The sequence below is a fragment of the Ylistrum balloti genome, unplaced genomic scaffold, assembly GCF_031769215.1.
Source record: "Ylistrum balloti isolate Yb309-2 unplaced genomic scaffold, AGI_CSIRO_Ybal_v1 Utg369850, whole genome shotgun sequence".
NCBI classification, from domain to species: Eukaryota; Metazoa; Mollusca; class Bivalvia; order Pectinida; family Pectinidae; genus Ylistrum; species Ylistrum balloti.
Genome location: NW_026782003.1, coordinates 728,449 through 800,537, shown reverse-complemented (window position 1 = coordinate 800,537; position 72,089 = coordinate 728,449). Strand labels below are relative to the sequence as shown.

General features: G+C 35.5%; 2 protein-coding genes and 3 non-coding genes across 5 annotated transcripts; 3 read left to right on the top strand and 2 right to left on the bottom strand.

Moving 5' to 3' along the window:
- Positions 1–34,024: 34,024 nt before the first annotated feature.
- Positions 34,025–41,819, bottom strand: LOC132545608 (transmembrane protein 33-like). Its single transcript, XM_060209305.1, has 8 exons — positions 41,749–41,819; positions 39,052–39,141; positions 38,618–38,712; positions 38,255–38,439; positions 37,077–37,144; positions 36,016–36,149; positions 35,428–35,511; positions 34,025–34,497 (listed from the first exon to the last, which is right to left on the bottom strand). The coding sequence occupies exons 2-8, from the start codon at positions 39,139–39,141 to the stop codon at positions 34,371–34,373; spliced, it is 783 nt and encodes a 260-aa protein (XP_060065288.1). The 5' UTR covers positions 41,749–41,819; the 3' UTR covers positions 34,025–34,370.
- A 1,672-nt stretch (positions 41,820–43,491) lies between these two features.
- Positions 43,492–45,254, top strand: LOC132545495 (keratin, type I cytoskeletal 9-like). Its single transcript, XM_060209176.1, has 4 exons — positions 43,492–43,721; positions 43,855–43,974; positions 44,131–44,703; positions 45,113–45,254. Exons 1-4 carry the CDS (start codon positions 43,492–43,494, stop codon positions 45,252–45,254), a joined length of 1,065 nt encoding a protein of 354 aa, XP_060065159.1.
- A 2,046-nt stretch (positions 45,255–47,300) lies between these two features.
- On the bottom strand, positions 47,301–47,372 carry Trnap-agg (transfer RNA proline (anticodon AGG)). Its single transcript has one exon. It is a non-coding gene; the product is annotated as a tRNA-Pro (tRNA).
- Positions 47,373–47,842: 470 nt separating this feature from the next.
- Positions 47,843–47,914, top strand: Trnap-ugg (transfer RNA proline (anticodon UGG)). The gene has a single exon. It is a non-coding gene; the product is annotated as a tRNA-Pro (tRNA).
- A 2,891-nt stretch (positions 47,915–50,805) lies between these two features.
- On the top strand, positions 50,806–50,877 carry Trnap-cgg (transfer RNA proline (anticodon CGG)). Its single transcript has one exon. It is a non-coding gene; the product is annotated as a tRNA-Pro (tRNA).
- The last annotated feature ends 21,212 nt before the right edge of the window (positions 50,878–72,089 follow it).

Genomic DNA, 72,089 nt, shown 5'->3' with positions numbered 1-72,089 from the left:
GTGATGTTGTTGATGTGTTGGTAGAGACGTTGTTAATGTGTTGATGTTGTTGATGTGTTGTTAGAGATGTTGTTGATGTGTTGGTAGTGATGTTGTTGATGTGTTGGTAGATATGTTGTTGATGTGTTGGTAGTGATGTTGTTGATGTGTTGGTAGAGATGTTGTTGATGTGTTGGTAGTGATGTTGGTGATGTGTTGGTAGATATGTTGTTGATGTGTTGGTAGTGATGTTGTTGATGTGATGGTAGTGATGTTGTTGATGTGTTGATGTTGGTGATGTGTTGGTAGAGATGTTGTTGATGTGTTGGTAGAGATGTTGTTGATGTGTTGGTAGAGATGTTGTTGATGTGTTGGTAGAGATGTTGTTGATGTGTTGGTAGTGATGTTGCTGATGTGCCGGTACAGATGTTGTTGATGTGTTGGTAGAGATGTTGTTGATGTGTTTATTGAGGTGTTGTTGATGTGTTTGTACAGATGATGTTGATGTGTTGGTAGAGATGTTGCTGATGTGATGGTAGTGATGTTGTTGATGTGTTGATGTTGTTGATGTGATGGTAGTGATGTTGTTGATGTGTTGATGTTGTTGATGTGATGGTAGTGATGTTGTTGATGTGTTGGTAGAGATGTTGTTGATGTGTTGGTAGAGATGTTGCTGATGTGATGGTAGTGATGTTGTTGATGTGTTGATGTGATGGTAGTGATGTTGGTGATGTATTGGTAGAGATGTTGTTGTTGTTGTGTTGGTAGAGATGCTGTTGATGTGTTGGTAGAGATGTGATGGTAGATATGCTGTTGATGTGTTGGTAGAAATGCTGTTGATGTGTTGGTAGAGATGTTGTTGTTGTGTTGGTAGATATGTTGTTGATGTGTTTCTAGTGATGTTGGTGATGTATTGGTAGAGATGTTGTTGATGTGCTGGTAGTGATGTTGTTGCTAATGCTACTAATAAATGTCCTTCGCTGTTTTAACATGTTGAAAACGTTCTGATTTATCTACTGTTGACGGAGAAATGAAGGTCCTCTTAAGTAGGAAGTGACTAGTTTTTGAAGATGTTGAAGATGAGATGATGGTGAAGAAGGTACTGAAAGTGTGAATTCAGAAGGATGCACTGTCTCATTGAGATAACGAGGGACATTTTGTTTGGGCGCTGTTTGTTTTTCACAGTTAATTTGAAATCAGAACAACACAATATATGTATTGAGTGCGTGTTTGTTTAAATCATGAGATTTTATACAATCTGGTTTGTGACGATCTGTATCAGCGTGTATATGTCTGGAAGGTCCCGCGACAATCGCACAATCATTTGATATCTCGCGCGTGACTTTCACACCCTAGCCCACACCGTTTGGAGTGCGTGTTCGCTGTTCATTTCGATATCTACCCAACACTATGCTACTGGCCCGACTTTACGATCCTACCACAAGACAATCGGACCCCGCAGGGGTTCGAACCCAGACCTGCAACCCGGGCGGCTAGCATGATAATCACTGATCCGACACTCTAAATTTAGGAAACACGCAAATGTCAGGCTTTATAGTCGTCCCTTTAGATGAGCGACAGTTCACAATGCACATGTCCGTGGAGCGTGTGTCCCAAGTCTTTAGCTGTGCATTTAATGAATGTTACAGTCATTTAATAGTTATTTCAAATAGTTTTCCAATATATCATTCCATCTATTGAAAGTGATCACCCAAGCACTCAAATGATCCTTTATCATACCAAGGGATTTTTAAATAGTTCAATCAAACGCTTTACTTTCCACAATCAAAACTGTGAAATTCCCAACGGAGTCATTTCTTTTAGGCGCTTGTAAATTGTCTTTGCATTAGACTGTCAGAGTTGTGTGAGCTCTTGGACGGTAGGAGCCTGGCGGCAACGTTTCCAATCATATATTCCAGAGGAATTTATGATTTCATTTGTTTAATGAAATGAAAGTTTCAATCAGATTCTAGAAAAATGATCTGTTTTATTGGATCAAGATGTGTTTTTTGAAGTGGAAAATGACGAGACAAACACGTTAGCCCCAAGTGTCTGGGCAGAGGATTCGGGATGAGTCGGGATACTATTTGCCTTTCTGATGTTCATCCATTTCCATCAGAACTAACTTGATCATGTTTTTCTTTACATGTAAAACATGAATAGTTCAAATTGTTAATGTGTTATGTTTCATGAAGATGGCCCCGCCAGTTTGACAAAATTGGAACAAATCTATTCGTTGACTTCGACTGTCTAACCTTCGTGTAGGGGTAACACTCTAAAAAAAGAACCATATTCAGATCAGATACAATCCAAACAGTAGCAAGGTTTATTTTTTCCGAGTGCCTTGAATATAAAACACTTTTGAATGCTTCTGCCAGCCGTAATTTCGGATTAACCAGAATGTCAGCCCAGATAAAATAACACCTATATATGAAGGTTCAAAAATAAAAACCATTATAGTCATCTGATTGGCCCTGTAACGGAAAAGTAGAACCCTGGCCCTGTCATGCAGCGCACTAAAATGTTACTACTTACTTCAGGAAGCCTGACCAGTTTCACTAATAGGTGTTAACCTGATGTTTTCATGGCTAAAATTCAGAGCTACTTTCATTTCTTTTAAGGTTCTCGGCAAATAATTTGCGCTTGACGAAGGATATTTCTATTTATTCATTGGTTGCGAAATTACGAAGAGTTTCACGTGCGGACTGGTATCGAGGCGATCCGAGAGAGCGAACGGGGATGTTTGCCTTCATCTAAATCACGAACAAAGGCCAACCACAATCACAAAACGTGTGTGTAAAAAACCCATAACCATGACAGCTATAATATTGCAAAGGGAATATTTGTACTGTTATACCGCGGCGGAAATGTGTTCTAATCGGCTCCGCGGGCTAGCGCTAGGCGGTGTTCTCCGAGTATTGATCGGAGGGGCTCGGAGACGCGAGGGAAGACTCGAGCGCGAACGCACGCGCTCGGACATCATGTAACGTAATGATCTATAGTATGATTCTATTAACGATCTAATGCTCATTTAGCTGGCGCGTAAAAGGGCGAGAAAATCTAAACATTGCAAATCCATATTGGTGTGATGGAGATGGTCTCTGAAATGTGATGATAGCGACAATGATTACTTGAAGAATTATTCGTTTTGACTACATATTAGATGGAAAACCTACGCGATATTCCAATCCAATTCAATATTTATGTCTCGGCATCGTACTGGTAGATGGCAATGAGTGATATGCTTTTCATCTACTGATGAGACGAGTTTCATGTCAATTATTGTGTGAAAACTTCCAGAAATTATCGGATAATCTCTTTTAGAATATGGTCGTACAATCCACAAAGCTTTCTCTTCAATAGAATTTGTGTTTCTCTATCTTCCAGTTCATAGCTTCAAGGTGCCCAGCAATATAGTTGCTGTGTTATTAAAACGACGGATTTCAAATGATATAGATAGTACTAATTTCACAGCAACACCAGCAACATATTTCTATTCGTTTTGCCAGCAGGCTTTTCCAGAATACGTTACATACGCTGAATAAAGAAATTATTATTTTTTCATTGTTTGGCCCTAGTGCTATTTAAACACGAATATATCATTGCTAATAATCAAAAACACAACTTACACAGCCCATACAAGACCTCTAGGCTGTAGATAAAAATAGAAATGCATTATTTCTCATATCAATTATTAGACTAACCAGACATAATGATCTTGCTTATACTTGACTGTAAATACCTGAAATAACAATGACATGAATATTGTAGTTCTGATGATATTGATGAGGAAACAATGTTTCTATGATCTATACACAAGAAAACATCAAAATGTAAAGCCAAGATCGAGACTCTCCTCCCGTCCTAACAAACTAACAAAATCGAGATGATTCCACCTGGCATACAAACTTTAAAAAATCGAGATATCCGACATATCAACCAATCGAGATAAAGGTCTCGACATACCGTAAAAATCGAGACAGCACTCCCGAAATGAAAAAAAAGCGAGATAACCTTCCCAGCATATGAATATAAACTGAAATAGCCCTCCCGATATATAAAAACACGAGATAACCTACCGACATATAACAAAATTGTGATATATCTATTTACACATAAACAGAACCGAGGTAGCCCTCCCGACACATGACAAGGAGCGGGACAGTTTTCCTGACATATTAGCAGAATCATGATAGTCCTACCGACACATTACAAGAACCGAGGTAGCCCTTATTAAAGGAATAATTTGAGAATAATTTAACAGTGATACTGAGGTAGTTACTAGTCACTGAAGCAGGAGGCTTTGAAATGTGACAAAAAGTTAAACAGAGTAGATATTACTAAAACAATGGCGTTATAGTTTGGCATACTGTATCTTTTTCATGATATATACATATTTATTTCTGTATTCTGTCTCTCTGCCTGTCTTCTGTCTATCCATGCGGTGTCCACTACGATCGGAGCTTTATCGAAATGATGACGGATGGTGTTGTTACAGTTAAAAATCAATGATATAACCGTACACCAACAATTCTCATATTAATGTCAATTAACTTAATCGATACTAACCACACTGATTTGGAGATTTGTTATTCTGTTAATGAAAAGCTACCTGTCCAACTCAATAAAATGTATTTAATTCCAAGTAAATAAACTGTGTTATTAATGTATTATTGGGTAAGCGTCAAATAAAACGCAGCGAGCACCTGTCGGGATGATCACAGCACAGATGACATATTGTGTGTTCAATGGAAACAAGGAAATATAACAGTACGGTTTGAAGGGCTTTTAAATATTGATGATGTCGATTTTTGATAAGTTACTCTGTTTTCACAAACGATATTATTATTTCCAGAAAATACACATAGAAATTGTTGAAATATAATATTGGTGCTGTGATATTTTTTATTGAAATAAGTCTAATTTTTCTATATGATAAGCATAGCATAACGAAGTTTTCACACCAGGAAGGAATATTTTATCGTGACTATTTTCACCAGTGTGTAAGGATTTCGGAACCCAAACCAAATTGGGCTATATTGTCACATAGAGAAGACATGATACGGGTCAAGCGTCTGATAATGAACCCTTTATTGTTATTGTAAATGTGAACATGACAGTTCTAGCAAGGCTTTTGCCGTAGCCGAGACGTTTTCGGTCTCCGGTTTCTTGTCTACGGCAGAAAAGGTGTTCGTTTTACTGATATTGAGTTTTAACATCTCCCCCCAATACAGTCAGCATTTACACCTTGGAACGAACGCACCGACAACAGCTGAAATAATGCAGATACCATTACACTTAACCGACTGAAATATGAATCCACTAGAGAAAAGATTTATTAAATTAAATCGTACATATACAGGCCTACCGTTTTCTCTTTTTTTTTTACAGTTATTCTATACACGATCGCAGAGCGACTACTTACAACCCAACCCTTCATTCCATGCTGTAAAACTGAGCGTACATTTCTAATTAATCAAGTCCATGAAATGAGTTCGCTCTTTAACAGAGTTAGTACACAATGTAATTATACCCATAATGAATATCATACTTTGATATTTCTAAATTTCTGTCCCAGACGAAAGAGATCAACATCCCTTAATTACAGTCGAATTCCAGTCATATACCTCCAGTCTCCTTTGTTTGGGAATGAGTAATTGGCATTGTGTAGTAAATCAATGTCTTGTGTTTAATCCACAGTCTAGTTCTGCGACCCACCTTTATAGTTATAATGCATTAGCTTTGTCTTGCGACAAAATGGCCACCCCTCATTTGTGACGGAGATCTGTATGCCAGATAAGACTATCGGGATTAGCCATTCACTTACGCGAACCATCATAAGTCGGAATATAACCGATAAAACGACAGTTCTTTTAAAACAGATATCATGACTAGATACACAATTAGTGTTCATTTATTTATTTTCGCTAAAAAGACCGACTTTGACTCTTATCAGGGAAGTGATCTGTTTGGAGGAATACTTCCTTTCAAAAGTGATACGGGAAGGGTTCTTTCATGCCATGATGCCGTTTCCGCCAACGAGAGACCAGTTCTCTGGCCTTGATCATTAAATCATTACGCCGTCCTCCATAAGAACTATTTTATTACAAATATATTTCACTCCGCGATGGCCGTTTTCTTTGCTGTTTTTTCCCCTAGTAGGAAACACGGCCTTTCTGATTGCTCCGACTAATGTATTTCTAAGGAAATCCTTCGTCTATAGTTTAATGTGCTGATTTGTCCAGAAAATAGTGATAAAACGACATTGTTGCTTCGCAGCGTCAAATTGGATATCTCGCACAGCGAATAGCTGAAGTCGTCTTTTAAGGGTTTTGCTCATTTTTGCTTGGTCATTTCTGTTGGCAGAACAGTGTATAATTGCTAATGACTCTATATTAGATTTTCGGAGTTTAATTATTTGTTGAAAGCACACACGGTAATAAATCCGGGTTGTATATCTTGGTATCCGGCTTCGGATCCTTTTTTGTTCCTGCCATGGATGTTGACGGTCGTAGCATGATGCATAAGCGATAAAATCTCGTCTCATTTGTCTCTAACGAGCAATGAACATATGAATAAACCTTTTGATCGTGGTTATTACTAATGCGAAATGTCTTGCCTCTTTTTAGTAACCAATCTTTGTAAAACAACTAACTCATCTTACAAATGAGAATCATTTATGGACGTGAGTTTATATGTCCTGTATTCTACTGAGATGGAGAAGCCGGCAGTACTGACAAAGGCAAATCTAGTATTTCACTAACTTAATTTCCAGAATATTACTAAAATGGTATTTACATCTTTCTGTAGATTATCGTTATTATGGGACAGTAAAAGACTATGACGCCATTTTCAAGACAAGTTTTTTTTTATATTCAAAAGAGGTTAAAAGCGGGAGCACTTAAACACGTTGTCTTCCTCCTCCCGATAGGGGGCGCCACTATATTTACGCAGCCAATCACAAAGCCTTGTTCAATACTAATTTTTATGATTAGTTGCAATGAATTGTTTGTCGACTGAAATATTCTTAATTAGGATTTAATTTCAGGTTGTCTGCCATGAAATTCATAAATTGCTGTTTTGTAAGGGTGATAAAAGCAAATTGTCTATGTATTTGAACTACACATCAAAGCGAAGATGACTTAATTTTAAGATTAAAGGGGAATGATTGGATGTCGATGAACGTGTATATATATATCATGCTCAGTTTACTGGTTTTCGATTAAATATCTCAAACTCATTTTATGTGTCGTGATTGTAAATACATATAAATTAATTATGTCATGAAGACTAACCCGTAAGAGTATGATATTGGCCTAGATGATCTCATCGGAACCTCTCTATGTTCTTCGAAAATTCTGGATTATCTAAATACAAAAAAGGCTGATTGAAAATAATTATATTTCCGCATTTATTTAAAAGAAAAATGAGGTTTTGAAGAAATCAGAAGACTGCCAACACAGACCAGATAAAAAAACATCAACTGTTAATAGAACTACAGATCATAAACGAATTATTAATCAAGTCTTTAATTCTGTATGTTTAACAAGTGATAAATCAATGGATATGTTTTGATAATATGTTTGATGGTCATCGGAGTTGGGGAATCACCAACAAGCGCACAGATGAAATAACGGCTTAACCATGTTTTACTCGACTTTTCCTATTACCAACGTTACTAAAAAGTGGGAATTAAGTTAATTTTAATATTTTCGAAAATCTTAGTAAGGAAGTCCAGAAAAAATACAAACGAAACAATTTAATTGTGTGTGTCTTTTGCCAGCATTTGTTTGGATCACGTTTTCCAAACACGCAAGTACACACTTTTAACTCTGTGGTATGTTCTTTTTAAGCTCGATATTCCAAGGGTCTGATGACAAACAATTTGAATCCTTTAAAAGTGAAAAAAAAAACAACGTGATAAGATCCGTTGCTTGAAAATTATTGATGTTATATAGTTTTAAGCAACAGCTTCCTTTTACATAACTTGCAGACAACACAAACTTTTATCAGAAATACTCAAACGGTTTTAACATCGGTCATCACAACTCGTTGTATAGTTCATAGACTCTCAGGCATTGCCTTCCATCATTAACATGCAGTAGACATTGAAATAGAAATTCGTATGGGTTTGTAGAATATAAGTTAATCACTTTTTTACAATGCAATAGAATTTTCCTTCAGTATCTGTCTTCTCTTATGACAGCAAGTGATGATGTTTTTCTACAGATGTAGAATTTGTTGTAAACAAAACTCTTAGTAAATAATTGAATGATGAACCATATATTGATTGAGTGACAGAACGAATGAGTTAATTACAAATTGAATGAATGAATAACAGAATTACTAAATGAATGGATTACAGAATGAACGAATGAATTATAGAATGAATGAACTACAGAACAAATGAATGAATAAAGTACAGCATGAATGAATTACAGAAGGAATGAATGAAAAAAAAAACGTACAGCAGAAATATCAAATGAGCGTATTCTTTGAGTGGATGGATGAATAAATGATGGATGAATGGATAAACAAATATAAGGATGTTGAATGAGAGCCCTCTTATACGAGGACATATTTGTACAGATGCTGAATCTGGGGCCCCAACCCCGGCAGTATTTATATGTTTATATGTCCTGGGCAATAAAAAAAAAATTGATAAAAACAAAAACAAAAACAAAACAAAAAAAGCGACACAAACTTGTTTCCAACACACAAATTGTCCTAATCCTTAAATAAAATCAAGGAATTATTCACAATTTTAAGAAAATAATTTCCGTGGTGGAAATTTTGAAAAAGTACAATTTTACTGCAATCGAATCGTCTATGCACACATTACGATCGGTTTTATTCAAACACTTAGGGCATATAATGATAACGTCTACATTATCGGCAATCATCACAGGTAAATTTGTTTGTATTCCTTGGTATGTGGTCTTAGATGCAAAGGTATTTAAGCGCATAGGTAATGTACATAATCATTTTCATATATAGACTGAGAATAAATTTCAACTCCCTATCATACTGAGAAAGGTTTTAAAAAGTGGAGCTGTCTTCCTAAAATTACATATTATTTACAATTATGATGTAACATCTGATTAAATTGTCTGATTCCAGAAAGTCATTAGAGTGGAATATGGTTCATGCTGGTCAGTGTGGTTCCGTTGTTGTATACCTAACATTACTGTCTTGGACTGATAAAGATTTACATGGCGGATGTTGTCGATGAAGCAGAAGACACTTACTCTTACGGAATCTGATCCTATTCTTCTTGAACGTTTTCAGGACTATCCTTATAACTCTTTCTTTCGTTCATATTTTGCAACGGTTTCATCGCATATAAGATCAAATTAAGATTCTGCTGATATTTTGCTTTTGTTTTAATGATAAAACATAAAGTCAGAATTAGAACAAAGAAAACAGAAAGATATATCATGAATTCCAAATATGAATCATTTAAAAATAACTGGTATTCATAGTAAACGCTGACACATTTTCATTAATATATCCTCGTATTTTAATAGCAATCTGCGATTATGAAATGCCCCAATAACTTCGGCGTGCTCTATAAACAACGTAGACAGTCAATTACATCAATTGGTGATTTTTGTGCAGTGACATTGGCCAACATTGTACTTAAAGAATTATTTACTTTTAACTTCTCCAATTACAAGTCCCTCATAGGGATATTATGCGTGAAATTAAAAAAGGTCCACAAGGTGTGCATATGGAAATTGTATTTACCGGAAGGGTCGTATGATTAAATGTAAAGCACCGCAGGTAAATAAGCATGTAGTATAATATTACATCTGCAACTTAAACAATTTTTGTATTCATCTTATTGTTCCCGCAAGAATTATTATTTACAACTTATATATCAGTTTGTACTTCTTAAAAGGTCACCGATTCGAAACTTTCGTGAGAAAAAACACTTCCTGCGTTCAATCTGAAATATAATGCGTGAAGATAGAAGCTTAGGTATGTCGCCATTTTACGGTTTGATAAAAACATAAATTACCCCTACATATCTGTTGAGTCAGTGTAAATATCACGAGTTTCTATAAATGATACAAGCGATATCAAACGCCAGTGTTGTAGTGCTAGATCTGTTGGAATGTTAAAAATGTATCAAATAAAACCGTATTCTTCACGCCCTGGCTATCTGAAAGCAAACACTGAAGAGTTCCCGGGACATACTAATAAACAGACCCAAACAACGTTGTGTTTGTATCCCGGAATTAGAGGAGATATGAAGTATTCCATTAATTAAATTGATTATTTGTTTATCATTCGTTTATGTTACTTCATGACAATAGATTGAATATTTTTTTATTGAAATATTTTTGTAATCGTGAAGGAGCTGTGATTATGGAATTGGGATCTGACATACCTTTGCTCAGCTCGTGAACTGTGTTAACCTCTGGAAGTACCCAGATTCTTTGATCTCGAGGGAGGATCGATGAATCTAACTCACAACATTGTATGAAGACTTCTGCGTCACCGGGGATTAAAAAGTATGTAGCGTTTTAGAGCAAATCTTATGAACTCTTCTTATACGGGGTCATATTTATCTGGTTTTCCTGTGTCAAGTATGGAGTTAAGGAGATCACAACCAAACTAACAGCGGGCAATGTTAAATATGCCGTGTTTGGCCAACACTGTACATTTCATTCCCATGACAAACAACTGGAAATGGTTTATCTGATATTTATAGAACTCTAAACGAGTCCTTAAATAATACATGACGTGAAATCTGTCATTTAGACACATGCGTGGTTGTTCTAAATATTGGTACAGAACACATTAGCTTGTTATTCGACATTTCATATTTCTTGATAAATGGACGGTTTATTGGTATTGAATAGATTATTTATCAAAATGTATCAGCATCGAAGAAAAAATATGTCCGAATCCGGAATAATTCAAAGTAGGAGACGGATTAATCTGTGTATGATTAAAACTTTTTCGCATTTCCCCCGATAGTGTTTGTCACATTTATTAATCATCACACTTTCTATAATTATCTAATTACGATTAATTCTAAAGTTTGTAAACAAAAAAAAAAGTAGAGAATCTCGTGCACTTTGTTTTCTTTGCCTCGAGTAAATTCCATTAACACAAACACTGTGGAAATAGAATTGGAAGTTAGGATTTATTTATCGATGTCAATTTCAATTTGGGAAATAAAAAAAAATACCCCAACAAAACATATAGTAGAGAAATGATCAGTGATGGATATTATTGCCGATAGCATAAAACTGAAATGACAAAAATGGTTGGAAATATCCTGATAACTGCTGAGTGATGAGTATTAATGAATCGGAATGACAAATTACTACCTGAGGCATATACACAGTAGGTTTAACGTATTAACCAACTTTAAAGCGATATAACCCGTGACGTTGTATCAGAGGTGATTGAAGGTCACGTTACGCCTGACATCTGTTGATAAATGTTACATTGTATTGACTCCGTTTGTGCTACATTGTATTACCAAAGTGTCTGTTACTTTGTTTGTGCTACATTGTATAACCAAAGTGTCTGTTACTTTGTGCTACATTGTATAACCAAAGTGTCTGTTACTTTGTTTGTGCTACATTGTATAACCATAGTGTGTGTTACTTTGTTTGTGCTACATTGTATAACCATAGTGTGTGTTACTTTGTTTGTGCTACATTGTATAACCAAAGTGTCTGTTACTTTGTGCTACATTGTATAACCAAAGTGTCTGTTACTTTGTTTGTGCTACATTGTATAACCAAAGTGTCTGTTACTTTGTTTGTGCTACATTGTATAACCAAAGTGTCTGTTACTTTGTTTGTGCTACATTGTATAACCAAAGTGTCTGTTACTTTGTGCTACATTGTATAACCAAAGTGTCTGTTACTTTGTTTGTGCTACATTGTATAACCAAATAGTCTGTTACTTTGTTTGTGCTACATTGTATAACCAAAGTGTCTGTTACTTTGTTTGTGCTACATTGTATAACCAAAGTGTCTGTTACTTTGTTGTGCTACATTGTATAACCATAGTGTGTGTTACTTTGTTTGTGCTACATTGTATAACCAAAGTGTCTGTTACTTTGTGCTACATTGTATAACCATAGTGTCTGTTACTTTGTGCTACATTGTATTACCATAGTGTCTGTTACTTTGTTTGTGCTACATTGTATAACCAAAGTGTCTGTTACTTTGTTTGTGCTACATTGTATAACCAAAGTGTCTGTTACTTTGTTTGTGCTACATTGTATAACCAAAGTGTCTGTTACTTTGTTTGTGCTACATTGTATAACCAAAGTGTCTGTTACTTTGTTTGTGCTACATTGTATAACCAAAGTGTCTGTTACTTTGTTTGTGCTACATTGTATAACCAAAGTGTCTGTTACTTTGTTTGTGCTACATTGTATAACCAAATAGTCTGTTACTTTGTTTGTGCTACATTGTATAACCAAAGTGTCTGTTACTTTGTTTGTGCTACATTGTATAACCAAAGTGTCTGTTACTTTGTGCTACATTGTATAACCATAGTGTCTGTTACTTTGTTTGTGCTACATTGTATAACCAAAGTGTCTGTTACTTTGTGCTACATTGTATAACCATAGTGTCTGTTACTTTGTGCTACATTGTATTACCATAGTGTCTGTTACTTTGTTTGTGCTACATTGTATAACCAAAGTGTCTGTTACTTTGTTTGTGATACATTGTATAACCATAGTGTCTGTTACTTTGTTTGTGCTACATTGTATAACCAAAGTGTCTGTTACTTTGTTTGTGCTACATTGTATAACCAAAGTGTCTGTTACTTTGTTTGTGCTACATTGTATAACCAAAGTGTCTGTTACTTTGTTTGTGCTACATTGTATAACCAAAGTGTCTGTTACTTTGTTTGTGCTACATTGTATAACCATAGTGTCTGTTACCCTGTTTGTGCTACATTGTATAACCATAGTGTCTGTTACTTTGTGCTACATTGTATAACCATAGTGTCTGTTACTTTGTGCTACATTGTATAACCAAAGTGCCTGTTACTTTGTTTGTGCTACATTGTATAACCAAAGTGTCTGTTACTTTGTTTGTGCTACATTGTATAACCAAAGTGTCTGTTACTTTGTGCTACATTGTATAACCATAGTGTCTGTTACTTTGTGCTACATTGTATAACCATAGTGTCTGTTACTTTGTGCTACATTGTATAACCATAGTGTCTGTTACTTTGTGCTACATTGTATTGCCATAGTGTCTGTTACTTTGTTTGTGCTACATTGTATAACCATAGTGTCTGTTACTTTGTTTGTGCTACATTGTATAACCAAAGTGTCTGTTACTTTGTTTGTGCTACATTGTATAACCAAAGTGTCTGTTACTTTGTTTGTGCTACATTGTATAACCAAAGTGTCTGTTACTTTGTGCTACATTGTATTGCCATAGTGTCTGTTACTTTGTTTGTGCTACATTGTATAACCATAGTGTCTGTTACTTTGTTTGTGCTACATTGTATAACCAAAGTGTCTGTTACTTTGTTTGTGCTACATTGTATAACCAAAGTGTCTGTTACTTTGTTTGTGCTACATTGTATAACCATAGTGTGTGTTACTTTGTTTGTGCTACATTGTAGTCTTTGTACTTATTTGTATTGTTGTTCTATGATCCGTTACATTATATATGTAACATTGTGTTACCGTGGTGTCTGTCCCTCTGTACTCATCATTGTGTTCGTTAAACTTCAAAATTTGTATTGGAAGACGCTACTATCTTGAGTATCAATTTAACGTACTGTATTGTACACATTATCATCCAACAAAGGAACGGTTCTTTGTTTGTATTGACCACGATGGCCATGTAGTTACGGCCTCTGAGCGTCTTCATCACTAACCTTTCACATCTGGGTTGCGGATTCCAGGCGAATGTGGGGCAGTAATCAGATATACATACATACTGGCTGCAGGTTGGTGACGTTTCTCTGTGATCTCAGACTTTCCTTCACCATCCAAACCTGATACGGTTCTGGCTGTTGATATGACGTAAACCAACAATGATTTGAACTAAACCAATCATGTGTTTGTTCCGTATTGTATTACACAAAGTTTCTCCCTGCCTTTTCTTGTTTTTTTTTTTTTTTTAGTTTTCGCACTATCAAAAGCCAGGTTCATTATGACGGGGGTCTCCGGATAGGAACCGGTAACGATCTCAATAAACAACATTCGGAAGGACCGTCGCATATCATACAAAATGATTAGATTGAAATTCCTTGCCAAAAGACTCAACCATGGCAGCGTATCGCAGCTTTCGGATCCCCAAACAACGCTTTACCAAGCGACTTTCTGACTGACCTTCTTCTGACCTGACCCTAGACAACCCAGTCCGTCCCTTTGTGTGGACTTAATTGTAAGTGTAACACTGCATTACAAAGGTACCTGACCCTCCGTGTTACATTGTATTTCATAGGTTTGTTCTACTGTTTATCCTATATTGTATGTGTATCATTGTAAGGTATCACTAAGGTGTTCATGTATTACATTGTGTTCTACATTATTTTACCATCTTATCCACACATCTGTTTTGTAACATTGATGTACTTAAGTGTCCATATATCCGTTTCTATCATACCTCCATTTGTGGTATATTGTTTTCCCGAGTTATCCATACCTCTGTTTGTGATATATTATTTTCCCGAGTTATCCATACCTCTGTTTGTGACACATTATTTTCTCGAGTTATCCATACCTCCACTTGTGGTATATTGTTTTCCCGGGTTATCCATACCTCCATTTGTGGTATATTGTTTTCCCGGGTTATCCATACCTCTGTTTGTGATATATTATTTTCCCGAGTTATCCATACCTCTGTTTGTGACACATTATTTTCCCGAGTTATCCATACCTCTGTTTGTGATATATTATTTTCCCGAGTTATCCATACCTCTGTTTGTGATATATTATTTTCCCGAGTTATCCATACCTCTGTTTGTGATATATTATTTTCCCGAGTTATCCATACCTCTGTTTGTGCTATATTATTTTCCCGAGTTTGTGCTACACGTTTCTTTGGAAGGTGTCCATACCTCCGTATCTATACATCTATATGGTCTACATTGTTTTATCAAAGCGTTCTTTCCCCTGTTTATTGTTGATGGTATGCATTACATTGTATCACCAAGCCCTGTTTGAGTTACATTGTAAACCGTGAGATGATACAGATCATACGCTTGTGCTTCAGTGTTCTCATCAAGGAGTACAAATAACCTAGTGATGACGTAGCAGACGATCGTAGTCTCATATCGAATGCTCGTTATTTATCAATAAATATGCAGTTTTATTGCATGCATGGAAATTATTGAACGATGAATACTTATTATTAAACTTCAATATTTTTCATTTATCTGTCGCAATATCTAATTATGTATTTTCTAAATGCTTTGAGTCATTATTCATGATCATTAGGGTCCAATGAGTAGAACAGGTTCCTTTAAAACTATTACTGCATTCTGAGGAAGGACGATCGAATATAGTCATTATCGAATATTTCCCAATGTGTTTGATTCTTATTTTGAACAATTATACAAACATGATTTAATTACGTGTATGATAAATCTAAACTCATTTGCTACAAACATGATTTAATTAAATACATGATAAATCTAAACTGGTAGGCTATTCGGAGTCTCTGGCCTCCATCAATCACCCTTGTTTTACCAATACTAGGCTGTCAGGATCCCATTACGCGTCACTGCAGTCTTAGACTAGTTCCTAGTGTTCAAACTCACCGCAATCTCTGATTATGTTTCAAAAGCAGTTGTATCATCCGCTATAAAAGATACCATTAAAATAGATTGTCTGATAATGAGCAAAACTACATGTGTAATTTAATTTTTTGATTTGGAAAACTCATCATTTGAAATTAATTCATATTGGTTTAGCGTTGTCAGTGATGCGAGTGAGTTGTCACAGAACTGCAACGGTCCGGCCTGTCGTTACATCGAGATAAATACGACAGTGAAACCAGGAGTGTGGTTACGTTGTGACCGTAAACAGACTGGGTAAGAGGTAATCAATTGTGTTTATTTCAATAACAAGGCAGTATTGTGATTGTTTTTATCATTTAGATTATATAAAAACAGCGTCACAGATAGTATTAAATGTTGTAGCTGTGTAAACAACCATTTCCCCAATGATACAAGCATTCTCTTGATCTCCCGTCATACCACTGAGACGGGGATACCAATGACTACAGTTCGTTAATTACCAATAAACACAAAAACACAAAATGGAAATACGTGTACTACAGTTATAACAATTGGAAAATTATTCTTAATTTGATATCGTATTTTGAAAATACAATGCACGTGCTAAATATACGGGTTTTATGTACAGAGGAATAACTGGTGCAGTTTGTTGACTACCCTTGATTACATATCAAATATATCACATGGAAATAATGGCCATTTGTAATTATGACAGGGGAATAAAAAGATATTTGCTTTTTATGACATCGCAAATATCACTGCTAAATGTCAAATGTAGAGTAAAAATGGGCCTCGTTTACATTCATTAATCGAATCTTGCGGACTTAAGCGATTTAATCGACACGAAGAGAAAATAAAGAAGCTTTTCATTCCAAAAATTGTAAAAATAAATAAGCTACCACGAATTTCCATTCATATAAGATGAAATAAGTCATTTATTTGACCAAGCTTCTGGTGAGGTTAAACAAATACGTGAGTAGTTTCACGAGATTGCATCATATAACATAGCGCTTTTGCAATCATTCGCGAAAGCAGCATATCATCAATATTCATAAATTGTCAATATTCTCCCTGTATATATCTCTCTTTGGTGACGAAATAATGTATATGAGGTCACGAAGTTATGACGTCACAATGAAAACAACGGAATTCTTAAACCAATCAAAGTTCCTCTGCGTCATATTACACTTAAATATATATGTAATGGGTACATTGATATCAGGGTAGTTCTGTGATAAAAGACACTTGTAGCTTTCACATTTTCCTTAAGTTTTTATCTCTTCTGTGATATAATCTGCACATATGTGACGTCATTTCATTATCCCCTTTTTATATAAATAGATGTTACACAACGAGTGGTTGTTGCCTATAATATTTCTTTTATTCGACTTTTTTTCATTTTGTTTAAAGGCAAAAAACATTTACTTAAGTTCTAGTTTAGTATAGTGTCTAGAGTAACTTTTGAGAAAAAAAACAAAAGCTGCGAATTGAATTCCGAGGATGAATTGACCTGGTCTGTATCCACATGTCCTCTGTTTCGTTATCTGTCGGGGCGAAATGATATGACCTTTAGTGAAAAGTCCCTAATTAATATGCAAAACTGGCGACATCAGATGTATGTAGAAATATTATATTTTACTGGGTTTATATCGCCAAAACAATAAATAAATAGAAATGCATAAAAAATCAAATCAAACAAGTGCAATCGCGGATTTGTGCATTTTCTGTGAAATCATTTATTTTCGTTTATATCAATTATAAAAGTTAATGGACAGGCCAATTTGTAGATTAAGAATAACTACGAATTTAATGAAAATAAATTCCCCACGAAAATTAATGATTCAACGTTAATGAACAGCAATATTCCTGGTCAATGATAATCGTGTCAGCCAATCAAATGCGTTTAGAGTTTATTCCACGTGTGGTTTATTTGTTTTATTGCAACAGATGTAACAATTAATTGTGGAGTTGGATAACACCCTATTTCGGTAGAAATATAGATCTTAACTACATTAAAACAATTCACAAACAGGACGTTTAGTTTGGCGTGCACTCGCTGTGATGAATGTTCTTATATTCGTATTCATTCATTAACCTGACACGTGGTACTTCCTTCATTCAAACTAGAAGACTGGAAATTTATTATAAGTTTATATTAGTTAAGATAAACGTATTTAAAAAGAACGTTCTAAGTTTTTATCGTCAATTATTTTACTTGTTTATACGCAAGTTGTCACATTCACGAGCTAACTTTATTGATATGACATTCTCTTAGTGATGGACTGAACCGGTATATGAATAAAAATAATAAGAGAAAAAATGATTATATCAACATTTTAAATATTCTCAATATAACCACAGTGTTATGAAATATAAGTAGAAATTTTACTGCTGTGAAATCGTCATGATTTTCAAAATAAACATGTACAAACTCCACATGACACGCATGCGCGCACAGGGTACATCCGGTTGAACTGATCTGTCATTAGTCCTGATAACAGCATGTTCATTAACACTCCATCAATACCATTACAGCCGACAGCCATATCTTCATGTCAATGAAATTGAAAGTTTGAGTTTTGATTCTCGTGCGAACAATTCAAATTCCTCTAAAAGAGTAGATTTTTATCAGGTAAGCCCGAAGGTTAATCAACATCTGGGTGAAGAAAAGGGAAGTAAATATTTGCACTGAAATTAAATTAATTCTAGTTTTATTTTTTGAAAAATTGCATCCAAAGGCACATTTTAGCGATGGCTAACTATGAGTGGATTATTGAACAACACGTGATATCCCTACATCTGCCGCTGTCACAATTCCATGAACTCTTATTTCAAAAGGTTTCCCGGTACAATGCAATATTTTCTTTTCTTTGATAAGGTTAACAAGTATCCAATTTTAACTGAACTCCTCAGTCTCATCTCTACCGTGGTGAACTACCCCAGTCCCCGAACAGCCGTAGTGTGCGGTCCTAAGTATTAAAACTGTTTCCGGTTTGTTTCTTTTAATTCACCAGCTGTACGTTGACTGACTTGATCAAGTACATGTATCATATGTCTTCAACTGTTTGTCTTAAATTGGCATAACCCATTCTCTGTATACCAACGGAACATGTTTACTAATTGATAATGGAGTTAAAAGAGTATCATTAATCGTTATGTAATCTGCTGTCAGTTTACATCATACAGACAATACTACGTACTTAAACAACACATATGTACATGTGTTTCTACGGGGTTTATATATGTCAAATATGTATCTAAGATAGTACAATGATGTTTATGTGGTAATAAATAATTAAATAAAAAAGGTAGCATTTTCACTCTATCAGTGTGAGGGGATAAATATTAAATATTCAAAATATAAAATTTGTGATATAAATAATATACTATATTGTAAATCAATCAGTATATATGGCTACAATAGACTATATTCATAATTGTAATCTTTTGATTTTGGTAATGGTAGTTTACGATGTTTACAGGATATATAATTCTTGTTATATAAAGTATATTATTAATTGTTGTTATAAACAGTAGATATAATTGTTGTATAATTATTTTTATACAATAGCTATAATTGTTGTTATAAACAGTAGATATAATTGTTGTTATAAACAGTAGATATAATTGTTGTTATAAACAGTAGATATAATTGTTGTTATAAACAAGATATATTTTTGTTCTAAACAGTAAATAATTGTTGTTATAAACAGTAGATATAATTGCTGTTACAAACAGTAGATATAATTGTTGTTATAAACAATATATAAATGTTGTTATAAACAGTAGATATAATTGTTGTTATAAACAGTATATAATTGTTGTTATTAACAGTAGATATAATTGTTGTTATAAACAGTATATATAATTATTGTCATAAATAGTATATATAATTTTTGTTACAAACAGTAGATATAATTGTAGTTACAAACAGTAGATATAATTATTGTTATAAACAGTATATAATTGTTGTTATAAACAGTATTTAATTGTTGTTATATACAGTAGATATAATTGCTGTTACAAACAGTAGATATAATTGCTGTTATATACAATATATATATATATATATATGATTGTAGGCATGAACAGTATTATGGTTTATCTATTATTTTTACAATTATATTGAATATGCCATGCTAAACGTGATGTTGAAGGTACAGTTATATTTTTCCAAGTCAGTCCTTTAAATCACTGTTAACACTAACACTCCTTTCCTGTTCTGTGTGATTTGTGTTACATCGACTATCAAAACACATTTTTGTCTGTTTAACACAATAGGAAGTGTGCAGTGATGAAGGGTTCGTTTGTTTGTTTTAAGTAATATTACATCCGCTTCACATCCGAATGGCTCTATGATGCAGACGAAAACAAATGTTGGATTATATTGATTGTATTTGTATACCTGGCAGCATTGTTATCTACGTGATATCAAAGGAACATACAATTAGTTTTCTAATGTTTTCATTTAATTGGTATTTTTTATGTCAGTCTTAATATGTATCTCGTTCATTTTGTTGTGAAATCCATTATATCATTTTTATCAATTATAAAAGTAGTTAATCTACCACATGTATCATCCTCTCCTCATCGTGTTGTACTCGTATGTTTGAATCCATTGTAAAAGAAAATAAATAGTTTTCTAAAATTACATCCTAGTTATAGTTGTCGTTCTGGCCTGGAATGGACTTCGTTATTTTAGATAAGTAGTGCGATCAGACATGAGGATGTTGTCGGCCTTTGTTAAACGTAAGAGCTTTGCCTGGTACATCCTAATCAAGAAAACAACTGTTTGATGTGAGTGAGAGTGTATTATAACGATGATACATAAAGTGTAGAGTCTATTATTAAACACTGAAGTGGTGATGTTAACATCTAGCATCAGTATCTGACATGAAACTACTCCTTATATCTATAATCTTGCTAGGCTCTATTTCTTTATATATATATATATATATATTTAAGGTTTTGTATGTTTAACCATTGTCTTTGATTAATATCCAAGTTATATATATCAGAGTGTTAAACATGATTACACACGAAAATATGTACCACATAATTATTAAGAATACATCATGCTTGTTACATGACATAGATAAAGTATGAAATGGCTATTGCATAAACAAGGTTTTGTACTAGTTTTATGTACAAAGTTTTATTATCATATTTGTTTAAGTAAATGTTATATACATTATTAAAAAGAAAGTAAACATATGTAATATACATATAAATGACGATATATATCTATAATTTGTTGAAAATGTAGATTTACAAAATATTGTCATAACAACATTAGAGAATTTGTGACAAAATCTCAGATATTTGTTAACTGAAATATCTAAAAATTACAAACAAAATTATAATACACAAATTGTGCTCAGTATTGCTAAACCATTGTTTTTCATAATAGATGGTAATTTTTGTCAATTCTGTTAATAAACCTGTTAGAGAGACACCAGTGTAGAACATGGTAAGGGAAGCCATTTTCCTATTATACGTGTTATTCCGAATTGAAAGTGAAATTTTCCTTCCAACTATAAACACTTATCATATAATCAAACTATCTATAATGTATATATATTAAACGATAATTTAATTGCCCTTGATACTTCAGTTATTTCTGAGATAGGAGTGACCCTAAGTAGTCAAATAAATCACCTTTAGTTTCAAGCATCAAAATCAATAGAAACAGAGAGTGGTTTAAGAAATCCCGAATTTTTTTATGTTCCTTGTAATAAAACTGTGTGATGGTCCATCAACCTGATCTGAATACGATCGTCTTTTATCTAAGAATATTTCATTTGTACGATTTTTTCATATTTCATTACAGATTTATGGTCCATAAATGTCCGAACGGTCAGTATAAATCAGTCAAGTGACCATCCCGGCCACTTCTACAGATTATCAGATCAACGCCTCTTTTTCCATCTCACTATCGGGTAATTGTCCAATGACCAACGATCCACCCAAGGACTAACGAACCAGGAATCATTTCACGTGCAGATTCGTGCATTACTTTACTCCGTGCTTTATCTAGGAAAAGGACGTGTTTAGATTGGCGTCCTGAAAGTGTCAGATTTTATTAATATATATAAAAGTGTCATACATTTACTAGTTAGAGTGTTAACTGTTAGAAAATAATGGGCGGACATAACGTCATTCACAGCTTCTGACATCTGTCCTTATTGACAGGAAAGTATGCCCCAACGACAGTACTGTATTTTATATAATACCTGATCACAACCTCAGAGCTGTAGTAGACAAATCATGACGGTGAGATAGAATTTAGAGAATGAAACCGTCTTGTGAAAAACGAAAATTAACATTATGCGTGTTAACTTTCATGACGTCACAATGAATGTGACGCCATGAGGTTTTGACTTCACAATCGAAACAATGAGACATTCAGCCAATCATAGCTCCAGGAGATGTTGTTACATGTGGGCTAGATTAAAAAAGAGAACATATTCTGCATGCTCCTAAAACGATGAGAAATAAAATAAGACCCTTATATGTAGGTTTTTGTCAGACATGCATTATACCAATGCATTTTAAGTGTATGACATATGCTGAATAACTATCTTTTCGGAACTAACTCCACAGAAAACTCGACCACAAACAGACGTGTGTAGGATTCTTCCCAGGGCACTTGGAGTTCCCTGTGGTTACACAATTTGCCACATTAGACGTCTGAAACAGGAACTGTTAGGTCGCCAACAACCGTTTTACACTGTTCAGGCACTGAACCAGAACTGGGCGAGTGTCCCTCATATCGGGACTCGGGCGAATCTGTACCATCTTATACCATTGAAATATTCCAACAAAGAAAGACAAACCAGCGTCACGCTTGCCTGCACAGTGGGGCCAGTGGAGACTTAGCCAAGGGATTCGCACTGGAAACGAAATTTATTACGCGTAACTCTAGCAAAATCTGTAAAAGTTCACGGAGACCTTTAAGTGCAATCATTTTCCAAAATCATCGAGCTTTATATCGGCAAGCTTTAGAAGTGAAGTGTAATAGTAAAAGATGGACAAAATGTGAAGTGAGGGAAACGGAAGTTCAATCATATTTTATCGTGTATATATATAATGTTCTTGCCATAATTTACGATTGAAGTACAGATACTTGTACATAGAAATGGAGAATATGAAACTTCAATACAAATACATCATATCGTTAATTGTATACTCGACCTTCGACCATAAGTCAAAATTATGATATAAACAAGAGGGAGAATTCTTTCAAATCAAGTACAGAAGTAGATTATGATTGTAAGATAAAGTGTGTTTGTTTTATCATTAATACTTTTATTTTGTTTGTGAGTTTTTTCTTTTGTGTTTTCCTGAAAAATGTGAATTGATTATATATATATATTACGTGCCTTATTACATATCATTGAAAAAATAGGAACCCAAGATTACCCAAGTGATTTATGATGTTCAAACCACAGCATCTGAGCACTTACTTCAAAACAAGGACAGTCGCCATATCTATAGCATAGTCTTTCACGCAAGTTTTTTCTCCATGTAAAAACCAATACACTGTGTTTGATATTTTAGACTTTAACGAACGCTGCCTCGAGTATTGCTAACCATTTGTTGTACCAGTATGAGCCGTAGCACATCAACTTAGAAGACAAATCATCCGCAAAATATGTAATATGTCTTATTACTATCTGCTCTTAGATGGCACAAAAGCAAAAACATTATAATTAGATACAGTAGAAGCAAATAATGACGTTAAACTGCATCATACAGCTGCTTTGTCCTTTAAGACTCAACAGTGATGCTAAGGGCCTGAATTTTGAAACCAAGGAGATGACGAAATGAAAATTCATGCAAGAAATATATACTTGTAGGTAAAGATAGAGAGATGCCTTAGTATGCTGGCATCGATGATTGAACAACTAGTAAAATAAATATAGGAATCCAAAGTAAACGAGACAGGTCCAACCCTGAACATTGACAGATAGTCTGAAAGAGTAAATAAAAAGATTGATTCGCTATAAGTTTGATTCTTGAAAGATTATTAGAATTATATATATATAGGTTACCAAGAGATCCCAGCTATCATCGAAACAAAGAATCAAGTCAACGAATTTTGTGTCTCGCCGACACAACCGTATACTTCACATATAGTGTACTGTACAATACAGTTTTACCATATAATTCTAGGAATAGGTCATTTCAGATTTCTACCAGCCAGTTGTCTTTCGGGCAATTGATATTTCAGCTCTTATTAAAACTGAAAGAGTATACGATCAGAAATTGTGGTATAAACAGTTTTTTGATAAGCTTGATATTTGTATGAAAGTGATTTATCTTTACTTTAATTTTAAAGAAAACCAATGTATTGATTTTGGTGCGGTCATAATTTGAAAGTATACATTGCCACACACAATATTGAGGTAGTATTGTCATCATGGGTACGTCTCATGTAGAAGCATTCAACTGTCACACCATCCAACAAATATTTTACATTTATATCTTATTGAAATGTAAGAAAAATAGCAGATTAAGTAAGAATTGATAGATTTTATTTTAAAAGAATGATTGTTATAGAGCGTGTACGAAAAGTTGTAACTCAAAAATCCCAAAACTACTATTTGTTTTCCTTTTTTTTTTTTACCGGAAAAACATGTTTGTATAATATCACAACATCAACAAACAAATGAAACTACATGTGTTACCACATGTCACGGTTCAACCATAGCGTCGACACGGATGTTGTAAGTATTTCCGGTTACGAGGTCTTGTTTGATGCTCAATAGGCTGCCTAAAACAGAATCTATTCCGGAATCAGGAAAGTTTTAATCTCCAAACTCTTTTGTCCATAAATTTTCCGCTTCCTTAGAAATCAGTTTGTTCAGATAAAACATTTATATAAAATCACATTTTAAACATCACAGCATTCTTTATTGTTCTTAAAGTGTGAAGCAGCAAATGAACTGGGTCCTGTAACCCATTGTAGAGCATTGTGTCCTCTAACCCATTGTAGAGCCAGACACTTTGTACTGTATGTTACTGTAAAACAATTCTATATCATCACACTAAATGTGAAAAATACATGTACACGACCCGATTAAATCCTAAGCTCACGAGAACATGTCTATCTTTTTTTAAGTAAAATGAAAATAGATAGCCTCCAACGGAAAATATAAAGTATTTGTACACTAAAAACACTTCTTAATATGCATATACTTCTTTTTTCGTGCAATATTGTTACATCGTTTTAAAATCATATTGGTGTATACCTATGATGACATATACAGATCAAACAAAGAGGATGTTATGTAGACATCAAAAGCTGCGGCACAATGGAAAATCGTAGGAAATTATCCAGAAACAAAATTACAAAGCAAATTGAGGAAACATTTAGTGATAAAAACCGATGACGTAGTATAGCGGTAGAGGAAGGATATCTGCCGGTATTATATTCAACTTATTTAATATCATATAAATGACGTTAGCTGTCACAAAACAGAGAATGCTTCGACGTTTCTATGGTATACAAAGATTTCAAAATCATTTTCCTGTTTTAAGTTTCGTATTAATATAGGTTTTACCGGTTGAGGTCCACGTGAAGGAGTCGGTCCAAATGACATCATTTTGTGTTACCTAAAATATCAATATAAATGTTATGACCTATTACGTAGTGTTAATATCACCAGATAGTCCGTAGCGGAGATGTGTGTGACAGAGATGTATTTCTTTGTGTCCTTTACTCTCTGTAGGTGGACAATTCATTTCCCTTGTGAAAAGACACAAGTCTCTCTTCTTCAAGGGAAAACTCAAGCAATGATAGTTTATAGTGAATTAAAACCTTGCTCAAGCAATGCATTGTCGATAAATGGAAAATAGTCAATAAATGGCTTAAGTACAATTTAAAAAAAAATTACAGTGGAAAATTGAAGTTCAATGAAAGTAAAGCTACACAAGTGAAAATATCATCTAAAGACAATAATACAAAAATAATTCGTGAGAAAGTCGCTAACGAAACAATAGATTAAATGAGAAAAACAATTCAAACTTAATGTCAAATACGAGATAAGAGGAAATCAGCCGAGATAAGATATTTCTCACAAACAAGACACATAGACTCCCTGTTGAGATATTAGAGTAATCATTTCCTTGCCAGGATGACCACATACATTAGTACAAGTGTCTGTATATCACGTTAGATCTGACCGCCACCCCATCAGATCCCAGTCCGACCACCGTGAATTACGGCCCACATCGCATGTCTATCAGTGGTCAATCTTCTCAGACAGACGGAAATATGTCCAGAACAATTAATACGTTCTCCTAAATAGGTTGTATGGCCAGACGGTCACTCTGTAAATCTGGTGGTAAAGGGCCGGTCTGGACAAGAAAGCAGACAATGACCAGCTCGCCACAGCACGAATCTCTGTAACAATGTCACCAAGGTTTCATCTCCGTAACTATGAGCATGTTTATGACACCAGAGGAAATGGGCGTTAATTTCAATGTTTTTTTTATACTGATGTCCTCTACAACAGGTCAAATATTCTAAAGACGGTTTAATTCAGTGGTCATTCGTTCTGTTGTTTTCCAAGCTATTTAAGGAGTCGAATCGCCGCTATATTCCGACAAAGAACAATGAAATTGTTTTTGAGGTCATATGTATCCCAAGACTAATGACAGAGACAACTACACATTTTCATGAATTGATTTTTAGTACATACAGACTGATCATATAATTGAGGCGAACACACGAAACCGATTCATATATGAAGAAATCTCCATTTTCACTCAGAAATGTAGCATCTTAAAAACTTTCAGGTATACATGTACTAGTAATACCTAAAACTAACTGTGATATGATCCCCTCTTCCGAAATATTTCCGAATTTTGATCAATATTGACGCATTTTAAACATTTAATTTTTCTACGAAATGCTATGAAATATGCAATGATACATCGAGTATAGGTACCATGTCATTCACATTGTTAGGATAGAGTCATTGACAATGAAAGATTATTTCATTTAATTACCTGTACATAGAAAAGGAGAGTTCTTTAATCTGATCACGTCATCATACCATTCCCCACAGGTGCAAATGTCCTCATCATTTATACGTCATTAATGATAGGGTTTGCCTTTTTACGTTCAGTATGTTTCTCTGTTTACATAAAACCTGAGTGATAGGTTATATAAACGGTTCTTTACGGATGAGTATTAGGATTTGTGATTAATTAATTAATTAATTAATTAAAGTTTTTATTGGTTTACATTTATTACCTAAATATACAATAACTATAGTAGGAAGTTCTGAGCGAACACAAACAACAAGGAAAATACCAACAAGTCAAGAGAATCATAATCCAAACGCAAATTCAATTAAACTAAATCAAATTATGAAAAAAGGGAAGTTTAAACGAGGACTCCGTGAAAAGTACAATAATAACAGGTGTTCCGGAAGATATAACGTTTTCTGATTCATTTCCCGCCATGTAAAAATATCACGGTCAATCCAATTAAGTAATGAGAACGATAAACAACAACATAACCAACATGTATACTAACGGGCTTCAAACACGTCCAACTATAGATCGCAGAAGGAAATGAAAGATTTCCCAATTAGATCATTATGGCGATCGTAATACTTCATTTCCATCACCCTGCACCTCTCGAAACACTTTAATGTGAGTTTGTCATACACCGACATCTGATTCATATAAGCTGCTTGTGACTGTGAAAATAAAAGCTGGTGATAAAACATCGCCATACTACTAGTATTGTTTTAAGGAATTTGTTTATGGTCAGAGTGTTTGGTAGTAATATACATCCTTGTAAGGGGTGCTATATATTCCGAGGAAACCTAACTTTTCAGACCCATACTTCAGAAATGACCCCTATTTTATGTGGATATCTTGGTATAAGTACCACCATAGTACATGGTACTTTTAGATCCGTCTCTCCTGGTCATCCTTCCTACATCAGTGTGGTCTACGGGAAACAACTCGATTTCGTCAGCACAAACGACACGAGAATTCGTCAGTTAAGACTAGTTTTATTAACAAAATGAAAGAAAATGGAGCATTACTCCAAAATGTGATACACATTTTCCACAATAAGGTACTTTACAATAGAGAAAGTCAAACCAAATAGGTACCCATGGTGTGTAATACCTACAACACAGGTGCGAGTATTGATCAGCGATGACAAACCTTACACAAGTAATTGATAGGGTTAATGGTATTCCCTTGTTATGATGCCATAAATCTTGATAATTTTTTTATATTCAATATCTACTCAAAATGGCGGTCATATTGTATTATATCAATATTAATATTCAACATGGAATTAAAAAAAAATATGTTGTGATTTGTTCTTTCATCATGAATAATAACTTGGAAAAACCAGCTTCTATAAATAGATTTTATTTACCGTAAAAACCCACGTAATGTCCGCATCTGTGTAATGTCCGCACCCCTTTTTTGACACAAAAATCTGGGGAAAAAACCCACCTTCCATGTAATGTCCGCGGGTAAAAAATGCAAATTGAAGCTGCCGATTTCATTTCACGTAAGCTAATGTCGTAATGGCCGAGAGCATGTCGCATTGTGTATAACTTACAGGTACCATTCAAGAATTCACTTAATTGTTGATAACAACAGTTATTCTCCATAATGGTACGGTAAGCTTACCAGTATGACAAGTCCTCATTTCGATAATTGGTGTTTTGATAAGGGTTAGCCCAGCAGTGTTATAAACAGCTTGGGTCGTCTCCTCACCTCGAGTGTGAGTGAGTGACAGCGTGTGATTAGCCAATTAACGATAACTATACAGTAACATGACCCGCCCATGACCCACGGCGCCACTGACCCTACTGACACACCATCAGACGACGAGAACGCCATTTATTACAACGACCAGACAGAGGAAGACAACTTCAACGCCGAGGAGTTCTTCCACAGTGACGACGACGACTTCTGGGGTTTCGAGAAACGCTATTAAACCGGCCTGCTATGTATTAAGACTTTCTGATAAACGATCCATAATCAATAAAACGTCTGATTATTTATTTTAGGTAATATTCTTGTACATGTTATTTATTGTTATTTTGTAAATAAAATGTAGAATGAAAATGTTGTGTTATTTTGTATATGCTCATGGGTATGCTTTTTCAATGGGGGAAGGGGAATAACTCTAACTTTATTCATGTGACAAAGTCAAACAAAATGGCTTCCTATTACGAAGGACGACACAATACGAACCTGTAACGAGAAATTGGAAGGAATTAACCATGGAAACTATAATAAATAATCATAAATAATCATGTTTGGTTGAGGAAACATAGAAAAAAACCATAGAACGATAATATCAGGTATGCTTGGCTTTTAAGAACACAATTCAAGGAGATATGATATGAATTGTCGAAAGGAAAAAAGTGTCATTTCCTCTATATCTCTGTAATGTCCGCACCCCCTTTTTTGGATTGATTTTCGGTGAAAAAAAGTGCGGACATTACATGGGTTTTTACGGTATTAAGATTAATATGGGTTAATTTCAATATTTGCTGATATTCATGGTATCATTTCCATGTGTTACTGGTCAGTCACTATGGGAATCAGAACATGAGTAGTGATATATATAAAATGTAGTGTAGGTCGTTTTTATTCAAAATTGTGCACTGTTAGGTAAAAATAAAAATAATGTATTTTCAGAAGTTATTACTATAACTGAAACATTGAAAAAATATTTGCGACAATCTGATCAGATTTTATACCAATAAAGTCAACGTAGTTATAATAATTATCACACAATCGTCTGTATATTATCATTACCTTTTAGTTAGTGTGATCATATGGTTTGTTAATTCTCTTACTGAACTGACTGGTAACTGAATAAAATATTGGAAACTGTATTGTACATTATGGTGGCTTCTTTAAAATACATCACCGTTTATGTAAGGGTTGTTTTATCAGATAAAATACGGTACACACACAATAGTGAAGTGTAGAACATCAAACACATCATATCAACATACAATTAGACAATATTCATAAAGAAAAAATGTAGTTTGAATTAAATTTTTCTCACAGCAAATTACTTCAAATCACACACTGGTGAAAGGTAAAACAATCTCTGAGTAGTATTAATAGTTAATTATGATAACTATTGAGATAGAATATCTATTTAAACAAAACAATTACCAGTGTGAACTTATACATTGTGTTTATTAACTGATGTGTGTACCACAGATTGAATCATATAGAAATAGTGTAAAATCCTCACAATATAATATTATACAATATTACAGCAAAGACATAAATAACACAGTGTTATATAGGTCTCTGAATTATATATGTTTACATATCAATCAAATATGACAGAACTTTACAAGGTGTTCACTTTGGTCAAATATTATTTCTAAAAAAAATTTGGCTATAAATGGAAGGGGTTGGCAATTCAAAAAAGACATTTATCAATATAAATATCTAAGTAAATTTGATCCTTATAAACAATTTCATTCTTTCATATTTTATTTGTTTAACAACAATTTCAAAATATGTTATTTCAACTTTTACAAGTCATTCTTGTTGGCACTGAAAGGGTGCCAAGGTCTTACATTGGGAGGGTCTGGAACACATCAAGGAAAACCATCAGGTTCATGAAAGATTATTTGAATTTGGACATCAGATGGCAATATCTGGTCAACAAAAAGAAGCTGAAAGTACCAATATGTAGACCAGAGTGTAAAGGATGTTAATAATAGTGCCATGCTTTGAGAAAGAGAGATGAAAGTTTAACCAGATGATGTTTGACATGGACACTACACAAAACAAAAGATGTTGTCAATGAGTGGGAAGTGACTGTTAACAGAGACAAAGAAATCAAATCCAAATGCTGACATAATTATCATATAAAATGATTCAATAATAATTAAATAAACATTGAGATCACTGAATAAAAAAAATCCTCTTACAGTCAAAGGGGAATAACCCTTCTTCAACACCACTGATGTGGTTTGCGTTCAATGTGAAAAAAAAACTACATTGATTCTTTAAATGCCCTCATTTGATAAGAAAGCAACAGTAAGCTCACTTGTAAAGAGACACATTAAATACAATTGATCTTAATTACAAAAACCATCTTGTCCATGATGGAGGTAATATACTCTACTTAATGTACAAAATGTGCAAGGCATTCATATTTACTAAGTATATCAACAAAAATTTGACTATGTGCAAACATCAACATGTTCAAAACCCAAGACTTGAAGCTTTCTACCATACAACACACTGTTTCATTTCTTTAATTGGTCAAAATGTACACATCTTCATTCAGTCCAATTCTAAACCACATTTTCAGACACTAAAAGTTGTGCAAGATAAGGTATGATGATTAGCCCCATGTATTGTCACACAAAATAGCCCAATAATACACACTGCACTACAATTGCACTCATAGCTAACCCGGTAAAAGCATGACTCAACAGCCTCCAACCTCTTAATTCAAAAGAATTATTCCAAAACTGCTGGAATGTTGCTGATAAAAATGTTAACCATTATGTTCTCCTTTGTCAGTCTTATGTTCTCCTTTGTCAGTCTTAAGTTCTCCCTTGTCAGTCTTATGTTCTTCCTTACCAGTCTTATGTTCTCCTTTGTCAGTCTTGTGTTCTCCCTTACCAGTCTCATGTCTCTCTTGTCAGTCTTATGTTCTTCCTTGTCAGTCTTATGTTCTCCCTTGTCAGTCTTATGTTCTTCCTTGTCAGTCTTATGTTCTCCCTTGTCAGTCTTATGTTCTCCCTTGTCAGTCTTATGTTCTACCTTGTCAGTCTTATGTTCTCCCTTGTCAGTCTTATGTTCTCCCTTACCAGTCTTACATTCTCCCTTGTCAGTCTTACGTTCTCCCTTGTCAGTCTTATGTCTCTATTGTCAGTCTTATGTTCTCCTTTGTCAGTCTTATGTTCTCCCTTGTCAGTCTTATGTTCTCCCTTACCAGTCTTATGTTCTCCCTTGTCAGTCTTATGTTCTCCCTTGTCAGTCTTATGTTCTACCTTGTCAGTCTTATGTTCTCCCTTGTCAGTCTTATGTTCTACCTTGCTCCCTTGTCAGTCTTATGTCTCTCTTGTCAGTCTTATGTTCTACCTTGTTCTCCCTTGTCAGTCTTATGTTCTCCCTTACCAGTCTTACGTTCTCCTTTGTCAGTCTTATGTTCTCCCTTGTCAGTTTTATGTTCTCCTTTGTCAGTCTTATGTTCTCCCTTGTCAGTCTCATGTCTCTCTTGTCAGTCTTATGTTTTCCTTTGTCAGTCTTATGTTCTTCCTTGTCAGTCTTATGTTCTCCCTTGTCAGTCTTATGTTCTCCCTTGTCAGTCTTATGTTCTCCCTTGTCAGTCTTATGTCTCTATTGTCAGTCTTATGTTCTTCCTTACTAGTCTTACAGTCTAATTTTTGTTTATTTAACAGGCTTCTTGTCCACTATTACGACCAGCCAAGTTTTCAACAGACCATGTACCTATACTGCATATCTAAATGATGATCACTCATATATAATATCAAGTACTGTTAGTGTCTGCAAGATAAGTTTATGTCATTGAACAACTTTTGGCAATTAAAACCTTCTTCCACAGGTAAAATAAACAGTACTTTAAGGACATTCTAATCATACTCATTGTATCACGTGCAAGGTTTAATCTAGTTTTTGACAGACTTTTACACACTGCATATTGTATTTCTGTTTGTGAAAATCAAAACCCAGAAATGTCGCAGTGACTGGTGTTCATAGAAAATGAGGCATCTGCTGTAGTTTTCATTGGTCAATGTACAACAATTTCATAACATAAGTCATATCTTATCGTATTGTGAATCAATATCAATATAAAATATACATTGGGTTTATTTGTAAAGCTACTAGCAAGAAATGTGATGAAAGCAGGAAACCTAATACTGTACATTATATTACTAAACATGAATATTTTCTGAATGAAACAGTTCATCCATAATTATTGATCACATGTGATGTGATTCCAATTGGATGGTGACACACATTCCAATTAGTTTCTGATAAATGTTAAAAATCATAGAAAAAATTGCTATGTTTCAAATGTTGCTCCTGTGTTTGGTAGACCAGTTTAAAATGTATCTTGATCTAAAATAAGCTATCCCAATGATACTTACTACTGTTTTTTCTTCTATTTTTTTCAAAAATTTTAATGAAAATATTACAATACAAGTGTTTGATTTTGAAAATGATGTATTACCTGTCAAAAGGTATCTTGCCCCAAAAAATCATATCTGACAGTGGCAGTGTGTTCATCTCATTGCTCAGGTGTATCAAGTACAGTATACATGCTGTGATAAATGTATCCATCAGATAGGATTCCTGTAACAGCCTGGCAAAACTCATTGAGGATATTACATCAGGTCATCAGATTAACTGCTTACTTTAATATTTCAGACACACCACACTCAGTAAATGTAATTGTCACATGATAAACTCATGTTAAGTAAATAGAACAGAGCATATGATTAGTACTGAAATAATTCTGAAGGATTACACAAAAAGTTCTAAATACACTGAAAAGTATAAGAATATTCACACAAATCACAAATAAACAATTAAAATTTAAAGAAACATAAAGTTTCCTTGTTCAGGAATATATTAGAGATACAAATTCTATACAAATGTAAATTATCATTTTAAACTGAATAAATATGGTGAAGATTTTTACACAAAATCCTCCACAAATTAAGGTGAAATATTCCCTGGTTATGAATGAAAGAACATCTATTCATTTTGAAAAGATATTTTAAATGTTTGGTTTCAAAATCTGTAAACATGAAGGGGAGATAATACCATTCTGTGAGTACAAGAGTGAATGATTTTTTTTGTGATGAAGGTTGGACAGGAATGTATGGAGAAAAACTGCGCCAAATTTTTCAAATCTTAAATAATTACAGAAATTAGATACAATTATTATATGGTGTATGTTAAATACATTTGAAACCATTTATTAAAATGTTTAGAAATGAACAGCCTAGATTATCAGAGGCAAATAACTTTGTTATGGAGTATGTTTTCACAAACATTAAAACTGAGCAATATTAACATAAACTGCAGAGATTCAATTTATTTTAGTGGTTACCTCAAGAGAAAACTACAAAATAATTTAGAAAATTTTAAGATCAATTAACAAGAGTCAATGGCTGTTGCTGAAACTTTGTGTTTTTATATTACATCCTAAATAGAAAATTGGCTTGAACATGGATATTTAGTTCTTTCAAAAGCACAAAATTTTGATTTTACATTATACTTCAATACTGGAAAAGGTTGAAATCAGTCAAAAAGCTGAAATTTTTAAATCTAAACTTTTATCTAATTTAGAGCATCTCTTTATATCAAGATCTATATTGAAATCTTTCAAGTTAAAATGAGAAATACTTTAATATTTACTGTAAGTGATAGAGATTATCCGGTTCATACAAACTGGTATACACAAACAACTGACATCTCATCTATTCCGAGTTATGTACTTAATTTTCCACTTATTTTATAAATATTTATCACATTTAAATCATTCACCTGCCAAGAACTTCCTTTTACACCACTTCTAGATCATTTTTCTTTCATCCATCTAGAAAATTTCTTGCATGCACTAAAGAGATATGGTGTGTTCACATCTGGGGAGCGAGACGGTAGATAAGGGCTATACTTTTGTTACATAGTGTCCTCACAATACCTGGGCACTGGGGCTTGTTGGTAAGATACTCTACTGTCATTCGCATCTCTGAGAACAGCGTCCTAGGAATAACAAATGAAAAAAATTTTCACATCATCTCATATAACCTGGTATTCAATTTCATAACAATTACACCCAGTCCAGATTCACCTTTGAGCTTGAGGTGACAGGAAAACGTTTGAAACTGTGCACTGTGTCTTTGACGACTGGAATAGTGTTTGTTTCATTCTTGACATGTAAAGAGGTCAATGTCATTTACAAAAAACAGGTCGCCGATTGACTATATCATATCATTATTGATGACAGACATAGCTTCGTCCCTAATCCACTGATCACTCAATATAAGGCACCAATATACATTGTCCCATTACCCAACACTCAAAGGTAAATCTAGACTGGGAATAATATACTCCATTAATGAAAATGCAGTATTCTTAAATAATTCTCATAATGTTAACTATCAGTACCTCTCGTGCATGACTTTATGATAGATGTGAAATCTCAGTTTTAAAGTATTAGTTTATAGAAGAATGTTACACACTTTCAGTAACTGAACCTATAAATTGCAATGGATCCTGAAATTGACTTTAATCCTGACACAAAATCTAGTAGTCATTAACACTGAGCTTGTGGAAATGACTATAAGTAAAAGACATGTATATATGTATTCAAGAAACTCTTCAGCAAGAAGGCAGGTATCCCAAAAATCAGAAAATACTCATGTGACCTTCAGACATTCAGACCAAGGTTGCCTTGATAACAACATAATCTTTATGAAGCCTTCGTGTATATAACCCACGGGAACTCGAGGCACAAGAACAGATACAACTACCATACAAATATGTGTTATTCATTAAGTAACCCTTTTATTTTTACAAAGTCACTTTCTTTCCACTATGATTTCTTGGCAACATTTCTACACTGAACCACTGTGCTAAAAAATATCGTTAAAGGAACCTATCTATTTTTTTCAATTAGAAGATGCCACTTACCTGCAGTAAGGGTTTCTACGAGATGAATATCTCAGGATAAGGAATCTATAGTAAATGATTGGCAGAAATAAACTGCATCTACCTCTGTAACAGAAATATATTCGAGATAAATCTATATACACATATCTGTAAAATACAACATGAACACGATCTACTTAAGTATACATGTAATTGTAAAGATCTCATAGCAACAGATGTACACTTTTTCTTGTACATCAAATTGTGATAGTGTTTGATGATAAATTGTGTAGTATTTCTTGATTTCTGAATTCAATGCTAGGAATTTAAATGTTTCAGCAAATATTTCTTAACATATATTCCCTATGCCAAAAGTTATGTCAATAAAATGAAAATCAGCAGGGGCTCACATATATCCCCATCTCCCAATTCTGGATAAAAGAAAAAATCAAGTGTGTCCTTTGACCTTTCACCTTTACAAATAACCACAAATATCTGACCTGGTTAAAATATCAGTAGTATTATGCTGTTGTAAATATGAACCAAATCCATTGTGGGGTTCATAGATATCTTTTATACAAGGTTTTCAAGGATGCAGGCTCTATAATAATGATAAGACTGTTGACTCACGAAAGCATCATGAAGACAATGGTGGGCATGATGAATATCTCTGTACAAGCTACAAAGCGCAAAACACTGACTTGTTGACTTTGTAGCTTTTGGATCAGATTCCTTACAAACTGGAGAAAGGTTGGACCCATTATCTGTAAAATATATTGCAGATTTATCATCAAAGTTCAAAACTAAAGCTCTTCTTTATGCAGATCAAAATCAAAATGACCAAAAATGCTAGAGGAATCAGCATAATATCGAATGTAAAACAGTCCAAGATATGTAAAAATGTGATATGTTTATAGAATTCTTTTGGAATTCATACAGTTAATTTTTTGTTGTTTGTATGTAAAACACAGCTTTCTGATTAATCAATTTTTTCTTTTCATTTCTTGACAAAAAAAACCCCAGCTCTTTCCAATTGACAATGATTTGAGGAGTCAATGACAACACGCCACTTTGTGGCTGGTCTGTTGGAACTTCTTTTTTGTATGAATGGAATATCTGTTTACATTCACCAAGTGTGTAGATCACTGTCATTCAATGATGTAAGCAAAAAACAGACTAAAACATCATAAAGTATTCAAATATCTTACAATGCATACAAACAAGTAACAACAAGGAAAAAGGAATTGATCAGGGAGAAAAATATGTTATTTCATGCTTTAACACATGTTTAATTGGAATTTTGAATGACTGAAAATGCACAAATTAGCTGTCAGTGACATCATGTCATGTCATGCCAGCTGTTTTACATTATGACTTGTTATAAAATAATCTGTCATTAAATTATCAAATATATACATTGATGTGTTATTTTTGTTATTGAAACCTACCAAAGAAATCCATTTTGAGTTTTGATAGAAATAATTCTTAGTTTCATGCTGGTAGGAAAGAAAAACCTTTTTGCAAACTCATCATGAATGTGCTATGCACAAAAACGTTTTCTTTTATGCCAGCTAAGAAATATTCCTATCAAAGATTAAATAAGTAGGCATTTGGGAAAAACTTGGGAACATCATTATTCTAGAATAGGAACCATATATCTGTTGCATAGTTCTTTGTAAATAACTACTTACATTAAGAACAGCCTTTGTGTAATTGCAGGCATGAAGCAATGCATACAGAAACACTGGCATTAGTGCCACTGAGAAAAAGTTAAGGAAGTATTTCTCATTCAATGACTTCAATTCAGAAAGATCACATTGATTTCACTTACTTGAAACTATAATGTAATTTATTTTAATGAAAGGAGTACGGGTGTAATTTTCCCAAATAAAATTGATCAATTTTTGGCTTTTTTAAGCATTACTGTTTACTTGTTAATAGGTTGACTACGTTACTTTTTAATAGGTTGACTACACCATTGCTAGATAAATATATAGATATTTAGTTTTGATTGTAAAGCAGATATATATAACACAAACAAATGTCCATATCATGTTATACATTGTATTACTTAAATAACCTACAATAAAACAAGTTATTAGATGAGCGTCATGAAAACTTTTCTTTTATCACTTTGATACTAATTATTTTGATATTATCTATATATAAAACATCACCTATAAAAGAGTAGGATTATTGTGTCTTTGCTTTTGTTTTAATTACATTTTAAAATACAAAATTACAAAAATAAATATATGTAATTCACAAAAAATAGGTTTGTAGAAAATTACAAAAAATTTCATATTGGTTCTGTAAAATCATGAATATTTTGGTGGGGCTCAAATTTCGTGGTTTTCCATAAAAATTGCTATTTTGTGGACAGTTGATTTTGTGTATAATAGTAACTCATAAAATCTACCTACACTAATTTTAACAGTTTGTCGGAATATGAATTTGTTGATTAGTATTATCGGTGACTTTAATGAAAATAAATCCCCTAGAAATACAAAACTTTTTACAGTATATATACTGGTAATGATGAAGATACATTAAACCGAATAGGTATGTTTAACCTTAATAAAAGGATATAAAATATTTTTAATTTGGAGAATGCAGACAATATTTTTATCATTTGAATTGTGAAAAAAAATATCAAAACTCCACAGAAACCTCATTTTAAATCTTACAAATGATTTTTTCTATGTGTACCATTCATTCATAACATCTAAAAGTCTATCCCCAAATCCTGACATACTTTGTAATATCAATTGATCTTTTTATTGTTACTTAATCACCAGCTACATATAAATCCTATTCCTTGTGTTTTATTTCAGAAATCAAGACAAGGCTGGACAATTGTGAAGGATACTGGTGATCGGGTAACTGTTGAGGAAGATGAGAGAGAAGAAGAGATAGTGGCCACTGTCCTCCATCATTATGGTCTTCAGGAAAGCCATGTTCAACTGGACATTTGGTATTCGCTGGTGTAGACGCAGGGCACTGGTAGCTGCATTACTGATTAGAGCCCTCTGGTAGAAACCATGAGGACCACTCCTGTGGGAATAAATATTAATTAAATGCAGGGTACAAATGATTTATTGTTAGTCGGAATCTTATCAGTCATATACTCAGTTTTCATTGAAATGACTTTTAGTTCTAGTAAAGTCTATAGCAGTATCAAACATGGAAATGTTACAGTTTTTTCTCACACAATATTATACAGTCATCTTACCCGATTACTGGAATAAAGAAAAAGAAGGTGCAGATAACAGTGAAGAGGCGAGTCAGCCACAATCCAGCCTCCACCTTGTTGGACAACATAAAGCCCTATAGAAGAAAGATAACTCTTAGGTATGCATTCAATATCATGACATATTTGAACAATTCCCATGGTAAGTTGGAAGGAGTTTGAACTATCGCTCACCAAAAAATCATATATATCAATAAAATTCTGTGTTCAAACTACTCACCAATTTGAACTGTTCAAACAATATTGAAAAGTTGCTGACAGAAGTTTCTAATTCTTGCGATGCTGATATACAAGGTAAGATACTGAAGATAATATTTTCATTCAATTTGACTTGCTTACATCCACAGTAATACAATGACAATGTCTTTTAATTTATCTTTGGTTAAGGTGCAGTTGAGTCTACCATCCTCACTCACCATAACACTCTGTGGAGGAGGAGGAGGTGTAGGAGGAGTCTGGTTATCACTATTTGTATAAAGGCCATCACCACTGCCATTTTCTGCCATCTGGGGAAAAACAAAAAAAAAAACATCAAAAACATGATATCATTATCTAAAAAAAATGTATTGTTATGTCAAGTATATAAAACTAATGCCAATTTGATTTTCCCACAAAATGGTGTCATCTTGAAAATCAATTTTTGACATTCATGATGAATTATAGATTTATATTTGCATTGATGTGATGACTGTCTTGTAATGACATGTAAACTTGCATGTGGCAAAAGCTTTAAGGGTCTTCAAAGTTTATATCTAAATGCTTTAACCTCAGTGTCCAGTGATAAAGGTTAGATTAATTTCAATAAGAAAGACATGTTCAACTCACACTGATGTAAAATGCATGATATATACATAATGTGATACCAGATATAACTATGATGTTAGATCACTTTTATGTTACCAGGATAACCAATTCCAGAATAAATCAAAAGTACCGAAGTCGAAAATGTAAAAGGTTGAGTTCAAAATGCAGTTTTGAAACTTCCATCAAGTGTTTTAAACAAAAATAAAATTAGTTCCATTTTCTACCATAATTTTTTTTCTCATGTTTTGCATATTTTTTTTCGAACTACAGACACCTGTTGACACATCAGTATGTCAACAAGACACCATATTGAATGCAAAACATACTTGGTAATGCTCACACTGGCAACCAATATTACCTGTCTTGGTATAAATTTTCTCTGTTCCATTTTTATTTTTTGTATATTTCTATTCCACATTATAACTATCTATTCATATTTTCCACACTTCAGAGCAGAAATTAGATAATTAGAAATTAGATATGCTTTTATTTCTATTGTTGAAAATGAAAATCTCCTTTTTTCTGAGGAGTTTTCAATGTCTTGTTTAAAATTTCCAATGTTTGTTTAGTTTGGTTTAATTATTTGAACCATTTGGTGATTTTATTTCTACATCTATGCTTGTACGATATTTTGTAGGTCAGGATACTTTTTAATATATCAATAAGTGGTTAGTTCAATCATAGTCCATTCTGCAGAAAGTTTCAATGAGCCAAATTCTGAGACAGATCACTTAAGCACTCTAATGTTTTTTGTTTAGTTATCTTTTCAACAATATTTAACTTCCACACACAATACAAGAAAGCAGTTAAATATTAAGAAATAACAACAGTGTTTCCTTATCCTGTAAATACAAGATATTTCTTTACTGTATGCTTTTATGCTGAATTATTTGTGCTTTTATTGTGTATGGACATAAATATCATTTTTACATCTAAGTCTTTGATTTGTGTGACTGATCTATCATGATCAGGTACTGAAGTGCTGGCAAATCTGGCTATATAGTAAAATCTGACTATACATATATATGGTGTGAAAGCACAGGGAAAATACACATTCCTGTCAAGTGTCCCGACCAGATATCAAACCCCAGTCTGTGGCATGATAATTGATCAACTCTATCAACTGAGTCAAAGAAGCATGCTCCTTCAGCTGAGACCATATTTAACAATATATACCAGTCACACTAACCCACATCTTTTATACTACTCCCCTATTTTTCTTCAGATTTCCTAAGTCTCAACCCACGACTCCACATACCCCAACTTGTAGGATTTCATTGGGTGCCAATGCAAAAGAATAGGTAAAATACACATTCCTGTCAAACGACCTGATGAAGAATCAAACTCATGTCTCTGGTGTGATAATTCATCAGCTCTATCAACTGAGCCAAAGCATACTCCTTCAGCTGAGTGACAGAGACTGTATTTAACACTATATACCAGCCACACCAACCCGCTCTTATTACAATGGCAAATGTAAAGAAATGAGCCATACCTGGTTGCGACCATGGTGTTCACATTGAAAAAATGGACCACAAATGTAGTGATTTGTTACAGGACATCATTTTCATTGAGTTGATTGAATTTTGTCATTGCAATTTTTGTTACTTTCATCCCTTTATCCACATGCTCCAATGGTGAGACATAAAATTTCCTTAAATCATGATCAAAACACCTTATATTTCACTTGCTTTCACCACACAATTCACATTCATTGCAGATCATAAATGTTTTGTATGGAAACATCATACTGAAGCATACCTGTGACCCAAATCTGCATCAAATGGACGCTTTTCTGCAGTGAGCGTACATGGACACTGAAAATATGACTTACGTGATTCATCATTTCTTCGATATGCATGAAAGAAACGTGACCGAATCTTACCTGATTGTTTACATTTGCCCTATATACGTAGAAACAGATTGGGCTATATAGTCAAATCTGCCTATAAATTCATATAGCCAGATTTGCCGGTGCTTCAGTACCTGAAGATGGGAATGCCTTCAGCAGTTCAGCTGGTTTTCAACGAAGAGTGAGCAATAAAGATATGCCTAACATATTTCACCAATAGCCTTTATATTGGATGCAATAGCACATATGCTAATGTCATTGTTGCCACAAAATTAAATATTAGCCGATCTTGAACGTTACAGTTTAGAAAGAGGCGTGATGGCTGAATTAGAAAATCAGCTTAAAAACGTAAGTGTATTATTTCAGAGAAACATAATGTGACACAAAATGCTTCTCCGGAGTATCGGCATTAATCAAAATATGAAATCAAATCACTACAATAAATATCTATATTTACCTTTCCTTTTCTTTCAATGCAACGTGTTTTATGTTTCAGGAGATGATTCTAGTTAAAACGAGAATGGCTTTTCTACCTCCTTGCCAGAAGAGCTAACGATCATCGCGATTGTTTATAAGAGTTATTTCCCATTGCACGGTAGACGCACAATAGCACCTACTACGACATACCGTTGTTTCGTCCTTTAGAGCAAGTCAGTGACGCAAATGACCTAATTATGAGGCCTAGAATGATACTGAGGAAAATCCAAAGTGATTGAAAGAAATGTCAAAATTTAGATGGGGAGGCGCAAGAACCCAATAATTCAATAATTCTAAATTTTCATACAGAAATGTAGCTGATAATTTAAGAACAACCCAAAGTGCGTGTGTATATTTTTAACCGCGCCACAACATTCAAATGGTTTTAAACGTGACATGCACGTCAAAGCAGAATAGCCCAGTACTTTGGTGACTAAAATCCTTTAACATTGTCTACCACTATTTCGGTTTGGTGTAAATAAGTTTTTGGTCACTTCAATCAGATCTATACTCTTCAGTTTTATAAATTATTTACCGAAAATTACAAGCGTGTAATGACTGAAATGGCTATTGTTACAACTGAAGCTTTACAATTTTTTTAAGTATTTAGAATATTAGAAAATGTACATTAGATATGTATGTTAGAATTTGTTGTAATAAACATTTCACAGCTATACCCGAATTCCGTAGAGTTATATAATGACATTCCTGGCTTTTGTAACAACATGACAACAAGTTAAACAAAAGAATAATGATAAACATAAAACGTATTAATGTAATACAATATAGGATAGAAAACATGTCGACTGTATATATTGGGCCTAACTTTAATGTATTAGATCGTATACTTCTCAATGCCATGAAATGTTTGGATTTTCGGGGCACCAGTCAAGTTAACATAGTCTATTTGTTACAGACTTGCAACATCAAGTTGTTTTGTTTTGCTTCAATTTGTTTTTGTCATTGTTTCTTTTTATGCGTAATATTATTAAAGTGCGCGGACAACATTACTTGTATAGTTATACATCAAGTTCTGGACATAACCTAGCAACACCTTGTGGTCTTAATTGGACTTTTTAAAACCTGTACAAACACCAATACCTATATATCTGACCTTGACTTAAGGACAGAGGTATATCAAAGATTTCTATAATGTGGTTTTAACTACCCAAAGACTACTGAATTGCGTTATCTTAAACACAGAAACAATCCTATGTCTCACGAAATACGTCTTGGTGTTATATAATGGTCATGCGTCCTATTGACCTTATCTGTTGATCAATCTAACACCTCTTATAGAACTGACCTTCCCCGAACTGGACAGTCCGTGCCAAATAGTTCATCATGAACGTGTGGGTCTGCCTATCTCTCCTCTTACTGCCAGCTGTCGTCGTTTCAGATGGTAAATATTGCAGACTTACCCTACCACAACATATATATGTCCTGTCTGATATTAATTTATTTAACATTATCATTCATTTATCCTATTGCGTTCATACAGCCGTAAACGCGGAAAAATGCAATTCAATTCTCATCTTTTTGATACAGTATAAATATGATTCTGCTCCTATTTTTATGTGGAAATATTACTAGCGCAAGATTAAGGACGATTCAACCGAATTAAAATAAAGATCATCATCGTACGAAATGAGATCAAAACCAGATAAACAAACAATACATAAGTGGTTCTTGATGCCAAGGCGGGACCTTCGATCCCAATGCGATGGCCTTTGGTTCAAATGGTGGCAGCAGCGGTGGCGCCACAAGTGGAGGTTCCGGTGATGGGGCCAGCTTTGACCCAAATAAAATAAATGCAAACTTCGGAAGCAGTGGCGGTGGATTTGGCAGCAGCAGTGGAGGTAGTTCCGGTGGGTTCGATACAAGTGGTGGATTTGGCAGCAGCAGTGGAGGTAGTTCCGGTGGGTTCGATACAAGTGGTGGATTTGGCAGCAGGTTTGTGAATTATAATTCATAATTGTCCATAGATGTGTCTGTCGCCTACGGAGTTGAGTGTGGCTAAGTCTGTTGAGTTTCAATTTAACAGATGATGTTTTTGTTTTCATCCGTTTACGCCTAACACCATTAGCTCAAGTGGAGGTAGTTCCGGGGCATTTGGAGGAAGTGGATTTGGTAGTAGTTCTGGTACTGGAGGCAGTGGCACTGGCGGAGGAAGTTTTGATCCAAACGCCTTGAATTTCGGAAGCAGGTTTGTTATACATCTCAGATTATTCACCATTAATATTGTTAAAAAAAAAAAACAAAAAAAACCAGAAAGTTCAGGAAAAAGGAAGCGACAAATGAAATATTAAATGTTGAAAGTGAGTAACGTTTTTGGATAATAGTTCATCATTTTCGGTTACAGCAGTGGATCTAGCAGCGGCAGTAGTGGTGGATTTGGCGGGAGTGGATTTGGCAGCAGTTCCAGTGGTAGTAGTGGTGGTTTCGGCGGAAGTGGATTTGGCAGCAGTTCTGGCGGAGACAGTGGCAGTAGTGGTGGTTTTGGTGGAAGTGGATTTGGCAGCAGTTCCAGTGGAAGTAGTGGTGGTTTCGGCGGAAGTGGATTTGGCAGCAGTTCTGGTGGTGACAGTGGCAGTAGTGGTGGGTTTGGTGGAAGTGGTTTTGGCAGCAGTTCCAGTGGAAGTAGTGGTGGTTTCGGCGGAAGTGGATTCGGCAGCAGTTCCGGCGGAGACAGTGGTAGTAGTGGCGGTTTTGGTGGAAGCGGATTTGGCAGCAGTTCCAGTGGTAGTAGTGGTGGTTTCGGCGGAAGTGGATTTGGCAGCAGTTCCAGTGGTAGTAGTGGTGGTTTCGGCGGAAGTGGATTCGGCAGCAGTTCTGGCGGAGACAGTGGCAGTAGTGGCGGGTTTGGTGGAAGTGGATTTGGCAGTAGTTCCAGTGGTAGTACTGGTGGGTTTGGTGGAAGTGGATTTGGGAGCAGGTGCGATGATTTTCATAGTGAATAATTTATCATTAAGTTGTGTTGTAATTTTGATGACAGCAGAAGCGGAAGCAGTTTGGTGAAAGTAGATTCAAAAGCAGTCCTGATTATATCACAATAAGTCAGAAAAAAGTGTGAAGTATGACCTGGTTTTAAACACTGTATAGGCAATTCGTCTTCCCTGGGATAGTACACTGTTACCACCAAATACACTATGGTGGCGCAGTGGTAACATGCTCGTTAAACATGAAATTTCAAACTGGTTATGATATCAGACCATTTTTGATTGGTAAGTTGGCTATTCCATCCATATTACCAACTTGCAACTGCCAAAGTTTGTGGAGATGGGAGCGGGGGTTCTCGTTGCTTTATCCTTACCTTATACTAATCTTATTCATATACTTTACAGTAGTTCCGGTGGTGATAGCAGCAGTAGCACTGGTGGATTTGGCGGAAGTGGATTTGGTAGCAGTAGTTCCGGTGGCGCAAGCGCAGGAGGAAGCTTTGACCCTAATGCCATTAACGCCAACTTTGGAGGACGAAGACGATAGCCGAATTTTTGTTATTACTTGTTATTATATACAAAATAACAATAAATTTTTGACACTATTTATGTTGAGAAAAATAACAGTTCTCTACTGCTTGGGGTAACAAAATTGTCCTATTTAATTCACAAGATATCGGCGCCATATTCAATCCACATTATAAGTTCACATTTAAACCACGTTTTAAAACCGGCCTTTATAATAATGGTATACACTGGTAAGCCACGATAGTTACAAAGCGTCATTTAGGGAAAAAAAACCCACAAAACGTAAGGGTAAATATGACATTATGTCAATAATAGCAATATCAGTGGTGTACTAGCACTGAAGTGCTGACTATTTTCGCTCCGTTCAAGTGAATTTAGTGAAGTTGTTCAGAAATCGACGATTTTTTTTCTAACTCTACTATTATCCTTTGTTTACTAAGATCGAAAATAGTGTGACGAGATGGTTAACATATAATAGACCAAACCTGAATACACAAGATAATAGCAATGAGTGAATCTAGTACAAAAGCACACACATAGTACCATGAAAAACATGTGGATACCCTGGTTGGGCAACCCAGAAAGTTAAAACCAATTTGAAAATACGACACACTGAAGGAAAGAACAAAAAGTTAGGACAAGATGTCATCCCTTACATTAAAGGCTTGTCAGTAACCATTCAGAAGATTAATCGTAGTCATAGTATTCAATAGGCATGAAATCTCACAAGACGTTCCGAAATATCATAGCCCATCCCAATGATCAACACCCAGAGAGATCGTCGCAGAACGTGTATACAGAATAATAAAAAACTGCGACGCCTTGTATATCGAAAAAACGGGCAGGAGATTAGAAGTCTAACTGCGTGAGCATCAGAAAGACACGGAATCCAAAGAAGGCAAAAAAAAAAAAAAAAATCTCTGGATCGGAGCGCAAAATCTACACGGGTCCTTTGTATGATGAAAGAGACCTGTAGTCATTGACATGTCACACTGTGAAATATTTTACTGGTTGTGTTATAGAAATTTCAAATCTACAAACATCCTTATGTAACAAAATGTTAGTCATATAAATAACCTTACATAGCAATACATTAATAATAGACATGCACATTAAATGTAGCACGGTTTTAATGATAATTCAATTGTTTTTATTTTTATGATCCTTGTCGTACTTATGACATCACAATACAATACGCAAAAATATCACATGGACGAATGGATGATTTGTAGATTTTGTGATAAATAGTGCTATCAGCATAAAAGTTAGTGATTAAAATGAAAAACGCTGTTAAAACAACAGATGTAATTAGTAAAGTTGTATTATATATATATCATGTCTTTACTTGCTATAAAAATGACCCGAGGTGCTGGTATAAGACTATATAATATATATGATATCATAAGTCATCTGTCACTATACCTATTGAACGTCGGTCATATTGTATCAATTATTAATATGAACACAATATATCCTTAATAAAAATAGAATGACGTACGATAGGTGATATGGTTATATTTAAATATCGGATTTTTTTTTTTAATATCGATTTTTTAATTTAAAATTGTTTTTCTCGCTGTGTTTACTTACTGGAAAAGCTTTAGAAAATCTTACTCATCTATATGATTGTAAATATTTTATAATGACACTAATTTAGTGTTCAATGTCAATACTGTAATAACAAAATACAAAATTTTATTTCAGTTTTCAGTTTTATGTATATATACTATACCAGTTATGCTATAGTATTTGTTTATGATAAATTCACTGTTAATTGAAATTAACTATCAGTAATACTATAGATATGACCAGTGGTGTTACTGTTATAATGAGATGTGTTAGTAAAGTGATCTAACATTACAAAGGTATTAAAGACCTAATCGGTTTTATAGATCAGACCAATATCATCACAACCATGTTGAAAAGATACTAAACATTTATCAAATATATGGACGCTAACATTTACATCTTGTGCTTTTCATATTAATGATTACAAATAATGTTTGAACATACACTGATCACTTTCAATAAATTATTTAAAAAAAAAATAAAAATCACAAAAGTGGGGCTCGTCCGGGATTCGAACCCGGGACCTCTCGCACCCTAAGCGAGAATCATACCCCTAGACCAACGAGCCATACATATGACAGCCGGAAATATACTTTATAAACTACAGGACAGATAATTAGGGAAAATGTCGGCTATATTGTTAAATTTTCCTGGTTTCAGACATACAATATGTAACATGCGCTTTCCAGGTAAAGAATTCATGACAATAACAATTCAAATAATCATTAAGAACGTCAGTGTTGTAAGTTGATATAGATATAACGGCGTGGACGTCGCCTCAATTTTTATTGTTAATATATAAATACGCTATAATGCTGTACTGCATCAACATGTTGGATCAAAATTAGTTTTAAAAGCTTTGATAACTATTTTCAAACCGTAAGCGGCATACCTACACTATATGGACATTTTAGAGATCTTTGTCTGTAAACATAACTTACTAAGTAAAGTGCGTGCATCATTCATGTTAAAACGGAAGTGACGTGGCAGAGATAGCATTTAGGCATAATTTGGTTTTAAATCCCAAGTAACTATAGCGGCTTGTTGGTCTAGGGGTATGATTCTCGCTTTGGGTGCGAGAGGTCCCGGGTTCGAATCCCGGACAAGCCCATAAGTATTTTTTTATTTTTTATTTAAATAATATATCAAAAGTACTAAACTGCAGGCGAAGACATCTAACAATTTTCATGACCAGACATAAAAATTCACAAATATAACATTGAAAACTGTACACAAAATCGAAGGAGTATGATAGACGACAACCTTTAAAACGTGTGAGAAAATATACAAAACTTTACGAATGTGTAAGTGTTATGCATTTCTTGCTTGAAATATTCTGTAAATTGAATAAGAGGTTATTTCTTATTTGTAGTTGTACTATAAATGACGGATGAGGTGATATTGTGGAGTGTTGCAAACTTATACATGACTTGTACGTTAGCGCACGATACGTGTTGTAAGTGTGATTTTACTTAATAACTATTGGAATAGTCATGTTATAAAGTATTTTATTGGATCTCGTATTTTATTCAAATATAAAAGTATTAATATCATTTCACTCGGTAAAATGTAATGTGTTAATGAAAGAGTATAAATTGTGGAATATGTAACGAGAGATTTGTGGAGTTGTGAGAGTATTTGAATATGTTTTATTGTATATTCCAGAATGTCTATCTTACCTCTGTTAAACATCGAACGAACCCAGCGGTTTTGGTTTTATTTTGACACAACGCCACCCGCTACACATATAATACTGTAGGCGTGTTATTGTAACATTCGATCAATAAATCACCTCAACCAGGCGAAGAGGTAGAGGTAAATAAACAACAATCCATACCTTTACATACCAGATATAGGCTATGCAAAAACTAAACTTTATTATATCTCAAATATCACAATTTAAATACAATGGAAAAAAACCATGACATTATGGTATTGTCTCTGAGGGTAAAACATATGTACTTGGTTTAATAAACATATGTACTTGGTTTGATATCGTTGTAACAGCCTCTACAATATCTTTATTAGCATACTTCTCGACTCAGTTAATTCTTCTATATCATTTATCATTATATTCAGGCTATTAAAGTCATTATTTTTTAAAATGGATATGGGATTTTTGTTTGAGAAGGTACATGTGCTGTAGGAGTTGCGCCCCTTGTACTATGCTATTTTGTCCAAATGATTTAGTTCTCGAGATAAAGCAGATGCTATGGTTGTCACCCACGGAGAATTATTGTCGTAATCTATTTAAATGATGTATTTAAACAGATTAAACCGAGCAATTTTAAATTCTAAAAATGTGTATTTTAAGCCAATAACTGCCACGTATTTGACGCTGCTCCTTCTCATTATACTCTCTCTGGTGTTAATTAATACTGATAGAGACCTACAGGTGCAAACGAATTAAGATCGCAGTCACGTGATTACCTTGAAACAGGATGAGTCTTATGTGCTTTGAATAATATTGCCAATGTATTTTTGTTTGCTTATAAAGCAATCTGAGATATTTCATGATATTAAGAGGGATAAAAATCATTTCAAAGTAATGGCGACTTTCTGTCTCAAAAATTACATACAGTTTTCTTATCAAGAGTGATAATTTAAATAATTAAAAGTCAATCCCGTACATTTCTAACACGAAACATCTTTCACAATCCAATTCAAAATTAATGCCAAGATTATATGGTGTGAAAGTTTGGCGTGAAAGTGAATAAATCGGCCAATAATAACGTGCTTTATTTGGAACGTAAGCCAGTATTACGGATGAAAAACATTGAAATATTCATTTTTATTGTAAATAAGATCACAAAATCTTTTAATCGTATTAAAATGTTGTGGTAAAAATATTTCAACTATGCTATAGCTGTAAGGAAATAATTAAATAAACTTAATACTAATGAACTTTGGTCTATGTATATGGAACCGCTCAGAAATGTGTTGTTATTACCATTGATAAAACAAGGATTTTGTTATTAAGGCATATAATTTCAAATAGCCTTTTTTGGACATTGCTCGTAAATACCTTTTGTATGAATCTATATTAAACTTAAACTAATCGATATAATTTTACTTTACAACATTATATATCCTAGAAATATAGTATTAGTTTACTTAGAATTCACACATCCATCCTTTCTTTGGCTGTATAAAAACGAACGTATAGTAATATGCCTAGAGAACATATATTCTGTAAAGAACTACCCCTCTAAAGGTAGAGAACGAATTCAGATTTTATTTGTCTATTCAAAACCCAAATCCAAAAGTCCCGTTCATAAAGAGAAGTTGTTATTGAAAAACCTAATGTTTCGAGTGTCCATGATGTTCAAATTGTGTCTACTTGGATAGCTAATTGATGAGGCTCACCAATTAAGGGTAATGATGAAATAAACCTGTCTTTATACTCACTACATGACCCATGATTGTGTATCTATGTATCGTATATTGATGGGCCACTGTATTGCCTGCAGTTGAAATAGAACTCTTGTTAAGTCGCCTTCCTAAATATTAATAATTTGTGTTTCTTAATTGTGTACCTTTACAGATACGAAAGTACGCATCATAATTCGCGTAAGAACGTCATTATTCTCTGAAAACTCAGATTTGTCAGCCCCCGTTAGACAGCAACATATGCTTATCTTATCATTTGTTGTGTGACTTGAAACGAAGAATGTTATAAGTGAATCGACCGAATAATGATTTGCACTTTCAGAAGTGGGCAGAGCAATGACGTCACGTTGATTATTTTGTAATATCATAAAATGAACGTGGAAAACACAAGGTAAATTATCCTTGTATCAAGTCTGTGGATTGTTCGTCATTTCCCGTAAATAAAAGATTTTTTTTCATGTGAAACTTGACAGATTTAACTAGATGTGATCTCAGAGTAGTAATATGTAAGCTATGATAGATAACGACCTATCTACAGGTACATTACACACCTGTTCACCTTATAGGTGTATTTACTTCTCGAGCTGTCACTATTCATATTCATCGCTAACGGCTTGTTGGTCTAGTGGTATGATTCTCGCTTCGGGTGCGAGAGGTCCCGGGTTCGACTCCCGGACAAGCCCAATTTTTACATTTTTGATGGATTTTCGTCCATGGTTATTTAACAATTTATAAAGCCAGAAGATAAAAAATAAAAAATAAAATATATCTAATAAGAATGCAGACTTGTCCGCTTAAACCTCGGGTCAAATATACACACCAGATCCTTAATCCACACCAGAAATTAGAATCCTCCACACCATAGACTAGAAACTTCCATACCAGAACTAGAAGCCCCCACACCACAGACCAGAAACTTCCATACCAGACACTGGGATCTTCCATACCAGAGACTAGGAACTTCCATACCAGACACTAGAACCTTCCATACCAGACACTAGAAACTTTCATGCCAGACACTAGAAACGTCCATGCCACACACTAGAAACTTCCATACCAGAGACTAGAACCTTCCATACCAGACACTAGAACCTTCCATACCAGACACTAGAAACTTCCCTAACAGAGACAAGACACTTCCATGCCGCACACTAGAACCTTCCACACCAGAGACTAGAAACTTCCCTAACAGAGACAAGACACTTCCATGCCGCACACTAGAACCTTCCATACCAGACACTAGAAACTTCCATACCAGACACTAGAACCTTCCATACCAGACACTAGAAACTTCCATACCAGACACTAGAAACTTCCATACCAGACACTAGAACCTTCCATACCAGACACTAGAACCTTCCATACCAGACACTAGAAACGTCCATGCCACACACTAGAACCTTCCACACCAGAGACTAGAAACTTCCCTAACAGAGACAAGACACTTCCATGCCGCACACTAGAACCTTCCATACCAGACACTAGAAACTTCCATATCAGACACTAGAACCTTCCATACCAGACACTAGAACCTTCCATACCAGACACTAGAAACGTCCATGCCACACACTAGAACCTTCCACACCAGAGACTAGAAACTTCCCTAACAGAGACAAGACACTTCCATGCCGCACACTAGAACCTTCCATACCAGAGACTAGAACCTTCCATACCAGACACTAGAAACTTCCATATCAGACACTAGAAACTTCCATACCAGACACTAGAAACTTCCATACCAGACACTAGAACCTTCCATACAAAAGACTAGAAACGTCCATGCCACACACTAGAAACTTCCATACCAGAGACTAGAAACTTTCACACCGGAGACTAGAAACTTCCACACCAGAGACTAGAAACTTCCATACCAGACACTAGAAACTTTCATGCCACACACTAGAAACTTCCATACCAGAGACTAGAAACTTCCATACCAGAGACTAGAAACTTTCACACCGGAGACTAGAAACTTCCACACCAGAGACTAGAAACTTTCATGCCACACACTAGAACCTTCCACACCAGAGACTAGAAACTTCCCTAACAGAGACAAGACACTTCCATGCCGCACACTAGAACCTTCCACACCAGAGACTAGAAACTTCCCTAACAGAGACAAGACACTTCCATGCCGCACACTAGAACCTTCCACACCAGAGACTAGAAACTTCCCTAACAGAGACAAGACACTTCCATGCCGCACACTAGAACCTTCCATACCAGAGACTAGAAACTTCCCTAACAGAGACAAGACACTTCCATGCCGCACACTAGAACCTTCCACACCAGAGACTAGAAACTTCCCTAACAGAGACAAGACACTTCCATGCCGCACACTAGAACCTTCCATACCAGACACTAGAAACTTCCATATCAGACACTAGAACCTTCCATACCAGACACTAGAACCTTCCATACCAGACACTAGAAACGTCCATGCCACACACTAGAACCTTCCACACCAGAGACTAGAAACTTCCCTAACAGAGACACTTCCCCATAACAGACACTAGACTTCCATACCAGACACTTTTCATACCAGACACTAGAACCTTCCATACCAGACACTAGAACCTTCCATACCAGACACTATAAACTTCCATACCACACCACTAGAAACTTCCATACCAGACACTAGAACCTTCCATACCAGATACCAGACACTAGAAACTTCCATGCCACACAGACACTTCCATACCAGAAACTTCCCTAGAAACTTTCCATACCAGACTTCCACTAGAACCTTCCATACCAGAAACTAGAACCTTCCATACCAGACACTAGAAACGTCCATGCCACACACTAGAACCTTCCACACCAGAGACTAGAAACTTCCATACCAGACACTAGAAACTTCCATACCAGACACTAGAACCTTCCATACCAGACACTAGAAACTTCCATACCAGACAGACACTAGAAACTTCCATACCAGACACTAGAAACGTCCATGCCACACACTAGAACCTTCCACACCAGAGACTAGAAACTTCCCTAACAGAGACAAGACACTTCCATGCCGCACACTAGAACCTTCCATACCAGACACTAGAAACTTCCATATCTTCCATGCCACACACTAGAACTAGAAACTTCCCTAACAGAGACTTCCACACCAGAGACTAGAAACTTCCCTAACAGAGACAAGACACTTCCATGCCGCACACTAGAACCTTCCATACCAGACACTAGAAACTTCCATACCAGACCACACTAGAACCTAGAACCTTCCACACACAGAGACTAGAAACTTCCCTAACAGAGACAAGACACTTCCATGCCGCACACTAGAACCTTCCATACCAGACACTAGAACCTTCCATACCAGACACTAGAACCTTCCATACCAGACACTAGAAACTTCCATACCAGACACTAGAACCTTCCTACCAGAGACTAGAACCTTCCATACCAGACACTAGAAACTTCCATACCAGACACTAGAAACTTCCATACCAGACACTAGAACCTTCCATACCAGAACTACATACCAGACACTAGAACTTCCATACCAGACACTAGACACACTTCCACCTTCCACCAGAGACTAGAAACTTCCCTAACAGAGACACAGACTTCCATGCCAGACACACTAGAACTTCCATACCAGACACTAGAAACTTCCATACCAGACACTAGAAACTTCCATACCAGACACTAGAAACTTCCATACCAGACACTAGAACCTTCCATACCAGACACTAGAAACTTCCATATCAGACACTAGAACCTTCCATACCAGACACTAGAAACTTCCATACCAGACACTAGAACCTTCCATACCAGACACTAGAAACTTCCATGCCACACACTAGAACCTTCCACACCAGAGACTAGAAACTTCCCTAACAGAGACAAGACACTTCCATGCCGCACACTAGAACCTTCCATACCAGACACTAGAAACTTCCATACAGACACTAGAACATACCAGACACTAGAACTTCCATACCAGACACTACCTAGAACCTTCCATACCAGACACTACTTCCCTACCAGAGACAAGACACTTCCATGCCACACACTAGAACCTTCCACACCAGAGACTAGAAACTTCCCTAACAGAGACAAGACACTTCCATGCCGCACACTAGAACCTTCCATACCAGACACTAGAAACTTCCATACCAGACACTAGAACCTTCCATACCAGAGACTAGAACCTTCCATACCAGACACTAGAAACTTCCATACCAGACACTAGAAACCTTCCATACCAGACACTTCCAGACACTACGTCCATGCCACACACTAGAACCTTCCACACCAGAGACTAGAAACTTCCCTAACAGACACAAGAACCTTCCATGCCGCAAACTAGAACCTTCCTAGAACCTTCCATACCAGACACTAGAAACTTCCATGCCAGAACTAGAACCTTCCATACCAGAAACTAGAACCTTCCATACCAGACACTAGAAACTTCCATACCAGACACTAGAACCTTCCATACCAGACAAGACACTTCCATGCCGCACACTAGAACCTTCCATACCAGACACTAGAAACTTTCATACCAGACACTAGAACCTTCCATACCAGACACTAGAAACTTCCATGCCAGAACTAGAACCTTCCATACCAGAAACTAGAACCTTCCATACCAGAAACCCAAGAACCTTCCATACCAGACACTAGAAACTTCCATACCAGACACTAGAAACTTCCATACCAGACACTAGAACCTTCCATACCAGACACTAGAAACGTCCATGCCACACACTATAACCTTCCATACCAGACACTAGAAACTTCCATATCAGACACTAGAAACTTCCTTACCAGAGACTAGAAACGTCCATGCCACACACTAGAACCTTCCACACCAGAGACTAGAAACTTCCCTAACAGAGACAAGACACTTCCATGCCGCACACTAGAACCTTCCATACCAGACACTAGAAACTTCCATATCAGACACTAGAACCTTCCATAGCAGACACTAGAAACAACCTAACCAGAGACTAGAAACGTCCAGGCCACACACTAGAAACTTCCACACCAGAGACTAGAAACTTCCACCAGAGACTAGAAACTAACAGAGACAGACACTTCCATGCCGCACACTAGAACCTTCCATACCAAACACTAGAAACTTCCATACCAGACACTAGAAACTTCCATACCAGAGACTCGAAACTTGCACACCAGAGACTAGAAACTTCCACACCACAGACTAGAAACTTCCACACACAGAGACTACCAAACTTCCATACCAGACACTAGAAACTTCCACACCAGAGACTAGAAACTTCCACACCACAGACTCCATGCCACACACTAGAAACTTCCACACCAGAGACTAGAAACTTCCATACCAGACACTAGAAACTTCCACACCAGACACTAGAAACTTTCATGCCACACACTAGAACCTTCCATACCAGACACTAGAAACTTCCATACCAGAGACAAGAACTACCAGACACTAGAACCTTCCATACCAGACACTACTTCCCTAACAGACAAGACACTTCCATGCCAGACACTAGAACCTTCCACACCAGAGACTAGAAACTTCCCTAACAGAGACAAGACACTTCCATGCCGCACACTAGAACCTTCCATACCAGACACTAGAAACTTCCATACCAGACACTAGAAACTTCCATACCAGACACTAGAAACTTCCATACCAGACACTAGAAACTTCCATACAGAGACAAGACACTTCCATGCCACACACTAGAACCTTCCATACCAGACACTAGAACACTTCCACACTAGAACCTTCCATACCAGACACTAGAAACTTCCATATCAGACACTAGAACCTTCCATACCAGACACTAGAACCTTCCATACCAGACACTAGAAACGTCCATGCCACACACTAGAACCTTCCACACCAGAGACTAGAAACTTCCCTAACAGAGACAAGACACTTCCATGCCGCACACTAGAACCTTCCATACCAGACACTAGAAACTTCCATACCAGACACTAGAAACTTCCATACCAGACACTAGAAACTTCCATACCAGACACTAGAAACTTCCATACCAGAGACTAGAAACTTCCATACCACACACTAGAACCTTCCATACCAGAGACTAGAAACTAGAACCTTCCATACCAGAGACTAGAACCTTCCATACCAGACACTAGAAACTTCCACACCACAGACTAGAAACATCCACACCACAGACTAGAAACTTCCATACCAGAGACTAGAAACTTCCACACCAGAGACTAGAAACTTCCATACCAGAGACTAGAAACGTCCATGCCACACACTAGAACCTTCCACACCAGAGACTAGAAACTTCCCTAACAGAGACAAGACACTTCCATGCCGCACACTAGAACCTTCCATACCAGACACTAGAAACTTCCATATCAGACACTAGAAACTTCCATACCAGAGACAAGACACTTCCATGCCGCACACTAGAACCTTCCATACCAGAGACTAGAAACTTCCCTAACAGAGACAAGACACTTCCATGCCGCACACTAGAACCTTCCACACCAGAGACTAGAAACTTCCCTAATATAGACAAGACACTTCCATGCCGCACACTAGAACCTTCCATACCAGACACTAGAAACTTCCATATCAGACACTAGAACCTTCCATACCAGACACTAGAACCTTCCATACCAGACACTAGAAACGTCCATGCCACACACTAGAACCTTCCACACCAGAGACTAGAAACTTCCCTAACAGAGACAAGACACTTCCATGCCGCACACTAGAACCTTCCATACCAGAGACTAGAACCTTCCATACCAGACACTAGAACCTTCCATACCAGACACTAGAAACTTTCATACCAGACACTAGAACCTTCCATACCAGACACTAGAAACTTCCATACCAGACACATACCAGACACTAGAACCTTCCATACCAGACACTAGAACCTTCCATACCAGACACTAGAAACTTCCATACCAGACACTAGAAACCTCCATACCAGACACTAGAACCTTCCATACCAGACACATACCAGACACTAGAACCTTCCATACCAGACACTAGAAACGTCCATGCCACACACTAGAAACTTCCATATCAGACACTAGAAACTTCCTTACCAGAGACTAGAAACGTCCATGCCACACACTAGAACCTTCCACACCAGAGACTAGAAACTTCCCTAACAGAGACAAGACACTTCCATGCCGCACACTAGAACCTTCCATACCAGACACTAGAAACTTTCATACCAGACACTAGAACCTTCCATACCAGAGACTAGAACCTTCCACACCAGAGACTAGAAACTTCCACACCACAGACTAGAAACTTCCACACCACAGACTAGAAACTTCCATACCAGAGACTAGAAACTTCCACACCACAGACTAGAAACTTCCACACCACAGACTAGAAACTTCCACACCACAGACTAGAAACTTCCACACCACAGACTAGAAACTTCCATACCAGAGACTAGAAACTTCCACACCACAGACTAGAAACATCCACACCACAGACTAGAAACTTCCATACCAGAGACTAGAAACTTCCACACCAGAGACTAGAAACTTCCATACCAGAGACTAGAAACGTTCATACCAGACACTAGAACCTTCCATACCAGACACTAGAAACTTTCATACCAGACACTAGAACCTTCCATACCAGAGACTAGAACCTTCCACACCAGACACTAGAAACTTCCACACCACAGACTAGAAACTTCCACACCACAGACTAGAAACTTCCACACCAGAGACTAGAAACTTCCATACCAGAGACTAGAAACGTTCATACCAGACACTAGAACCTTCCACACCACAGACTAGAAACTTCCACACCACAGACTAGAAACTTCCACACCACAGACTAGAACCTTCCACACCAGAGACTAGAAACTTCCATACCAGAGACTAGAAACGTTCATACCAGACACTAGAACCTTCCATACCAGACACTAGAAACTTCCACACCAGACACTAGAAACTTCCACACCAGAGACTAGAAACTTCCACACCACAGACTAGAAACTTCCACACCACAGACTAGAAACTTCCACACCAGAAACTAGAAACGCCCATTCCGGAGATTACGTCCGATCCGGAGATTAGAAGTGTCCACACCAGAAGGTAGAAACGTCCGATCCGGAGATTAGAAGTGTCCACACCAGAAACCAGAAACGTCCGATCCGGAGATTATAAGTGTCCACATCATAAACGAGAAACGTCCACTCCGGATATTAGTAGTGTCCACACCAGAAACGTCCACTCCGGAGATTAGAAGCGTCTACACCAAACACCACATGTCCAGACGTCTACATTACAAACTAGAAACGTTCACACCAGAGATTAAAAACATCTCACCAGAAACTAGAAACTACCATACAAGACTAGGAACGTCCACACCAGCGTTTAGAACCGTCCACTCCCGATATACAAACTGAAGATTTTATGCGCTCCAACCAGAACGTCCACCCAAAGGCTAAAAGTGTCAAAACAAAAGACTAGAAACTTCAACAAAAGAGATTTGGAAAGACCACACTAAACACTAACTAGGAACGTCCGCATCAGACATTAAGAAACATTCGGGAATTCGTGCCAAATCTCCGTGGTTAGAATTATACAGTGTATGTGTACATATCACGAACTTCTAAGAGCGCGTATTTCTCCCAGGGTGCAATAGCGGTCATTTGATGAGCATAGTTATATTCATCATAAAACATTTGTACTGCTGTGTGCTTTTATTTCATTTCTCACAGACAAGTGTTTTAATAATAGAAATTCCATTTTGAGTTTCCAAGGATTATCATAAATCCAGACTGTCAAAAAAATCAAACTGGCTCTTAATTACAATAGATATTGAACACATTACAAATATACTACATCGTGGTTTATTCACATAAAAGACTAAGTAAGACTGACATTAGAGTACGTATTTGTACTACTGCCAAATCCTACAGTGTTTCGACACTCACAAATATCGCCAGCTACTGAAGCCTATGATAGCAACACCGGTGCACGTAAATAAATTAAGTATTGGACATTTTGGAAGTCATATTATCAGAAATTAAGAATTAATATCACCATTACTCTTGTGCTATCTCTATCATTGCGCCACCTGGTGTTAATCTATTGCATAACGCAGCGGGATTACATCTCCTAGTCATGTGACACGCTATAAATAATGTCTGACTCCCATGATGCATGAGAGATGTCTAGGAAGCATTCAAGCGAATTTTTCAAAAACAAAGAAACATATAATAGATAATAGTTATTTATCAATTTTAAATAAAAAATTTAAGAATAACAAGAAAAATATGATAAATGATTAACGACAATAAGTACACATTAACAGATGATTATTTAAAGTAAAACATTTCTCAGTTTATGAAAGCATTTATTAAAAAAAAAAGATTTTTACGACTGTACGATTGCTAGTTATCTGGTTTGGATGCTAAGCGCGAGATAGCATCGGTTATCACTTAGTTACCGAGTCAGGGGTCATTTTACCCATGTCTACGGGTGACGGATATAATTCGGGTCGAATTAATCGTATCGGTGCAAAACTAACGGCACATTCCAAAGATGTCACTATTTAAGAACAGATTTAAAATTCTATACTGCGCATGCAGTTTTCTGTGAAAATATAGTGTTTTATAAATGAGTCTATATGAGAACTGTTGTGTGAGATTGTTATATACTCTAGCAATGTGTATTTATCCTTGTGTTTGTCACTCTATCTATCAGAAATGAAATGTCCTTTTTTCAAATCTCTAAGCCGGAGGGAGGGAGAGGAGAAAGAAGGGAGATATCATGCCAAAGGAAAATGACCCCAATATCTAATGACAAATATTAATATATTGCTAATTACAATAAGATTTTCGTAATGACAATCATAGTGATCCACATATATCATTACTCATGTACGATTCTAATCCCGGACGGGGAGTGGGGGTGGGGGGTGAAGGGGGCAAATAATGATGTATGAGATTCATCGTGGGGAACCAAATGGCGCTGCCTAATGAAAAATATTAATGCCATAACTTCACGGTGTCAAGGTCACGGGTCAGGAAACCGACCCGCCACCTGTTGGCGGAAATTTTGGCTCATTTTGAATTGTATTTATAAACAGGAAAACCGTGTGAAAGGTATTAGTTAAAAACAACTGCATTGTTTACATATACCTCATAATCATTAAGTGTCTACTCCTTTCCAAGTTCACGTTATTTCATAAATGTCCGATATGAAATATTTCTAAACAACATTCCGTTTTTTGATTAATGCCTTTCAAATTTGAAAGCATGCGAGATACGTTATTTGTTATCAGTACAGCATCAAGGTGTAACCATCTCTGATTTAGACATCTCGACACATGTAATAAGTTCCCCGTCCGTCATCTCAAACATGTCAAAACTGTAGATATAGCCGTGAGCCCGTCACAAACGTACGCTTAATTTTGAAATAGATTTCTTAGTTCATGAGAGCAAATTTTTATCATTATAAAGTATTCTCTTGTGTAAATGGTACGGAGAAAGGTTGAAAGGAATGGAAATAATGGCTTGTACCACCAAACGACAAACTTTATAATCCGAATATGTTTTTTGTGTATCGAAAGTACAGCGGGTAAAAGCTACCTGGTCTAATATTCTCAAAATCTAATTGAAATTAGGTCTCTCCTGTCACTTTATAGTAACAAGGTACAGAATGAAGTGATTAGATTGATAATCACACAATGTTCAGTAGATGACAATCACTATATATAGTATATATAAATATACATCTTGTCTAGGAGGATTGGCGGAGTAACTAAAATTTCACGAGAAATGGTTGTTGTATCTGGCATTTCTTTCCTTCGTCTTATTTATTATTCAAAAGTTACAAAAAACTCTCGTTTTAAACAACAACTACGAGTGTGTGTGTGTGTGTGTGTGTGTGTGTGTGTGTGTGTGTGTGACTTGTTTTTTACCTCAAATAAAAAGCTATTATGGGGAAGAAATTAAGAAATCAGTTGGAGCGTATTAATATGACTTGTAGTGAAAATCGCTAAGAGATACATGTGTGAAAATATCAGAATTAATTACAAATCATAACAAATAATGAATGGGTATATTATCTTCAAAACAATGAATTGATAGAATTCAATATAAAAATCAAATGATTGCAAAAACAATTGGAAACTAATTCAGCGCCCTTCAGGTCAAAGCTCACCATGTCAGCCAATCAAAACGCGTTTACAGTTTGTACTACATGTCGTTTAGGTCTTTATCTATTCAACAGTTTTAATGATTAACTGATGTCTTTTAAGTTTGAATAAAACTCACCTGTTGTGGTAGAAATAATCTGTATAAGTTTTACATTGATCGGACCGGCACTAGCCATATCAAGTAATAAAGATTTTACCTGCTGGGGGTAACATATACTCATGGCAGTATTGAAGGAAGTGGGGCAATCAAAGAACATTTTATAGTGTTATCATACTGAAATTTCATGATCTGGATTACAGTAAACTTGGAAACATTATCCTGACAACTATATAACCAAGAACACATACATTGTAAGAAGCATTTATTACATAATGAGGATTGAACGCTTACAGTTTCTTTCTACAAGAACTGTTGGTAAACTTGTGACGTCACCACAGAGTCAGGGGGATCGTGACATTTAGATAACCACCAGTCTCCCTACATACATAACAAAATAGTAAAGATAATAAAATCTCCCGAAATGTTTTTTCTTGTGTGATGTATTTTGTGTGCATGTGCATTCGTCATATCTCGTCAAATGAAATACTTTTAAGGGGTCAGAAGTGGCCGTGTATCTTGATAGTACGCAGCACACACGAGGTGTAGGTGGGCGTGTTGGGACAGCTTCCCGCGGATTATATAATTCGCCCGGGTTTATCTGGACGGAGGCTTGAGAGATAAGACTCCCCCATAGCGATATGTACATTAGGCAATGTCACCTTCTTATTTATTGTTACACATAGACAGAAAATGATGCATTTTTACAGGTTTTTTTTCCTGTAAAAAAGAATTCACCAAGCATACGTACACATATATATAACGATAAGGACTTTCAAAGCTTTATCATTCATTGTAAAGTGCACATTATAAAATGTCATTTTTATGACATGTTCAACAGAAAAAAAACTAAAGATGTATGATAGCTGTCGTGACCAACACATGTCTTTATTTCTTATTAGGTATTTGTAGGAAACATTTTTGAAGGATTGTCGTTGTTAAATTTGATTTCGAAGTTCTGTTTATAAATAGTGAAAATTGATAAAGGCGTATACTTCATGTCGCTTTTAATCACGTGATTTTTACGTGATTTTCATCCGGGTTCCTTCCAATCGACTGAGTTTCGTGAACATTGAAACAGTAATCTTCTTTGTTCGAAACGATTGGTTTCTTGTTGTTTCGCGTCCTACGAACAGCCATGGTCATTAAAGGACGTTCAATGGTTGAATGGTGGAGGAAGCTGATATTCCAGGAGAAAAAAAACCCCACCGAACTGCGGCCAGTACCTGACGACTGCACCGTGTAGGCCTCGAACTTCCTGTAACGCTGCTGTTATTGTCGGTTCCAGGAGAGTACTAACCTATATTATTCCAATATAAGTTAAAGTTATTGTCACAGAGTCTTGGGGCTGCGTCAGAACTTCCTTCTACAGCTACTATGAAATAGGAAACACCACATAATCACAATTTAAATGATATGTTACTGTAACAATTTTCCGGCACACTCCTGGTTCATTTGTAAATAACACAGTCTTGATGTCTATTGTTTTCGTGATTACATTAAAATCTGTTTACAATATTTTTTGTGCAAAATTTTAGCAAATGTTATTGTGTGTGTTACATTTGTCTTCAGACTGATAGTTGCATGATAAACGAAGAGAGTTGTCAGAAAAATAGATGCAACCTCGACTTTTCTGAATTGCTGTCTGTCCCTTCAGTGGTTTTTAAGAAACATTGATGACGTAATCGTGTGGTTGCTGTATAATACCAAGGAATATTTAAGAATTAAATATTACTTTAGTTGTCGTTTTTGTTTAAGTTAATGAGTCATAACACACAAACACATAAAAGAGTGTACTCTTAGTAAACGACGAATACACAGATTGCATTATGGACTCTTTTCTGTGATAATATCCTACACACCCGCATTGGCCAATCAATCGTGACGTTACAAAATGCAAAAGGATGATTAAAAATGCCAATAAAATTCTTGTTTCGCATGCAGAGGATTAAATTATTAGGCGTAGGAAGAATGAAGGAAGAATGTTGATAGCAGAAAGCAAGTAAAATGTTTTCATACAGCAAAGCCGCTGAAGACATTGTGTATGGCATCACAATGGTCATTCTCATTAATAAGCATAACCTTAAATAGCTATTTTAGAGAAATTAGAACTATTTATGAAGTTTATGATTTCACTGCAGGCAATATGAATACCTGTCATTATTACATGTCAGATATGTCGAGGAAAAAAACATTCTGCAATGGACCTTTCTGGGTGAAATTATCAATTTCACTTGAAGAGGTAACTTAAACTTGCGTGAAGCGCTAGTATTTTTGGTCATTCATTCATATCGGAATATCCTTAATATTTAATCTGATTTCCATATGACAAATTTTATAATTTTTGCATAAAGATTTCCCACGACTTAACACCGTAGGTATTTACCCGTGTAATGCTACCACAATTCCAACTCTGCAATAGAATAAATGACAGTCTTCAAAATGAAGTAAATTTTCTTATCACTTCCGCTGTTTACACTCAAATTCTTTGAACCTCAAAGTATCCATATAACGGAGCTCATTCACGCCTGTAGTTTATTTCAATCTGTCACCGCTTGTCCAGACTTCACAAGATTCATATTTCGTTTCGTTTTATTTTACATCCTTCATATAGATATCATAACCGGTTTAATTTGTCATCGCGGTGCAGTGGTCGCAATAACCCTATCTCAAATGACCATCTAATTGTGGTCAGTTATCTTCTCAAACTCTATCAAAGAAAACCCGTCTACAGTGTAACTCATAACCTCAAATGTTGACCAATTAAACGGACAGTTGGTTTTCATCATGACGTTTGTACAAATTTGAATGAATCCGTGGCCATTGGAGATTGATTGACTTTTCAGAGTGGCTTGTAAAGACTGACTGATACGACATAAATTCTTATCTATACTGCAAGAGGTCCGGCGATAACGGTTAAGTTCCAGATAAGAAGAACGAGCAAGTTATATTAAAACTCGTGTAAGTGAATGACCTGTAGATATCGTAACATTAAGGCCAAGGTTGAACGGTCTTAAACGACAGAAAGAGAAGGAAAGTTTTCCTAAGTACAAATCTCTGTAAATTTAGTTAAGAAGACCCTACATAGTTAAAAAAAAGGAGTAAATTAATAAAAAAAGAAGTACAGACACGTGCAATCGACGTGGGCTATATGTCATACATTTGCTCTGTAAAATCTTTGTAAATGTTTCATTAAAACTATTAAGGCACAACCAAACTTTAAACAATCAGGTCAGAATGCACCCTTTAGAATACTAGTGTCTGTCTATTTGTACCGTCCCCCTTCTCCCTACAGTATCGCCAATGACTTATCAGCGGCAATGTCTCCCTTTAAAGCATATTGGGAACACCAATTGCTTATTTTTTTTCATCAATGTGTTAAAGAAATCATCACATAATAATTCATCCCTTCCTTACCTTTACAAATGTAGCCCAGTTCTTACCATTTCCACTCAATAAGACCTATTTCTCTGAACCAATCTAGAGCTAAATATACCGAGTCAACACACGTCACTTTACTTTTGGACGATCTCTTCACTTTCATATTTATTTATATACAGACAATGATATACCTAGTGGTTTCTGGTTGTTTAGTGGTAGTTTTGAAGTCACCAGACATATCCCCACTATACACAATAGCCGAGGAAGAACGTCAAAAACCAAACAACATCGTCATGGCTGTTTTTGCCAAAGACAATTTGTAACATTTAGGAAAGTCGTTTGCTATCGTTGACCTGTAGTCCTGCGCTGTTTTCTCCCATCAACGTAATGATAGATGAGACGAGACGACGACAGACTGGGCGATGACGGACGATGATCACATGGCGCCCCTCCCATTAGCCGCTATCATGTGCGCACATACACATGGGAATGACCGTCATTTCGTTTGGGTCACTTCGATGTTATTCTGGTAATAGTCGAATTTTCCCCAGAATAGTCATGTGTGATGTTATGGAAGTTTTGCAAAATACCCAAAGCGGTGCTTGTGTAATGAATTTAGATTGATTCCATACTTTCCAATGTCTCTATCAACACAACACCGCCGGGTCCGATAGAAATATAGATGTGTTTGCAGCCCCAAAGGATATTTTGTATTGTTCGGTATTGTGTAAGAAATTTCCGAGAATTTAAATCAATATTGGTATATGAACGTACATAAACGAATCACTCCCATAACACACAACACTAACCTCTCCGTCTCAGCCCCGCCGCAAAAAAAAAAAAACAAAAACAAAAACAAAAAAAAACAAAAAACAAAAAAACAACAACCAAAACAACAAAATTCTTTTTTCGTTTTCTAAATGACATTTACTCATTTGCTATGTGACCTTTGTGATCTTCTTGTTGTAACTGAAGAACGGATTGTAAGATGGGGAAATTAAGATATGGTTTTTAATTCGTTATCAAAGTGTTTGAGCTTCAACCAACTTCACTTTTTCAGAGGAAAACTATATGTACATTCGTCATACAGTATGTTGTATAAAGAGAAATGTGATAATATGCCAACATGGAGACAGTGTGTTAGGAGTAAGTGACTTAAACGCGAGGGTAAGAGGCCAAGGAATGTTTCCTTTGAGGAACTATCACAAATTTAAAAAACAAAAATTAAAACAATGTTTGCGGTTAAATAAGTTGTTGGTTAAAAGAAGTCATTATGCGGGCTTACAAATTATACAATGTGATAATGTGATGGCTATGTGACTTTATGATTGAAACAGTGTGATAATGTGATGAGTATGTGACTTTATGATTGAAACAATGTGATAATGTGGTGAGGATGTGACTTTATGATTGAGACAATGTGATAATGTGATGAGTATGTGATTTTATGATTGAAACAATGTGATAATGTGATGAGTATGTGACTTTATGATTGAAACAATGTGATAATGTGATGAGTTAGTGAACTGATGACGGATATGATTTGACGACGAGACGGATATTTGAGACTGAATCAACTGAAACTTGAACAATCTTCATAGAAGATTATCACACGAGCTTGCAAAGTTTGAAAGGCTTAAGGTACCAGTGTAAAGCTGAGGCAGGATGTTTATCGTTTTAAGCCTCGTTTACATCCCGAGATTTACTCACGTGCAAAGTTTTACATATATTCAGATTAACTCTTGTATGTATTTATCAGTCAATATAAGGTAATTGCTACCCGGTATTTCACATTTATGGTTTCTCGAACTGTAAGTGCTGTTGGAGTCTCTTTATCGTTATAACCTTCCTTTTTGCATTTTAAAGTTCTCTGGCCAGAAAATGTCGTGAAAGATTTCCAGAACAACCATTTCTTAAATTAATTTGGCCATATTCCTGTCGACATCTTGGTACATTCCAAGTCCCATGGCCTGTCAGTACTGAAAAACTCTGGGTCGTCTTATCCTAGCTACATACTCGAGGAACAACCTTAAGATATTTGTATATATCTCATGAAAACGGGCAAATGAATTGCTATAATTCACGTGAACGATGTGCAAATATACTTTTTCATACTATGAGTAAAATATACTTGTGTATACTTTCGGTAGGTAAACGAGATTTACGATGGGACAGTAGTGTTCCAGAGTTACGTGAGCTTACAACATGCACGTTGCATAAGCTATTTGTTTATGCACTGTAATGCACTGACAATACAAGTCAAAGGCTGGAAAGGACGAGATGCTTATGTTTTATAATAGGTTGGCACAGATTCATGGTCCACTCGAATCTTTGCCAAACTTTGGTATCGCATAAAAATTAGTCCCATTCATGAAAGAGATTTCTTCGTCTAAACGAGACCGGTAGATTTTGGTTACACGCAATTTCAGACGCGAATATCTCTCATAGCTTTCTTTTCATCTCCATACGATATATCTTAGTGGGGAGCACGACAATACAGGGTACAGGACATCTGGAGGCTTGTTAACTCAACGGAGGGGCACGTGAGCTAATTATCGAGGGGGGTCGACCATGACTGCGCGTTCCAAATAGACAATTAGGGAAGTCGAATAGAAACGATTTAGGGCGGGATAAGTAACCGGCCAGCCCAGCTTTGACATCCAATGAGAAAAAAACACATTTTAGATTCATCGCTTTTATTTTGGTCATTCACTTTAAGGAATTGGAAATTTGCATTGTTGCAGAAACACTAGACAATGGATTTGAAGTTCGTTATAATAAACAGACGTTTGCTCTGTTTATTTTCAAAATACGGGGCGTATCGATGATGAAATAAAATATTTACAGTATCGTTTGACATGTTGAAATCGGAAGTAAGAGGTAGTTAGGTACCAGGTGCATTTCGTTTCGCTATTCTGACTTATCTTCCGTTATTTTTTTTTCGTTTTTGTATCAGGTGGCATTTGTCGACATATACCATTTCCTGTCAATATTTTATTTCAACACAATTGCCGTTCCTACCAAAAATAGTGGTAACTTCAAATTTCCGACTTGATTCCACGTGACTGCCGACAAGGTATATATTACATTTGTCGTTCGACCATGTGTATTTAATATCGGATGTGTTTCGGCCGAATGTAGAACTACTTGACATCCTGAAAAGATAGTAACAGATAATTAGTGACAAAACATACCTAATGTTTTATAAAGTTCACTGGTAATGAAGATAAAAAAAGTTGATTTATCTCTCGAAATCGAGTCTAAGAGAAAGTGATCAGTATATTGCACGATGTACAGGTAGCGCTTTCATTACCTATAACTATACGGGTATGATACAATATTTCTCTGTTTTAAACCAAGAATTCTTATTGGTCAATTATTTGTGACGTCATTTATGCTTTTTAAAAATATTTTTTAATACAAAAAGTGATTTATTTTTTTCATTTCTTCCTATTATACATTACGACATGTCTATTGTAAACTGATACCGTATCAAGTCATCTTACATATATGCGATCCAATCTATCATCCAAATCATGTCTGTTTTGTCGTTTATAACAATACCATTTCAAATGTGTACTCGTTGATATAATAAAACATTTTGATAAGAAATGAGAAAACAAAAAGGCCTTTTCTTACCGCTGAATTTCAGTAGTCAAGAGTTCATTGCACTGACACACTTGACCGATGACCTTCAAATCGGAGACATTATTAAGACCTATATAGAGTATCACAGAACTTATATATCATACATGTATTTATTATTCAGATGTTGATGTGTTGGTTTCACCTCATGACCCCTGGGACCAGGAGTAAGCATTTCCGGTTCTGCGTGTGCCGCGCCTGCCGACAGGTACAGCGTTGGAGTGGCGAATAAATGAGATAGAATTATATATTCCAATTATGATTCATTAAAATTCTTAATCACACATGAATTTTTCTTCATTTATTTCTCCCTAAGGTCTAATAAGTTTAATTTGTTTAAGTTGTGAGATGTCAAGCTTAGTAGTTTCGTTCAAAATTGAAACTAGGCAGATGTCAATCACTCGAATCACGCGCTGGAGTCTCGTGCTGTTTAGACAACATGAACGAGAGTTACTCCCCTGAGATTTCAAGTGCGGCGGAGCGTCGCGTTGGATCCAGTGTAATAATATTTAACCAAGTACGCCGTGTTTCCCCCAACAAACTCCTATTAAAGAAATTGGTTTATGTGTTTTCTCTTCATTAAGGCAATTATTCCACGTGTTATAGTGAAGATGGGGATGGAAAATACATGAAAAAGATAATAACTTATTAATTCTGGGGGTATTTTTTCAAGCACATGGCAATTTTGGGGTTAGAGTTTTAATGTAAAATAACACAGAGGTGAAGAGGTTCATACTTTCCATAATGTAAAAAACGCGCGACTTCTTAAATATAACTACGGTACTCTAAAAAAAGGGCGCGAATTTATTTGTGTACATTACAAGCTTATGAATGAAATTGTTGTCTGAGATAAGAAGTTCATGTATATAGTTGTTGTATTTACTATTCTGCCTCTGATATTAGTACTGTAAAGCATATCGTTTCTTTCAATTTACATCTAAGTAGGTTTGTGTCGACGTCGTTGATAAATTTTGGCACGAGCAAACAATGCAGTTTAATCTATCATAGATATTTCTTATCATATCTGTGAGAAAATGTTTTAATTAATATTATATTATTTTGTCTCAGAATCATTCGGAACTCTGTAAATTTCTGTAAATAATCCGACAACGGAAGAGGTATCACCATTCAGAATTTTCTAAAATAGCATGGGCATGGTCACTACAACCACGTGATCACGTTTTTTTTGCGTTGTTGCTTCAATCTTTAGAAAAATAACCACCTAGTACAATAGTCATTAAAAAGATGATATGTATAGTGATATTTATCGGCTACCTAAGCCTGTTCAGTGTTGTTACTTTGTAAACTTCACTCGCAATATATTGCTTATTACATCGGTTTTGTTATTACTGTTTTAAACAGTTGATATCAATCTTGTTTTTGATGTTTCATTCCGAGTATTTTTTTTTTTTTTTTTTGTTTTTTTTTTTTTTTTTTTTTTTTTTTTTTTTTTTTTTTTTTTTTTTGGGGGGGGGGGGGGGGGGGGGGGGGGGGGGAGGTTTATCGAGACTGAAAATCTTACATGAATTTGTAATGAATCAATTTGTTTATTTCCCCAAACGAAAACTAAAGCTTCAAGTAATTTACACGTATACGAAATACATTCGACTGTCCCCAGTCTCTAGATTTTTATAAATCAGATATCTCGGTTAGCCTGATTCTAGACACAGGAAGGGGAGATAAGCCAGTAAAAAATTAAGGATTATTTCTTTAAAATACTTAGGGGCTGACACCCTTTCTGGAAATATTTACGTATACATGTTCTTGTTTGTTCCTTCTCGGTACCGCAGGTGTTATTTGATGTAACAATTTCTGGAGAACAAAAGAAAAAAAGTTTTATTGACAACTAGAAGAAACAGGATGATCCTTGTATTTTCCATTGTCGGTTATATAACCTATAATGGTCTTTGTATTCGTGTGATCTTCTGTATGGACATCTGTATAGAGCTTAGATCCTACGGAAGTATTGTAATGGGTTATTATAAGTACATCCTTTACCCTGAATAACAAGACATAAAACGTTGTTGGTTATGTAACCAAGGTAGACTGACCCAGTAATCTCAAGTGGACATAATAGTCCATAAATTGACAAGCTCGGCATCCTTCCTACAGTTACCAGGATCCTTGGTTCTAGGTGGGAAGGGAGGAGGAATACAGATGTTCATGGTCACGATTTCTTCATAACAATGCAGTAGTATTAAGAGAGTTGATGTTTTTGTAGATGCCAAGCATACTTTACTTATTGTGAGAACAGGACGAGTTTTTACCGCTGTTTCATATATCATATTGTTTAAGGTTTGTCACAGACTGGCAGGTTTTTGTATCAGGTATTGCCTAAATCACGTGTAAAAATGGCGAGATTGCATTTCTGCAAAATGCGGTACCAAATATGGTATGATATGGTGTATGATATGGTATGGTAAGGTGTATGATAGGTATGGTAAGGTGTATAATATATAATGTATGAGTGTGGTGATAAGTATGGTATATATTATAGATATATATCACATAAAGATAAGGTTAATGTTTATATCTATTTACTAATTATGATGTTATTGTAGTGCGCAGATGATATTCTGTACCACGTACGTTATCTTGTATCACAACTAACTTGAACTGACGAAGAAAAAAAATTAATTTACACGTACATTTGTATCAGATCTTACTTGAACAGAAAACATTCATCGCCTATTGCAACGAGCGTATGAAATTTAGAATGAAAATGTGCCATGTTAGGGCCAATTTACAAATTATAACGGTAAAAGTTACTCCCACATAGTAAGATTATGAAAACAAATACTTCATTGACTTGTCTTGGGCCATTTGTGAGCATGCATATACAGCATTCAATGTTATAGCACAGTAGTGTGAAAGTATCACGTTGAGATATTGGCAGGGGTCTATGTAAGGACCCTCCCACAGATGTCGTAATCCAGGGTCTGTATCATGACCCTCCTACTGATGTTGTAATCCAGGGCCTATATAAGGACCCTCCCACTGATGTTGTAATCCAGGGTCTATCTAATGACCCCCACTAATGTTGTAATCCAGGGATACATAAGGACCCTCCCATTGATGTTGTAATCCAGGGTCTATATAATGTAACCCAAGGTCTATATAAGGACCCTCCCACTGATGTCGTAATCCAGGGTCTATATAAGGACCCTCCCACTGATGTCGTAATCCAGGGTCTATATAAGGTCCCTCCCACTGATGTTGTAATCCAGGGTCTATATAAGGACCCCTCACTGATGTTGTAATCCAGGGTCTATATCAGGACCCTCCCACTGATGTTGTAATCCAGGGTCTATATAAGGACCCCCTACTGATGTTGTAATCCGGTAATCTGGTAAGAAATCGTTTCATCCATGTTTCATATTCTAATTCCGTACAATAAAATATGAAAGAAAATTGTGATTCATTTCATATAAAACGTTACAAGTGGCCTTATTTTACAACCCAGTTTGTGTAAATATAATCAGTTTATTTGCTAGATATGTATACCATCAGAACATTTGCATATAATAAAAAACCCCTTGGTATAGACTTCGAATGATGGCCTATATGAGGTTCCAGTGACCCTTTCCGCTATCAAAAAAATATCAATATTCTAACGCATTGGTTCAATAACTGTCCGC

Bases quoted from the DNA above. Each gene is read 5' to 3' on its own strand.
- LOC132545608 (XM_060209305.1), bottom strand. From the start codon at position 39,141: ATGGCAGAAAATGGCAGTGGTGATGGCCTTTATACAAATAGTGATAAC. The intron at 38,713-39,051 runs GTGAGTGAGGAT...TTTCTTCTATAG, and splicing joins CTCCTCCACAGAGTGTTATG to GGCTTTATGTTGTCCAACAA. The intron at 37,145-38,254 runs GTATCCTTCACA...ACTTTTTCTCAG, and splicing joins CAACAGTTACCCGATCACCA to TGGCACTAATGCCAGTGTTT.
- LOC132545495 (XM_060209176.1), top strand. From the start codon at position 43,492: ATGGCCTTTGGTTCAAATGGTGGCAGCAGCGGTGGCGCCACAAGTGGA. The intron at 43,975-44,130 runs GTTTGTTATACA...TTTCGGTTACAG, and splicing joins GCCTTGAATTTCGGAAGCAG to CAGTGGATCTAGCAGCGGCA. The intron at 44,704-45,112 runs GTGCGATGATTT...TATACTTTACAG, and splicing joins GGAAGTGGATTTGGGAGCAG to TAGTTCCGGTGGTGATAGCA.